Source organism: Mytilus galloprovincialis, chromosome 7 (assembly GCF_965363235.1).
Source record: "Mytilus galloprovincialis chromosome 7, xbMytGall1.hap1.1, whole genome shotgun sequence".
Taxonomy (NCBI): domain Eukaryota; kingdom Metazoa; phylum Mollusca; class Bivalvia; order Mytilida; family Mytilidae; genus Mytilus; species Mytilus galloprovincialis.
The window spans coordinates 85,714,570-85,786,658 of record NC_134844.1 but is presented as its reverse complement, the minus strand read 5'-3'; the positions used below and the strand labels follow the sequence as shown (position 1 = coordinate 85,786,658).

Here is a 72,089-nt window from a genome sequence, read left to right as displayed (position 1 = left end):
AGAAATCATCACATGACAAACATTCAAATATCAAATATGTTCCTAAACAGTCTGACAAGAAACCATCACATGACAAACATTCAAATAACAAAGATGTTCCTAAACAGTCTGACAAGAAACCATCACATGACAAACATATAAATAACAAAGATGTTCCTAAACAGTCTGACAAGAAACCATCACATGATAAACATTCAAATAACAAAGATGTTCCTAAACAGTCTGACAAGAAACCATCACATGACAAACATTCAAATAACAAAGATGTTCCTAAACAGTCTGACAAGAAACCATCACATAACAAACATTCAAATAACAAAGATGTTCCTAAACAGTCTGACAAGAAACCATCACATGATAAACATTCAAATAACAAAGATGTTTCTAAACAGTCTGACAAGAAACCATCACATGACAAACATTCAAATAACAAAGATGTTCCTAAACAGTCTGACAAGAAACCATCACATGACAAACATTCAAATAACAAAGATGTTTCTAAACAGTCTGACAAGAAATCATCATATAAAGATTAGAAAAAATGTCATACCGGGAAAAACTTGCAATTATCAAAAAGATATCAAGGAGTCTTGGACGTGTAGGTGATAAAATATCGGATACAGAAAAACTTGACAAAATTAGAAAAATTTCAGAAACAATTCGAAAGGGGTCATCAAGTAATAGCGACATGAATGAAAAGCAAAACGATTATCCGACGTATTCTCCTCTTTCCAGTAAAATAGACCGAGATAAAATGACAGGAAATTTGGAAAGACTTCAGAAAATGAAAAAAGAACTTAAAGAAGCTGAGGAAAAGGTGAATGGAAAAACTATTACAATACTTGGGAAAACTGATCAAGGAATTAAAAGAGAAGTTATATTTGACAGAACAGATGCTCAAACAATGAGATATGCATTGCAAGACAAAGCAGAACAAATAAGAGCCAAGATGAAGAGACATGAAAAACTTAAACATAGAGAAAGAAAAAAGGCTAAGGACAGAGCATCTGAAACTGAGCCAAAGGGAAAACAATCTGAAACTTCTAAAAATGAAGATGATAAACAAAGGAAGTATTCTGATTTTAAGAAATGTTCTAGTCATTCCAGTGCTCCTAAATACAATGATAAATATAGTGATGATAGGCATTCAGACAGATCTTCAAGGGAGGAGAAACCTGTTAAGAAGAAAAAACCTCCACCCCCACCATCAATAAATTTTTATCATGTTAATGATTTGTCAAAAATTGATGAACAAAAATCCCAAGAACCTGTTAAAATTGAAGTTATTAAAAAACCTAAAAAAGAAAAGAAACGATTAAGTAAAAGAGAGATTGCATCTCAAAGAGAATATCAAGACTATTTGAAAAATAAAAAAATAAGAAGAGAGGCTGAAATTGAAGAGAGACAAACTGTGGATGTTGAAAGAGAAAAGCCAATCTCTAATTCATTAAAAAGTAAATCCTCTTCAAATTTAATGACAAAATCAGAAAGTTCTTCGACAGATTCTGTTAGGAAAATTCCTTATTCAGAAAAAATAGTGACTAAATCATCGTCGCCTTTGCCTAGTTCATATAAACCGTCATCAAGTAACAAGTCAGATAAATCAATGTCATCTCCTTCAATTCACTCCAAACCTTTTACAAAACAGTTCAAACTACACTCAGCAACATATTCTCAACACAATTCAGACTCAAATCCAGCAAAGAAAACAAAACGGGTACATATAGAAAACGAAGGAATTTCCAAAAAAGATGAGCATCGGAAGAAATCAAATGGTGCTAAAAGATGTAAATATGATGATGTACGTGAAAATATACTGGTGTGTGAACCACCAAAGAATAAAAAACAAGCATCTGCCAATCCATTTGATAGAATATATGGAGAAATGTGGAAAAATCAACCAACAAAGCCAGGTATTGAAATATATTAAAGCATACTTTTAAAATGGTAATTCAGAGGAATGAAATTGGTTTTAAAATCACCCTTACAATGAGCAATGCTTTGTAAATTTAGTCGACTAAAGGTTAGTCATTATTTTCATTTTAGTAAAAATACAAAGCATTTAGCCATAGTCTTTTGGAATAGGGATTATTCTGTTATTTAAAAGTTGCTCTAATATGTATTTGTCAATGAAGCAGCAAACACAAAAGAACAAATAACCAACGGCTATATAAACATTGGTCTTCAGCAATACAAAAGCATCCACACGTGTGTGTAGAACTGCATCATTTTGAAAGACTCAGTGAGTGTAGACATGCTAGAGAAAGTGGTAAATTGATTTAGAGGAAGCTATTCTTCATCTATCAATGACATTAAATTACATTATACACGTACATGTAAACAATTTCCTAGAAAGTTCCCTGATATGGGAAAGGCACATTAACAAATGGTTTGGTTAATAAGTACATTTTTATTTTTACATCAAGGAGTGGGAATTCCCTATTTTTCCCTTTTTTAATAATGTGAAAGTTTCATGGTGTTCCAGGGATGAAGGCCCCCATATCAAAATGTCTGGATCCGAAACCTGTAGTCATTTAAGAACTTACATCCCCCTATAAATTGATATAGGACTAACGTAGTTAAAAAACAAAAAGTAAGTAGAAGAGAAGAAGCGAAATATTCCATAGGGACATTCAAATTCATAAATCATAAAAACAAACTTAACAATGCCATGGCTAAAAATAAAAAGACAAACTAACACCAGTACACAAAACATTACATAGAAAACTAAAGACTAAGGAACATGAACCCCACCAAAATTGGGGGTGGTCTCAGGTGTTCAGAAATTGTTTGTAGATCCTGCTGCACTTGTGACACCGGTCGTGTTGCTCATGTTACTTAGTACAGTTGTCATCTGTGAAACAGATATTCCATTAAGGTCAACTTATTTATAATATAGAAAAATACAATATATAATAATCAGTTCAGAAAAATTGCATTAGCATTCAATGATACTGATATAATAAAGGACACAATCATATATATTGTGCATTTATTTTTGGGATAGTTAAACGGTGGACATTTGACAGAATTAGGGATTGACAATTATATTATTCCCAAAATATGATTTATAAGGAAATATATATTTACAATATATTTAGAATAATGATAAAAACATTAGATTGTTTCCCCCAAGTAGTTGGTATTGTTTTAAATGGTCTACCATTACATAAATGGGATGTAAGACTAAAAAAGTCATACTTCAGTTTTGAGAATATTTTTCTTTCAATAGGAAAACGCTTAATATGTTTTTGAAACATTTTTTCATTTTCTTTGAACTATTATATAAAGCCACATTGTAAATAAAATTGGTTCTAAAATTAAAAGAATGGTCAAAGTGGCTTTGTAGCTAAATGACTTCATGGTGCAAATAGATATTACCTCTGCATTCATGTAACGTTTACATGCAAGCGCAGTCAAAATTGATAGTCATAATCAGGAATCAATGTATGATTATTTATGGGTACAAAATATTTGATACTTAAATTAAAGAATGTCACAATGTGTATAGCAAAATTTAATTACCTGTCAAAAGATGTGATTACCGTCATATCCCTTTGGGGTCAGATGTCTGTTATGAATGAAGGACAGAAAGTCACAGGAAAAAAGTCACAATTCAGTTTTGACATTATTTTGATTTGGAAAAGAAAACACTATGTGTTTAATAATTATTTTTGTATTTTTCTTAACTTTTATATATATAAAGCAATGTGTTATTGAAATTTATTAAATAAATAACTATAAAAATCAAATAAAAATTAAAGAAAACAAAATGTCAAAGTGGTTTGGTACTTAAACGGCTTAGTTGTGCCAAGGTATTGTATCATTTTCAGGATTAAAATTAAATAACTTTTTTTCTATCAAGGCATTGAACAATGTTTAAAACTATAAAATGAATTTATGTAATAAAAAAATATTTCAAGTTTTTTTTCTCTCATATAATCAGAGAAGGGGTCAAAAAAGGGCCAAAATAAGCATTTTTCTAGTGTCCAGACAAAAACTTGTGGAATGGTGTATAGATCTCTCTGAAATTATACAAGTTTTCATACCACAAAGGAATGGCTTTGGATGGTTATGGCTAGAACAGTTAAGAAATAAGGGGCCAAAAATGGAGAAAAACAAGGGTTTCCAGGTTAATGGACAATTACTTAGTTAAAAAAAAACATAATTTTAAAGCAGTGTAAGGGAGGTAATTCAAACACATTTTGAATTATGTATATTGGAAATTTTTCAATAGCCTTAGTATTAATAAATTCCTTGGAAATTTGTCATAACTTTAGTATAATATTTATGAGTTTGACTGTCCCTCTGTTATCTTTCGTCCCTCTTTTAGTATAATAAACTCCATTGGAAATTTGCCAATAACTTTAGTATAAGTAAATATAAATATATGGAAGTTAAACACAAGATTTGAAACCACAGAAAGAAGGCTGAGATTGATTTTGGGGGATAATTGTACCCATGGTTTAAGAATAAGGGGTAAAAATGGGCTCAAATAAACATGTTCCTAGTGTTAAGACAATAACATGTGGAACAGTGTATGGAAATGTCTGAAATTGTATCCACACCTCAAAAGGACGGTTAGGATTGGCGTTGGGGGGGTTATGGCTTAATCAGTTTAGAAATTAGGGGCAAAGAACAAGGGTGTCCTGGTTAAAGGACAGTTACTTTAGCTTTATTGCTTTATGTTGATACTTTTTGCTATTTGTTTGCTAGTTCTAGTATGAAATGTTTTTTTAGCTGTTTCTAGAAACATCAAATACTGTGATTAAAATACATATAATATCATACCAGTGTATATCAAAATGGAAATAATTTTCATTTAAATGACTTTCTTGTATAAAAGTTATAAGACTTTTTTGACTTTTTATCCACTGATACAATCTTGGTTTTTTTTCTCTTTATCTCTGAGTCCTTAAACATTAAGCGTACATATATGGATGTCTTTTATGATATTTGGTATTCGTTTTATAGTACTTAAATTTGTAGTTTACTTTATTTTGAGTACGCTTGACTGGCTTGTGAATACTATTTTTGTTGATAAATTCGAAAGGTGTACCCGTGACAACCTGATGATAAAGTTGTTTACAGCTGTCGGGTTACTTATAATGTTATTTATTAAAATTTCAAAGTTGTTTATAATTCTGATTTTTATCTTAGGTGGTTTATGTATTCTTTCTTTCCTAAGCACACTTTTGAAAAGTAACGGTACAAGGCATGTTTCGAGCAGACCAGACCCACCCATGTTCTTGGGAGAGAATTATATACATCGTAGAAGTCTTAATAATTTAAATGATACACATGCCGGATCTCTATAAGAATTGCATAAAAATAAATAACTCAGAACTTTGTAGTAATCTTTTCTTGTGTCGCTGAAGGCGAAAACAGGTTTAGTAACCCTTTCGACTCTGTCCGTCCATCTGTCCGTTAATCTCTTAAAAAAACTTTGGGTATAACACTTTTATCGCTTTGATTGAAGGAAATCATGTTATATTTTATTAATTAGTAATTTTGAGTTGCAGTGTGTTAGTAACTTCTACATCTGCCGTGCAGCGACTTCCTATTAGGCGATAGCTAGACATTTTACCAGACTCATTCACAAGAAAGATTTTTTTGATGGAAAGAAATAATCAGTTTTGCTTCTGCATCATGATAATCTAACCTCAATCAATTTCACGCAGCGACGAAGCTCCAGACCCGGTATTGGTCTTGCTTAATTTGAAAAGATAGATATGAAAATTCCTTTTGTGTACACCTATTTCAAATTTCAACAAGTCTTAAGAATAGTTTGAATTACATATTCGACACAGAAATATTCATTGATAACACATGTAGCAGTGTTATGTTTTTTTTCTTATAGTTTTGATTTGTTTAACAATTAAAACGTAAACAATTGGTTTTGCATATCCAGAAAAAAAAGTAAAAGGTAGTTAAAAATATACCGAACGGCAAGTGCAATGCCATCAAGAAAACATATTTCGTAAACATCCACCCGCTGATCATCTCCTCATTCTCTTTAAAAAAAATGTGTCTATGCAAAACGTTAGATATTGTCAACGTACTAATTAGTTGATCACCTTTTCTTAACACTAGTTTGCTGATACAAATTGTCCCAACCTAGCCAACGACAATTGCAATTTTTGTTTGATGTCTCGTGTAAAGTTTATTAAATGATGTTTTACAATTCTATCATGCTCCGTACATTTGCATCACTTCCAATGATGATAATACAATGTGAAATAATTAATCTATACACATTGCTATATACATCTTTTTCTAATCCGTTGTTCAACTATATAACAAGTTCATAGGAGTTAGACTTTGTTTTGAAACAACGTTTTATAATTTACGCTTTGAGACGACCCACGATTTAAATGTTACTTGTTAGTGTAATTGTAATCCTAATCGTAGGTGTATGACAGTTTCCGCAAATGTTTAATATTATGAAATCTTATTTATATGAATCTTATTTATACATGTTATATAAATATGTAATTCTTTAGTTACTCTTATTGATTATTTTTTATGTTTATTAGACCAGATTAGACAAGCGGTAATTGTCAGAACAGATAATGTAAGTATTACCATTGTTTTCATTTCTTTAAATACTTTTTGTCGCGATTTTGTTACATTATACCTTTTGTTAATATTGTTTCATTTGTTACTGAAAATAGTTATGGGAAACCCCATTTTTGAAAATGTATTTGTGTTAATATATTTCTTAGAAGTAATATGTTGATAACATATCAAAGCGACTTCAACCCGACCATAGAGCAGACAACAGTCGAAGGCCACCAATGCGTCTTCAATGTAGCGAGAAACTGCCGCACCTGGAGGCGTCCTTAAGCTGGCCCCGTACAAAATATGTAAACTGGTTCATTGATAATGGACGTCATACTAAACTCCGAATTTTACACAGGAAACTAAAATTATTTTCTACTATGTTACACTGTCATATATTTGGGTATACATTTATTCATAAAAAAAATTCAGCGTGTTTATGGACAATATAAATGTTGAAACATGACATTACTAGCTTGGATTTATCTGTAAAGGGGTCATTATAAAAAAAGTGCAAATTTTGACGAGGTAATGTTTAAAAAATGATGTCATTGTTTAAAAATTTGAATGTGTCCCGCTATTCTATAGTATGGTAGCAAAGATATTCAAAAATATGCAATGGGAAAAATGAAGAGTTTCTTCAATTTTAACAATTTTAGGTTATCCTTTGATAGAATCGTGTCAATGGTGTTACCAATTTGTAGCATACATTTAGATACTAAATATTATTGTTTAACATTAAACAACTGTTCCAATTTGTTGTTTGGTTTAAATTATGACTTATTGAAATTATTCATATAACACAGCATTCTATTTAAACATAAATCCATTTCCGTAAAAAAGTTGGCTGTCCTAATTGTGGCCGTTGTAAATACTAAAAAATACACTTTAACTGAATATATATGAATGGTATAAAATTAAATGATAATAATATACCTTATACATCGTACACGACGACCTAAAAGCACTTTCTTTAAGGAATAAAAATAAAAAATGTCGCATTTTTATATAGTAACACCACTGACCCTTCAGTAACCCAAAAGTATCACCATTGACATCACATTTCAATTTTACCTTTATTAATATAAGTACTGAACACAAAGCCAAGAAACTGAGCAAAAAAAGGTGAAACATAATGCTTAGGCTAAAATATCTCAAATTATATAACATAACATCAATAACTAAAAATGTCAATAGTGTTACTAAATAGTGTCATCGGTGTAACCAGCATACATCAGTTTGAGAAAACTTTGTATATGTAATACATGATATTGTTACAACATTGTTAAATAAGTATATTTTGTCATAAATAATATGATGTTTTGCTCGTTTAACATAAAAGAAACACAATGCTGATTGTCATGATATTTTCAGTGGTGTAACTAAACTGGTCAATAATGTTATTTTATCAAAATGGTCTCACCATTGACAGAAACACCAATGATTTTAGGTGTATTTCAAGATTTAGTTACGAAATAAGTGCTACATTTCCATATATTAGATATTGTTAATGGTGCATGATTCTATAGTCAATATATTTCATAATTCAAAGTTCAGGAAATGTTTTAAAAAAATATTTTTATAAGGGTACACAATGGACGCAATTTTCACTAATAATATTGCTTTTACTTACTTTTAAGATTTTTTCACTAAATTTTCAACATAAGTGTTTGTTTTCTTTTGCATAACTTGCTTACAGCTAGTTCAAAGACAATTGATAGATAAATCATGTTCCGGACTTAAGAATCAAATAGTAAACATCAACCTGATTTGATGTTAAAACACAACAAATAATCTGACAAAGCGCAACCATGTGCAGAACCAATAGAACCAATAGTATCTTCAGGCTTAAACTGTCATAGTCGAGACAAGATAAAAATGCGCACATTGAAATAAATATCTGAGAACTACTACTTATCTAGTATAACATCATAAATTGTACATATAGCATGCACCTGGTGTTTTATGTATACGTGACAATGAATTTCTAAAATTCTTTTGGGGTCTGTATCCAAATTTGGTACAGCTTATCTTTTGGTATGTGAACCACACAAGGCTGCACCATTCTTTTTATCATATTGCTATATGACATTAACATCCAACGACACTGTAGTACAGGATGAAATTATATTAAACCACTAGGTCTTCCTTTACTTTTGTTAACTGCGGAATTTTTTCCCCTTCGTAAATTATACGGACGCCATCACAAGTTGGTTGACCGTTATGGTTACCGTTCACAAATAATATCAGATATGTTCCTTACGTCGTAATCATAATCCCCTTCCCTTTCATCAATGTAACCTACCAAATTAGACTATTTCCGGCTTTGTTATAACATAAGCAACACGACGGGTGCCACATGTGGAGCAGGATCTGATTACCCTTCTGGAGCACCTGAGATCACCCCTAGTTTTTAAGTGGGGTTCGTGTTGCTTATTCTTAGGTCTTCTATGTTGAGTGAACAATTGTTTGTCTGTTTGTATTTTTCATTTTTAGCCATGGCGTTGTCAGTTTATTTTCGATTAAATATTTTGACTGTCCCTCTGGTTTCTTTCGTTCCTCATTTACGGTAATAAAGAAAAAAATATGTTGCATCAATTCAAGATTATCTATTTAGGTAGAGGGCTTATATTGCTGTTCTTCATTTTAAAACCAAACAAAAATAAACCACAAACGTTCACATCACTGTATATTTATATTTTGCTATATAGAACTCGGCTGCAATCAAATGAAAATCATACCGCCCAAAATAACTTTTTGCTGTAGTGGCACTTGTTGAAGAAGCTCATTTATCTGGGTAAGCGATACTGAGCCATAAGTTCTCGAGATGACCGTTCAAGTAATTGACGATTTATGTTGTTGTAGATGGCTACAAGTCACAAAAGAAGTGCAAAAGACACTAAAAGGGCAAAAGACGCTAGAGGGGCAAAAGATACCAGAGGGACAGTCAAAGGTATCAAACGATCCAAAGGTACCGATCATTATTCCAAAGATGTTACTTTGAAATCTGTCCGACCGACTCAACCAACATCAGAAATTGTATTGAGAATAATTGCAAAGACAAACATGAACAATGGTTATTGCTACTTGGGATTCGATGAAGTAAATGGAAGATTATTTAGACCTATTATCGACACAAGCGTTTGTTGTTGGCCTTTATGGAGAGACTTCTGCTGGACAAAGTCCTATCGTTTTAAAGTAACTGTAAATCCAGATGAAAAGAAGATTGCTTTTTCAACTCCATATCCACATTGCAATGACGATATGGTAGTTACTTCTTTTGTAAAGGAAGAAAAAACCGAACCGTTCAAAGTCCAAGTTCTTATAAATATAGCAAAACTTAGTATCAATGAAATATTTTTCGATATCAAAGAGACAAAGTATTTGGTTAAAAATGCCCGCTCACCATCCGCGGGAATTTTAAAATGCAGATCTAAAAATGTAAATTTATATTACGACAATCATTCTGAAACTTACAGATTTAAGATATATTTACCATCAGGTGATTACGACTTGCCAATAACAGCAATTAATCACGACGAAATACCTGAAGTCGACAGAGAAGTCCTTGTCATTCTCGGCCTAGGTCGACCATACCATAAGGAACGCTCATATAATCCTTCGCGATGCTATATTCTAGTTGTAGGTTTATTTGTTCTGTAAACCAAACTGCAGAACATTAATATTATAAGGATACGTTGCTTACAAATTATACTTTTTTGGGGTTATCAATTCAACTTATGCCAAAGATTATTATGTAAATAGCTAGCTGTTAGATGCTTTCAATACGTATTTTAAATTTTAAATATTCTATTTGGAATAAACTTTTTTTTGAAGGTGCACCGAAATAATTTTGTTTAACAACTAACTTTAGATAAAACGAGAATGACAAAACCATTCAATTGTATGTGTTGTTTAAAATCAAATAAGCATAAACTAGAAACCAGACGATGACATATTTAATCAGATAGCATTAGCATAAACGGCATATGATTGAAGCCTATGAAGAACATACTAAAAAAATAATATTACATTATATTGATTGTAAATATTTTATTTTTGCTACGTTACTTTCCTAGTAAGGATGAAAACTACTCTTCTGAATAAATATTTAATATTGTTTACGATAATATTTTTTTACACTTATTTTTTTAAACATCAGGACCATAGAGAGTTTATTGTCCCTTTGAGATACTGACTTTTTCCTCGCACGGAGCGGAGATAATCAGCTAATATCGAAAGGGAACAAGTCAAAGGGGACTTTAGGTTTACACCCTGTCTTTCTTTTTGGCTGTCTGTGTCTGTCCAACCGTCAGTCCTGCAGGTCAGTTTTCGACATTCTTTTCTTTATGCTTAAAGATATTGATTTGATATTTGGTATATTTTTCGATCATGACAACGTTAAGATCAACTTCGAAGTTTGTTCCGGTCTGATAATTTTCTGCAGAGTTATGGTATTGGACTTTACTCAAATAGTGATTTTTTCACACTTTTTTTGTCATTCTTGATTTTAATTGATTTGACAATTGGTATATACGTGTAGTTTTATCATGACAATTATGTGCCTGTCCAACGTCGCGAGCCTGTTATTCAGTGTTTCATATTTGTTTTTCGTTCATTCTTTGCACATAAATTATGCTGCTAGTTTTCTTGTTTGAATTTTTGTACATTTGTCCTGTCGGGGCCTTTTAGTGCTGACTATGGCATAGGCTTTGCTCATTGTTGAAAGCTGTATCGTGACTTATAGTTTTTCATTTCTGTGTCATTTGATCTTTTGTGGAGAGTTGTCTCATTGGAAATCTTCTCTTTTATAGACCAAGTTCGAATTTTGTATCGGTCTGATAATTTGGTGCACAGTTATTGACTTTATTATCAAAATAACCAGTTTTCAACATTTTTTCGTCATTCTTGAAGATATTGATTTGATAAATGGTATATAGTTTTATCATGACAACTTACAGTCCAAGTTTAAATTTTGTATCTATCTAATGATTTTGTGTAGTCCTTTATAATCATTTATCTGCAATTTTGGTAGTCATACTTGAAGAAATTAACCAGATATTTGTTATATAGATTCCATAGTTACAACCACCGTTACGTATAATAGATTAAGTTAGCATTTTTTTCATTTACAACTAAGGTTTTACCGGTATGGGACTATGTATGGTCATGCAGTACTCGCAGAATTCTTATTCTCCTAACGGATAAACTGAAACAACTGTTTCAAATGAAATATTTTCACTAAACCATCATTTTTCATTTTGAAGCTAATGACGTAAAAATTCTGCTAATACATATTTCTTATTAGCGGGATAAATAAATATCTCCGAAACACATACATGTGAAAAAAAAACATGGTAATATACATTCAGTTACTGTATATATACAAATAATATAAGGTTAATGCAATTGGACTGCGTCAAAAACAGGTTGTAGTTTTGACTACCTATAATACTAAAATAACGAGGTCCAATTTGTTAACCGTCATGGGGTAAAATAGTTATCAAAAGTACCAGGATTATAATTTTATACGCCAGACGCGCATTTCGTCTACATAAGACTCATCAGTGACGCTCAGATCAAAATAGTTAAAAAGTCAAATAAATACAAAGTTGAAGAGCATTGAAGATCCAAAATTCCAAAAAGTTGATTACCACTGGGTCGATGTCTCTGCTGGTGGACATTTTGTCCCCGAGGACATCATCCGCCCAGTAGCAAAACTACGATTGCATGAACTTACGAAGATTAAACAGGAAACTGGATTACCACTGGGTCGATGTCTCTGCTGGTGGACATTTTGTCCCCGAGGACATCATCCGCCCAGTAGCAAAACTACAATTGCATGAACTTACGAAGATTAAACAGGAAACTGGATTACCACTGGGTCGATGTCTCTGCTGGTGGACATTTTGTCCCCGAGGACATCATCCGCCCAGTAGCAAAACTACAATTGCATGAACTTACGAAGATTAAACAGGAAACTGGATTACCACTGGGTCGATGTCTCTGCTGGTGGACATTTTGTCCCCGAGGACATCATCCGCCCAGTAGCAAAACTACAATTGCATGAACTTACGAAGATTAAACAGGAAACTGGCTCGGACGTCGCCCAGTATAAAAAGGTCCGAAACAGACGTCACCATGGACACGGTGTCGTCTGATACGGCAGGTGTCCCCTCATCACCAGACATGACAAATATCTCAAACACGACTCATTCAGATCATCGTCCTAGTGACAATAGCAATATTACACATATACAGCCATGTTCAGTTCTCCTTAAAGACATTTTGGTGTTTGATGACACAGTACAACACTGTCGCATTTCAAAATGTGAGACCAAAGGCTGCAAAACTTGTGCTATTTTAATTACAGATGCTGAATTCACTAGCAATTTGACTAAGAAGTCATATTTTACCAGAAGTTACGATGATCTGAATTGTAAATCGATAAATGTCGTCTACGGATTAGAGTGCAATCTTTGCGGATTGGTATACGTCGGTGAAACGAAAGGAAGGCTTAACAAACGTATGTGCGGTCATAGATCAGACATTAACCTTAATGCTAACGACATTCTATACCAGCATTTCAATCAGCCCGATCATTCCATCGTTTCTATGACAGTTCGCATTATCGAAAAGATATACCATAGCTCTAACAATCCTAATCTTTCAACGACTCTCCGTAGACAAAAAGAAGACTACTGGATTAGACAATTGGGAACTGCAACACCTTATGGCTGCAATGACAAAATTGATGGTATAGGTATTCTATCTAGTCCTTCGTGTAACTCGGTGAATGTGATGAATATTTTCAACTCGACTCCTCGACGTAGACGCAGTCATGGTCATCGTCATTATACATCACCTTCTCTGCATGATGTCTCTATTAATGACTTGCTGCCATTCATACAAAAGCCGTTAGGTATTCATCACATTCGCACGAAACTTTATTCATTACCCCTTTCGAAACTTCATTCTCTGTTCAATTTATGTTTGGAATCCACTGTTACAAACCCTCATTCAAACCAATACAAACTTGAAGCTATAATTTCGGATATTGCAAGTCACAGACTTTTCAAGCCAGTTCGCATTGGAAAAGATGAAAAAGAGAAAAGATCTTTTCTTAATCTTTCCTTTGCCAACAAAGGTCTCGATGGCGTCAACCTAGGCAATATCCTTCATCATAAATTAGTGCAATCGAAAATACCTCCTTATTTCAAAGACCAGTCTGTACCAATAATTTCTTATACCTATACCAAACCTATTGCAACTAAAATTTTCAATTACAAACGCGTTTTGCAGGATTTCGATATTGACGACTTCAAGTCTAAACCTCCTGATTGCACTTGTGCTAGTTCCAAATTCACATATAATCCTGCTGGCCACGTTATTACCGGTGACCTTAACATTGTTAATAACACTTCTCTACGAAATGTGTTATCGAAAGGTCCCAAATATCGTGAGCCTAAATCCATCAATTGGAAATACAACTTTAAATTTTGATGGAATCAGTCGAGGATTATGCCAGGCAATGGGCTAAGCGCGAGAAGGAAGACGTAGACACTCTTTCCGAATGGATTAAGGCAGTGAGGTCGTTGATACAAATCAGAATTAAGAAACTGAATGGGTCCATCAATCACCATGCTACGTCAATCTTTAAAGACCCAAATGTTGCAAAACACCTATCCGACCTCCATGACAAATATGTTGTTGTCCCTGCAGATAAAGCCCCAAATAACATCCTTTTTGTGTGTAAAAGTCACTACATCAACTGCTTGATAAACGAATTAGGTATTGACAATTCACTCTGTAACTCAACATATACCCTCACGACACTTACCAAAGAGGAAATCCTGGATAATCATAGGTCTGTTCTATGTTCCTTTGGAATTTCAACCAAAGATGAAGAACTGGATCTTCCATCACTGTATTGGATACCTAAACTACATAAGTGTCCTTACAAACAACGGTATATTGCTGGGTCTTCCAAGTGCTCCACGAAACCTCTTTCTAAATTATTAACATCTATTTTATCAGCAATCAAAGACGGGCTTCAAAGTTATTGTGAAACTGCCTATTCTAGAGGTGGCGTGAATCAGATGTGGATACTTAAAAATTCAAAAGATCTTTTAGAGTACATACAATCTAACTCTCTTTCATCTTGTAACAGTATTAAAACATTTGACTTTTCTACCCTGTACACAAGTATTCCACATTCCAAACTAAAAGACAAATTGAAAGAGTTGATATTACTTTGCTTCATAAAAAAGAATGGCCAACGTAGATACAAGTATCTTGTCTTAGGGAGGGATAAATCCTACTTTGTAAAGAATCACTCTGATTCAAACAAAAAATTCTCTGAAACTGATATTATCAAGATGCTTGATTTCTTGATTGACAACATATTTGTTACGTTCGGAGGACGTGTTTTTCAACAGAATGTCGGCATTCCAATGGGAACAAACTGTACCCCTCTACTCGCCGACTTGTTTCTTTATTATTATGAGGCTGACTTCATGCAGGAACTTCTTAGGAAGAAAGATAAGAAGTTAGCAATATCCTTTAACTCTACTTTCCGCTATATAGATGATGTTCTTTCACTAAACAATTCAAAATTTGGTGACTATGTGGAACGCATCTATCCAATCGAACTAGATATAAAGGATACTACAGATACAGTTAAGTCGGCTTCATATCTTGACTTACATCTAGAAATTGACAATGAGGGTCGGTTGAAAACAAAACTTTACGACAAAAGAGATGATTTCAGCATTCCAATTGTGAACTTTCCATTTCTAAGTAGCAACATTCCAGCAGCACCTGCATACGGGGTATATATCTCCCAATTGATACGATATTCCCGTGCTTGCATTTCCTATCATGATTTTCTTGATAGAGGTTTGCTGCTCACAAGGAAGCTATTAAACCAAGAGTTCCAAATGGTGAAGTTGAAATCATCCCTTCGTAAATTTTACGGACGCCATCACGAGTTGGTTGACCGTTATGGAATAACCGTTTCACAAATGATATCGGATATGTTCCTTACGTCGTAACTACAATCCCCTTCCCTTTCATGAATATGACCTACCGAATTAGACTATTTACCGGATTTGTAATCACTTAAGCAACACGACGGGTGCCACATGTGGAGCAGGATCTGCTTACCCTTCCGGAGCACCTGAGATCACCCCTAGTTTTTGGTGGGGTTCGTGTTGTTTATTCTTTAGTTTTCTATGTTGTGTCGTGTGTACTATTGTTTTTCTGTTTGTCTTTTTTATTTTTAGCCATGGCGTTGTCAGTTTGTTTTAGATTTATGAGTTTGACTGTCCCTTTCGTATCTTTCGTCCCTCTTTTTGTGCCAAATACGGCTAAGGTAATCTACTCCTGGGATAAGAAAATCCTTAGTATTTCGAAATATTCAAAGTTTTGTAAACAGAAAATTTATAAAAATGACCATTGTTGTTCGGTGTGAGCTAAGGCTCCGTGTTGAAGGCCGTACTTTAACCTATAATGGTTTACTTTTTAAATTGTTATTTGTATGGAGAGTTGTCTCATTGGCACTCACACCACATCTTCCTATATCTATATAATTGATATTCATGTCAACACCGAAGTGCTGACTACTGGGCTGGTGATACCCTCGGGGACGAAACGTCCACCAGCAGTGGCATCGACCCAGTGGTGTAAATAGTTATCAAAAGTACCAGGATTATAATTGTATACGCCAGACGCGCGTTTCGTCTACATAAGACTCATCAGTGACGCTCAGATCAAAATAGTTAAAAAGCCAAATAAATACAAAGTTGAAGAGCATTGAAGATCCAAAAAAACGACAAATCAAAGAATTCAACTTTATATATAACCTAATATAGGACAATAGTGTTGATTAAAAATTACACCATTCAAGACCCTTTTTGTTTTCCACATGATTAATATTGCCAATAATTAACAAATTCCGGGTCGAATCCGATACCGATACCAATAGTATATTCACCTGTTATCTATTGACTTATCTGCACGGTCCACATCTAACAGGCGCAACTCCAAACGGTGTATATCGGCTTTTCTATATACACGGGTCATACTCACAGGGTTGACCATACTAAATTCAATCATTGTCACATTGTTACATTTTGTAGTATTTTAATCAGCATGATTTTACCAGATCACAGTACGAATACTAAAAATCCAGGCTAAAATAAGGCTTACGCAATCATATACTTTAATTCAATGACGGACCCGCGGTATCACGGGTGTGTTCTAGTTTAAATTATTTGGAAGACTTTGTGTAAATTCAGTTGATACCTTACGCACGGGAACATGTTTGGTGCAAGTATTGTCCATAAAATGCCTTTCACGGTTCTCGATACCTTTATTTTGGCAATGCACAATTTCATATGTTTTTCTAACGGCATATGACGACTTTATACTAAATCTACAGCCAATACACAACTGATTAGCTGTAGTTAGTTTAATTATCATTTGAATGACTAGAAAACATAGAAATCGGTATGACTTGTAATGAATATCACAGAATAGTAATACCAACACAATAAGCATTTTCATCCTTCCTTTTCAAAAGATTTTAAATAAGATGGCTTGGCATGCAATGCTTTATAATCTCTAAATATTGAATTCTACCATTCTTTAATATCCAGGAAATATCACAAGTATTAAATTTCAAACCTGCTAATACGACAGAAACGTGATAACAGGAATGCGTTTATCAAAACACGAAAGTAATTAATTTTTCAAGCTCATATGCTTAACGCAAAAAATAGCAGTAATTATATGTGCTCTAACATGTCTAACACATGATTCAAAACGATAAGTTGTCAGCTTATCTTATTAAATAGGCTTTTTTTTAAACGGCGACGTTAATGATCAGATCGATAGGGTTATATTCGTGTAGCCTAATCAATGAAGTTTCTCGTTATATATTCACGAAATGCTGTTTTAAGATTTTCCACTTAAATTCTCGTTGTCTAGGGAAAATATAATTGTTAATTTGATATTTCATGCATTTATTATGAGGAAGACTGACTTAAACGTATTGAGAGAAATATTCTATATGTATGTATTCAAAAGAAAAACAGAACGGATATACACATAGGAACATTCTACAAGTATAATTGATAATTGTCAATAGGTATTATTCTTGTACATAGGGAAATATATTTACAAAGGACAAAAATGAAGGATTTATAGAAAAGTACATATTGCCATCGTGGGAAGAGAAGATTGTCTGGAGTTATTTAACGTTCAGGAGAATCATTTTCGTATTTCCTTTATAACCGGAGAAATACCTTACAGATGTAAGCAAATGTAATGTACTATTTTTTATAGCGAAAAATATTTTAGTACAAGTTCAAGTTTTTGATTGACTGTATGATGTTAATAACATTACAGTTGCAGTAAAAATCACTGAAGTCAAAGAAGATGTTCACATGTGTGATGTGTGTCAATCTAATATTAAGACCTATAATGAAGGACCGCCAAATTACTTCAGTCTGAAGAACGCGCCGTTTAATCATAGAGTACCTAGCGGATATGATTGAAGATAGTTTGATTACAAAGAAAAAAAACAAGATCACATCTTGTTTCAATAACAGAACATCGTTCGGCTTAGTATTACAAATTATATAAACCTGAATATAATTGAGAACACAGAAACAAGAACATTTCATTTTGAGAACATAGAAACAAAAACTCAGTATGCATCCACTAGTATGTATTTGATACTAATGTTCTTGGGTATTATCATTATATCCTGTTGCAGTGTATTTGCTATGAAAATTTTAACAAACATCAGACTCCGGGCTTCAAAGTGTTAAATGTACATGTATAGCCATTGGTTTGCTTTTGGTAACAAGCAACACCTAGCTTTGCATAATCTGTGTATACGTGTTTATGTGTATGTATACTACTTTTTATTATTAAGGTCTTAAAACTCACGTATAAAAGCCAAGTGCTTTTAAAATGAAGGACGGGGAGGGGGGCGTCATGCAAAAAAATATGTTTTGTATAAGTGTATTACTTGATTTGAACACCAATAAATGCTCGACTTTGATTGTAGTAGGTGTTGACTTGTGGAAAATATTTCATATTTTTCTAATTTAACACTCTAATGAAAAGTAAAAATGTGGAGAAAAAGTTTAGATGGTAAGATGCATATCTAATGTAAGTAAAGTGATTTGTTCTCCCGAAATATTATTCCAAACCATTTTGTACAATAGCAATTTGACTGTTATGCATGTTAACATTTGTTAACTAGTAAACATATGATTTAGTATTTGCAAAGTGTTCTTGCTGTAAACAATGTATTATGTTCATTAAACTACATTGCAAATTTGTCGTTGATCTATCCCATAAATGTATACATGATATCTCTCATTCAAGGTAGATCACTTAAGGTTGTTAGCTCTCCTTGTTTTTGATTTTTTGACAGATACTTTGAACACTCTGGTCTTTACTATGTAGTTCGATCAAAATAAATTTCGTACTAACTCCTACTTTTTTTTTACATCATTTCATTACACATAATTTTAAAAGCCATATTTGAAAATGCTAAAAAATCCTTGTTATTGTTTTTAAAGAAAAAGGGTATCAATGTTTAATATATGAAAAATCTAGATAGAATCAATTCCGGCCCAATTTTAAATTGATTATTTTTCGAAAACAAGCACACGGTCCTGTTATTATTTTCAGCGTTTTTATGTTCTTCAGTTTTATACCATAGATTTATAACAGTCTTTTAAAAAGCCTCTTATTTTGAAACAGAGTAGCAAACATCATAAGACGCCAGATTTGCAATAATTACATTCGTTCTAACCTGTGCAATAGTAACGGTGCTGACAGCTTCGCTTCATTTATGACACCAATTTGTCAATGAGTGATAAACTAATAAGCCTTTTCTAAGAAGACAACCGTAATGGTTCAATCGATAAGGTTATAAGTGTGCATGCTGCTATATCGATGAAGATTGTTCACAAACATGTTTAACCCCGCCGCATTTTTGCGCCTGTCCCAAGTCAGGAGCCTCTGGCCTTTGTTAGTCTTGTATTATTTTAATTTTAGTTTCTTGTGTACAATTTGGAAATTAATATGGCGTTCATTATCATTGGACTAGTATATATTTGTTTAGGGGCCAGCTCCGGGTGCGAGAATTTCTCGCTACATTGAGGACATGTTGGTGACCCTCTGCTGTTGTTTTTAATTTGGTCGGGTTGTTGTCTCTTTGACACATTCCCCATTTCCATTCTCAATTTTATCGTATATTTGCTTACATTTATTTCATTTCTCTAGTGAGAATAGGAAAAATATATAACGTACTACTGATATCAGATTTTTCACTTTAACTGTGATTATGTGGTGAAATATACTTGTATTGTTGATGTTTTTCGAAAATCAATACATTTGCAAGACAGAGTGAAACTAAAACTTTTTACAGAGATAATTGACATAACACTTTAAGTAATATTCCTGTACATAAGGACATACATGTATCTTTACAAGGAATGTTTATACCATTATGAAGAGAAGTTCGTCTAGTTATTTCACATCTAGGGGAATCACACATTTGAAAATGTTCCTATTCTCACTAGAGAAATGAAATAAATGTAAGCAAATATACTTAGATTTTTTTTATAACACATCATTGTTTAGCTGTATATAAAAGAACACAGAAACCAGAAAGGCATTGAGAACACAGTGAATTAAACTTTACAAAAATAAATGTGGAACATAACCTCTATGTACATAACATGTAAAAGGGGCGTACAATGTCAGTAGAAACTATCATTATATTAACGATTGCAACACGAACATGAAGGCTACAGTTGATGTGTAGATAAACTCAAAGATACCAGGATTGAAATTTTGTATTTGAGCCAAACGCGTGTTTCTTCTATAAAAGACTCATCAGTGAGACTCAAACAAAAAATGTTCAAAAAGCCAAATACAATACGAAGTTGAAGAGCATTGTGGACCAAAAATTCCTAAAGGTTATGCCAAATGCAGCTCACCTTAGCATTTCAAAGAGTTAAAGTTTTGAAAACAATTGATTTATAAATTAGACCATACTAATGACAAATCATGACAACCCAAGTGTGAACTATGTGGTATACTACATGACACATCTACTAGTCTGTATTTAATACTTTAAGTCTTTGGTCCTATCATTATACCTTATTGCAGCCTACTTGTAATGATTTTTTTTACAAACGTTCGAATCCGGGCTCTTAAGTCTAAAATGTATATGTAAAGCAATGTTTTTTTCTTAGGGTAACGAATAAATTTGTTTCGTAAAGTCTGTGTATACGTGTATTAAATGGTTTTTTTTACAAATTTTGATTGTTTTGAAAAAAATTTAAGCTTCACGTGCATATTCAATGGCTTTTTACGGAAGGGGTTATTCAGTTTTGAACATTCTGTGTTTACGTGGTAAGCATGTTGCCATTTTAAACAAATGATGTTGGTTTTCGCGAAGTGTTTTCCCTGTTAATAAGCATGATTTTGTTGGATAAACTTTAATGCAACTTTATCGTAGGTCTGTCCATATCAATGTGTCTACAGGATATTTCCTCTCATTCATGCTAATTTTTGCAGGATTTTTGTCCAAAGGGGAGGTATTTTTGTGACCAGAAATTCCCTTTCATGTCATCGATCTTTGCATTAGTAAAATCTTTATCATTTTTTTATACTCTTCAATACTAACTGAGGTTGAAATTAATTTATAAATTTTCTTGTATCATGTTTGTAACATTCAATTAGATAGTAGGTTCAAGCAGCATAGAAAATAATAAGAAATTCAATAGACTCATTAAATAATTTTGACTAATCTTTTAGGACGGTTCATTTAATTGAAGGACTGACTAATACTTTATCTGTCTATGTGTAGCGGGTTATAAAACAGTGTTAATAACGTGTTTTAATATTATTTCGAATATTAGTAGACAGAAAAAATATTACTATCATTCCTTTTAATTTAATTTTTAATTCCATTTTTAAGATTTAAATTTAAAAATACTTTGATGACGTCACGACCGCATGACAAAATTATGTCTATGAGCTGATTTACAAATTATTTCGGCCAATCAAAGGACGTGTCAAATCAAAATTAAATAGTAAAAATTATTCGAATTTTTTAAACTCCTCATCTATGAAATGTCACATTTTTTGGGGGGGAAATGTGTTAATGTAATTATTACCTTTGACAGACAGAAAGTTAGGTTTCTAAATAAAAACTACAATTCGCACTATCAAATTTTAAGATCATGGGACTGCAACTTCATAGGAAACTACAAAATACTTGAACTCGTAATGTTGGCATAAATTCTAAAACGGTGACTTTAAAATGAATCTATGCTAATATGACCTCTTGATAACTACCATGTTGAGATACCTTAACCAAAACTTTAACCCAAGAATGCATTAATTTTACACCATTTATTCACTATTGTGTTGAGCACAGAAAGGCCTAATTTGACAAAAATATAAACTACAGTACTCTAAAGAGTCTTAGTCGCTCACGTTGGTCTAAGGGCATATCAAACATTTAGCACACTCTTCAACATTGTAGACGAGAATAAAATTCATGACAAATATCTCTTTAATATTGTTGATCTTGTATTACTGATCTTTTTGTCGGTTAAGTTTCCTTGACTTATAATTAGAACTTGCCTTACTGATAATTTTTGCGATTCAAAGAGTTTATTTTTCTATTATAATTCAAATCAAATAACAGAAACACATTATTTCTCTAAATATTATAGGTCTCATGATTATAGGCACATTATTCAGATATTTTTTCTTCAGATTTTCTGTATATAAAAAGGTTAAAAAAATAATTAACACCCCTATGTTATATTGTTAGCGATGTCAACTATGTTGGTTGGTAGGCAGAGTGACATGACGCTTTTTTTTTAACTAGAAACCTTAATATGGTTGCTGCCAAGTTTGGTTACTTTTTTTCAGTAGTTTAAGAGGAGATCAAAAGTATTGACTATGAGGGCAATAACTACTGACAATTCTAAAAGGTCAATTGTAGGTTTTAACTTTGCTGAACAATTTTACTGTAAGCTGCTAACAGCTTATCTCTACTTATTATATAATTCAAGATAATTACAAAAAACTGCAAAATGTCATAAAAATTACCTTTTTTGTGGTAGCAACCCAACAACCAGTTGTATGATGCGTCTTAAAATTTCATGACAGATAGATCTCGACCAGGTGAACATTTAAAACGCGAGTCTGGTGTACTAAATCATAATCCTAGTACCTTTGATAACGATTTTAATTTCTTATTACATATTACAAGATTACAAAATCTGTTCTTTCGATTTCAACCAATTAGTTATCACCAATATAATTAATCTGTTATAACAAATTATACAATTCCTGATCACGATTTAGATTCTTGATTTCGAAATCAAATATATATTTGGGAGGTCCTAAATAAGCTTCTACGACAGCAGGCTTTCTGTTGTAAATCTTTAAACCACATTTAGGCGAGTGACATTTTTTCAAAAAGACGCATTGTTAACGACTTTAATGCACTCATCTAACATACCGCTATATTATATATCATTCGAAAGTTTATCCCCTGTACTTTTTGTTTTGCCCGGTCGTCAATAATTCGTACTGTACAATTTTCGACAAATCGAGGTCAAAGGTTAAAATTGAAACTTCCTAAATTCTGCCAGAATTAAAAAATAACATCTTTTTTTTTATTCTAAACATTATCTTACAATGTAATCCTATAAAAAAAAAATTACCATAATTCCAAATGAAATGCAAACTTAAATGTTGATTGCGCTTTATCTACATCAATTGCCTTTAAAAAAAAAAACAATATTTTTTTAAGTTTGAATATTTGTATTTCGAAAATCAAAATAGATTTATCGTTTATAGGCCGGGGGATTTTTTTTATTATATTAAACTGCAGCTAATATGATATAGGTCAAAATACACCCTTCAAATGAAGCTTTTGCAGTTGCCCTAAAAACACCATCTACAAATGGGTATCATTTTGCTTTTGATTGGCTAGATAATATTGTCAATATCGGCAGATAATGAACAACCATTTTTAAAAGAAATAGTAATGGAAGAACTTTAAAGAACAAAAGAGGCATATTTAGTGAAAGATAGTTTTGTGATGTGGAAAGATATGTAACGAAGTTATTACCGTTCAATGTTTGAATGAAAACAGTTTGTACCGTGCGCTTTTCAATTTATAATCCGGTGAATTCCGTTTAGTGTTAGACCATTGTTTATACTTTATTAGTTGTTTTATTAGATATGACTGAACATTACTAACTAATTCAGATTAATTGAGACTGAATACCCTTCCTGAGCAACTGCAAACACCATACTGATTTATATAGTGTTCGCTCATTTCGTTATAGTGTTTTAATAAGTTTTCTGCGTCTGTACTACTATTTCGACTCGGTCATGTTCTTCGGTTTGGTGCACGTTCGAGCTATTATGTAAGGTGTGACCACAGGTTAATGCGAATAAAGTAAATAGCAACGTTAACACAAGAGGGACATTCAATGATTGAAAATAAACGGACAACGCCATGGCTATAAAGAAAAAGACAAACAGACAAATGATAGCACACAAGACATAACATAGAAAAACTATCTATTAAGCAACACGAACCCCACCTAAATCTGGGGTGTTCTCAAGTGCTCTGGAAGCGTAAGGAGAATAACATTTTAATCTGTAGTAGTCTGATTATAAATCTTTCTGTGTCAGAATGCATCACCGACTCAATCTTCACGTTGTAACATTCCTTCTTCAACGAAAAGAACACTACTGGATTCAGGAACATAGAACGTAGAATTGTAAAACTTTTCAGTTGTAGTGATAACATTTTCAATGCATCATATTTGGATGAAACTATTATAGTTTCTTCGAGAAATGCCTGTACCTAGTCAATGATATGACAGATGTTTTTCATTCGATACTTTCATAAACAGTAAGTTAAGTGAGTTGATTAGTTGTAGGTAAATAAAAACATTTGAATGACTAGAAAACATAGAAATCGGTATTACTTTTAACGAATATCACAGAATATTAATACAAAAAAAAACTAATAAGAATTGTAATACTTCCTCTTCAAAAGATTTTAAACAAGATGGCTTGGCATGCAATGCTTTATAATCTCTAAATATTGAATTCAACCATCCTTTAATATCCAGGAAATATCACAAGTATTAAATTTCAAAACTGCTAATATGACAGAAACGTGATTACAGGAATGCGTTGATCAAAACACGAAAGTAATTAATTTTTTAAGCTCAAATGCTTAACGCAAAAATAGCAGTAATTAAATGTGCTCTAACACGTGATTCAAACGACAGGTTGCTGTTGACAGTATTATAATAAGGCGTTTCTTAGAAGGCGACGTTAATGATTAGATCGATAATGTTATAAGCGTGTTGCCTAATCAATGAAGTTCTCGTTATATATTCACGAACTGATGTTTTAAGATTTTCCACTTAAATTCTCGTTGTGTAGTGAAGATATAATTATTAAGTTGATGTCACATGCATTTATCATATAAGGAAGACTGACTGAAACGTAATGAGAGAAATATTCTATATATTCAAAGGAAAAACACAGAGGAACATTCTAGAAGCATAATTGATAATTGTCAAATAGTATATTCTTGTACACAGGGAAATATATGTATAAGGATTGATTGAAAGTATTTATTGCTATCGTGGGAAGAGAATATTGTCTGCATTTATTTGACATTCAGGAGAATCACTTTCGTATTTCCGTAATTACCGGAGAAAATATAGATGTAAGAAATTATAATATACTTATGTGATTCTGATAGACAAAATATTTAACTTCAAGTTCAAATTTTATATTGACTGTATGACGTTATTAAGATTACTATTGCAGTAAATATCACTGTGGTAAAAAAAAGATGTTCACAAGTTAGATGTGTGTCAATCGAATATACAGACCTGATATGACGGAACGCCAAATTACTTGAGTCTGAAGAACCCACCGTTTAACCATAGAGTACCTAGCGGATATAATTGAAGACAATTTGATTAAAAAGAAAGAAAAAAACATCGTTCAGCTGAATATAATTGAGAACACAGAAACCAGAACGCAAGCGAGAACACAGTGGATTGAACTTTAAAAAAAAAAAATATGCGGAACATAACCTCAATATATGAAATTGGAGTGTATAATGTTAGTAGTAACTATGATATTTACGATTTCGACACAAACGTGAAGGCAACAGTTCTTGTGCGAAATACAAGTGCGAACTTTTTAAATATATCACGTGACATGTCACATGACGAATACGCATCCACTAGTATGTACTTGATACTAATGGTCTTGGGTATTATCATTATATCCAGTTGCAGTGTATTTGCTATGAAAATTTTAACAAACATCAGACTCCGGGCTTCAAAGTCTTAAATGTTCGTGTACAGTCATTGTTTTTTTTTGTAACATTTAACATTTAGCTTCGGATGATTTGTGTATATGTGAATCAAGTGTATGTAAACTACTTTTTTAATATTTTGAATAGTCTTAAAACTCACTTGCATAGCCAATTGCTTTAGAGGGAACGTCAGATGGGTCACGAAATATCTTGTTTTGTACAATCTGCGTATACGTGTATTACTTGTTTTGAAACCCATGAATACTCCATTCGGATTTAAACAAGGGGTGATTTGACTTTTGGATGTATTTTGTACTTTGCAAAATTTTACACTTTAATACTGAAATGAGTATAAATGTGAAGAAACATGTCTACATATATATAGTAAGTAACATTGCATATAGAATGCAAGTAAATTGATTTGTTCTTTTGAATTCGTTTTCAAGCCATTCTATGTATTAGCAATTTGCCTATTATGCATAATGACATTTGTAATTTATAAACATTATTCAGTATTTGCAAAGTGTTCTCACTGTAAATAATTATACATTTTGTTGAATAAACTCCAATGCAAGTTTGTCGTTGGTCTATTCAATCGATGTGTATATATGATATCTCCTCTCACTCACTGTAGATCACTTAAACACAAAATTTGCAATACTTAAATTTGTTCTTACCTGTGCGATAGTAATAGTGCTGACAGCTTCTTTTATGACAACAATTTGTCATTGAGTGATAAACTAATAAGGCTTTTCGAAGAAGACGTACTGGTTCAATCGATAAGGTTATAATTATGCATGTTGCTATATCAATGAAAATTGCTCATTAATTATCAACGTACTACTGACTTAAATTCTCGTTATGTAGTGACATATACCTGTACTTTTTACATTTTTTTAATCCGCAAGAGAGATAAAAAATATGTTTTCATTATATAAGAACAGGCAATATACACGGCGGAACCTTTTACAAAGATAATTGACATAAGACTTTAAGTAATATTCTTTACAAGTGATTTATTTACAATTCGGAAGAGAAGTTTGTCTAGTTATTTGACATTTAGAAGAATCCCTGAATTAATATTTTTACTATTTTAAAAATAATATAGATGTAAGCAAATATTATTAGCTGATGTTGATAAACAAAACTAATTCGCAAGTTCAAATTTGAATTCATGATTGACGATGTTATGTTATAAGGATTGGAACATATTGGAGGGGTGTGTCAATCTAATATAAATCCCAAAGATGACGGAACGCCAATTTACTTCATTATGAAGAACGTTCCATTTAATCATAAAATACCTAGTTGATATAATTGAAGACAGAAGACAGTTTGATTAAAAATAAAACAATAATCATACCTTTTTTTAAAGAACACAACATCGTTCAGCTGCATATAAGTTGACGTGTAGATAAACTCATCATAGATAACAGGATTGACATTTTGTATTTAAGCCAGACGCGCTGTTCGTCCATAAAAGACTCATTAATGAAGCTTGAGTCAAAACATGGTAAAAAAGGCAAATGAAGTACGAAGTTGAAGGGCAGTGAGGACCAAACAATTCTTAAAAGTTATGCCAAATATATTCCTGAGGTAGAAAATCCTTATTATTTCAAAAATTCAAAGTTTAGTAAACAGTTAATTTATATATATGACCATATCGATGCTAATTCATGTCAACACAAGTGTGAACTATGTAAACCTACCATGTGGTATATCACATGACGCATTTACTAGTATGTATTTGATAATAATGGTCTCGGGTATTATCATTATATCCAGTTGCAGTGTATTTGCTATGAAAATGTTAACAAACATCATACTTTGGGCTTCAAAGTGTTAAATGTACATGTATAGCTATTTGTTTGCTTTGGGTAACAACATTTAGTTTCGGTCAATCTGTGTATACGTGTATTAAATGTTCGTTATCTACTTTCTATTAGTTTCGAAAAGTCTTTAAGTTTTTTAAGGGGTGTTCCGTTTTGTACAATCTCTGTTAATGTGTATTACGTCTTTTGAAAACCCAAATTGCTCGTCTGGTTGAAAAAAAGGTGTGAGTTCACATTTGGAATAAATGTTATATACTTTGCTAATTTTACACTTTTATAATGAAATGAGTATACATGTGAATAGAAATGTTTACATGGTAAGTTGCCTATATAATGTAAGTAAAGTGATTTGTTATTCTGAACTCGTTTTCAATCCATTCTATACAATAGAAATTTACCTGTTATGCGTTTTGACATTTTAAATTTATAAATAAATAATGCAAAGTATTCTCACAGTAAATAATTATGCATTTTGCATGTTTTGTTGGATATGTAAAGGCTATGTGTAATCTGTCGACGACGGCGACGACGACGATGACGATGCCGACGACGACGATGATGACGATGACGACGAAGATGATGATGACGATGATGTTGATGATGATGACGAGGATGATGAAGATGATGAGGAGGAGGAGGAGGAGGAGGAGAAGGAGGAGGAGGAAGAGGAAAATTAAAACTATCAGTAAATGTAGAGCTTAGCCTTAAGCTTGGTATTCATTTAAGCTTTGTAGAGACATTTTCCATTTAATATTGACATGAGACTGTTGTGGTTATCCGAGAAAAAATGGAGTATGAAGCACTAGGTTTCAATTTCCACAAATTTGGCAAAATATTTCGTGTTCAGGTTCAAAATATTAATAATAAACGAAATTCAGAAAATCTCTAATTACATAAAATGTCATGTTTTGTTAATTCCTTAATATTGTGTTAATCTTAACATAATAGTATTAGGTTGAAATTATTGTATAATTATGATTTAATAATACAAGAAACATGTCTTCAAGTAATAAAAGTAATGTCTTGCAGCAAAGGAAATAGTAATAAATCGAGTTAACGCATTACAAAAATGTTGCCAATACTTTAAGGAAATCTTTATAGAAAATGATAGATACCAAAAAGTCGATTCTTTCAAGGTTGTACTGGCAGTTAACAAAACATGTTAATTAATGTTAATGAAGTTCGAAAGTAAGGATTTTCGAATGATGCAAAACTTATGATAAAAATTCAAATGGGATGTATTTCTTATGTAACCTAATCTTTCTCAAAAGAGATTAAAACTTAGTAAACATACTTGTTTGTATAACAGTTAAAATGACATGTTTGTTGTGACCGATACTTAACACCTTTGTTGATCCTTTCAAGCGGAACGTTAGTGTGATGAACATATTTCACCTGACATATAAACGAAACGAATTAAAATGAAACAAGCCGATATTAAATGAATCGTTTCAATTAAAACTCATTAATTACAATAAATAAAAGAATTAAGACAATTCTGGTCGATACCTCTGCTGGTGGACTATCAGTCCCCGAGGGCATCATCAGCTCAGTAGTCAGTGCTTCGGTATTGACATGATTTAACAAACTTTACTAAAATTGTCCGTTTATAAATTTTTAAATTATTATAAAACTAAGGTTTCAACTCCCTCAGGCAAAGTTGGCTTTAGATGAATTTGGCTATTTATTTTAGGTATTTTTGACATATAGCTCTTAAACGATTTTCGGTACTTACCAATCTTCTGATTTCAAATGTTTGGCTTTGAGCGTTCCTGATGAAGGTAAATCCAGAAAAGCGCTTCGGACGCAATAAATTATTAAACGTGTTTTTTTCCATTTTTTACATCACTGGGTCGATACCTCTGCTGGTGGACTATCAGTCCCCGAGGGTATCATCAGCTCAGTAGTCAGTGCTTCGGTACTGACATGATTTAACAAACTTTACTAAAATTGTCCGTTTATAAATTTTTAAATTATTATAAAACTAAGGTTTCAACTCCCTCAGGCAAAGTTGGCTTTAGATGAATTTGGCTATTTATTTTAGGTATTTTTGACATATAGCTCTTCAACGATTTTCGGTACTTACCCATCTTCTGATTTCAAATGTTTGGCTTTGAGCGTTCCTGATGAAGGTAAATCCAGAAAAGCGCTTCGGACGCAATAAATTATTAAACGTGTTGTTTTCCATTTTTTACATCACTGGGTCGATACCTCTGCTGGTGGACTATCAGTCCCCGAGGGTATCATCAGCTCAGTAGTCAGTGCTTCGGTACTGACATGATTTAACAAACTTTACTAAAATTGTCCGTTTATAAATTTTTAAATTATTATAAAACTAAGGTTTCAACTCCCTCAGGCAAAGTTGGCTTTAGATGAATTTGTCTATTTATTTTAGGTATTTTTGACATATAGCTCTTCAACGATTTTCGGTACTTACCCATCTTCTGATTTCAAATGTTTGTCTTTGAGCGTTCCTGATGAAGGTAAATCCAGAATGCGCTTCGGACGCAATAAATTATTAAACGTGTTGTTTTCCATTTTTTACATCACTGGGTCGATAACTCTGCTGGTGGACTATCAGTCCCCGAGGGTATCATCAGCTCAGTAGTCAGTGCTTCGGTACTGACATGATTTAACAAACTTTACTAAAATTGTCCGTTTATAAATTTTTACATTATTATAAAACTAAGGTTTCAACTCCCTCAGGCAAAGTTGGCTTTAGATGAATTTGGCTATTTATTTTAGGTATTTTTGACATATAGCTCTTCAACGATTTTCGGTACTTACCCATCTTCTGATTTCAAATGTTTGGCTTTGAGCGTTCCTGATGAAGGTAAATCCAGAAAAGCGCTTCGGACGCAATAAATTCATGAAATTATTAAACGTGTTGTTTTCCATTTTTTATGATAAATTCATAATTTAATGTAAAGCAGACGACCTCATCAGAGACCTTTCAGAACTTATTTCGTTCAGCGAGAGATTTCATAATTTATAGTAGTGACTGACCTTTGTAAATATTTTTGTAGATTATTGATTTGATTTGTTCATGATTTGTATCTGTACTTGTGTTTTTAATTATTATGAAGGATAAAAGAAATATAGAGAATGAATACAAAATTATAAAGTGTCATATCGAAAACATGGCACACTGTTCAAAGTATCAGGTTTAAACAAACTCATACTCTTTTTCATCCATTCTAAATTTATGAAGACACTCTCGATCTAGGATGTGTCGAACCTTGGACAAGTAGAATACTTTGGTCCCGTCCCAACACTTCGACAGATCATTCGACTGTACTTCCTACCGGCAATAAAACTCTTTCTAAAGTAAGGCCTCCCCTTGAGCTGTACGAGATGTCCCAATTCGCAGCCAGTCAAACTAGGGGGTGTTAAATGTTATGCCCGTTGTAGAGAGAGTGGGATGCAAAGCACAAATATCCAGACCTTCATCCCTGCCGTCATCTCTTACAGAACCTAGCTTTTGTGATTATGAATAATTTATTGTCCTGAATATGCATGAAATCAATGACAATGGACGTCTAGCAAGCAACACAAATACTGAGGGTGCCGAAAAGGTCTTCAGAACAGAAAGTAACAAGAATGTATGTCAATAGAACACAATGCCCCGCTAGCACTATCATGTGTTCACGTTCAGTGAATCGTGAAATTGTCATTCGTTATTTGGCATAAACTTTGAAAAATTTGCATTACAATTGAAATGTACATGTGTATCACCATTCAAGTTGATGTGACCACAACTTCAGCTTAAACTACCTTAACCAAAAACTTAAAATTGACAGGAGAAGTGTCCTTGTCAGTCGGTGAACCATGAAATCGAGGACAAAATCCTAATTTGGTATATAGTTTTAAAAGTTAGCTTCATAATGATCATGTGTACCATAACTTCATTGTCAATTGCCATAACCCAAAACTTATCCTGATACGGGACGGACAACCCGGACTAACGGACCAACGCACATATGTGATGCCCCTCTACTATCACTTATACTCGAGTCATTGTCTGGAAACCAAATGTGTCTTCTTGAAAACAACTATGACATGATTAAGCATTACTCGAAAGCAAATTTTTGACATGCTTGTATTTCCCATTTCCATTCTCAATTTTATTATGTTGTCATATAAAAACTTGAAAAATAAGCTACATCATGAACATATAACAAAAAAAAAGTATATGCAAGAAATGACATAAAACTGACTCTGAATTAGTACATAAAATTGATGAAGAAATCACAAACTGAAGATGATCAGATTTACATATATTTTTTTTATTCAAGTCAGATTTTTTTCACCGAAGCCCTTCAGCGCAATCGATTAAAATCATTTAGTCAAAACTAGTACAGTTAACACTAGTATTAAGGTTTATCATAACAAATTGGCAAATACGGCCATTGTCACCTAAAAAACTGCTGTGTACAGACTTACTTGTGCGGTTTGGGAAGTTTTAACTGTTTTAAGATATATAAAAGTTATTTTGCATATCTGAAAGATAAAATCATTTTTGGTGAAGATCTGGATTCAAAATATTTTTCTTTGTCCTCTGCTTGAACAGATTTTTTATTCATCAATTTTGGAATCAGAATATTTTTTTCGAAAAAATACCATAACCCCTCCTGCCTTTTCAAGTTCAATGATCGTTCCATAATCATTTTCCATCTGAACTTATAATTTTATTTTAGACATAAACAATATGTTAACATGGTTAATGTAGCCTTGGACATTCGTTCTGAACATGCATGAAATATTTGCCACTGGACGGTAAACAACAAACTACCAGTCAAAATATATAGGACATTGTCTTAGTATAACGCTGGCATTAAATGGACCTTAAAGGTAGCGCCTTCCTCATATTATAAATATGTTAAACCGGTTTCTAGATACAAATTTCTTTCCACAAACAGAAGCATTTTACTTGGTCAGTAATATATCAACCATCAATAACCACAGTTTCGTTAAATCGAATGACAAAATATAGTATTGCTACTTGTATGACGGTTGTCTGTAGTGGAACAGGAACTGATTACCCTTCCGGGATTCATCGGATTGAAACCACATGAAGATGTTTTGTGAGAACTTCAGATTTCCGAACAATTATAGTTAATTTGACTAGTAAATCAGATAAATTGAAAATGTAACAATCCATAGAGTTATAAGAGGAACTTTGTAACAAATTAAAGAATTACCAATGAATAATGATAATTTTGTATATGATCTCTAAATCGTTAATCCTGTTAATGTTTCGAAATGTTTCATTCCCTGAGGCAAAGTTGTTTAATGGTGTGTCTCCTGTTCACACTAAACGATAGGCTAAATGTTCGTTCTGTTAAAAAAAACAAATATATTGACCCTCTCTAAACAGATAAACAGCTAGCTAATTGTAGCTTTTTCTTTATATAACATAGGTCACACGCGAAGAGCACCATAATGTATTACTTTGATGTGTATCTTACCCATATACATTATTGTGAGACAAATGTCCAATGGTTAAGGGTGTCTTCAATCTTTTTGAGAAGAAAACAGATATAAAAAGTAATTTAATTTAATATCTAGTTTTTTATTTAGGTCTCATTTCTCCAAAAATATATATCAACATTACAGTAAATGTGTACAGAAATATACAATTCAATTCAATACTTTATTCTCTAAAAACCAATACAATCAAAGGTACAGAAAATGACATGCAAAAACAATATACAAATTAAAAAGTCAATTGTTCATGAACCATTGAAAGGTCTTTCCTTCTTAGTTAAAAAATATATGGTTTCTAAGGACTTTTATGTTTATAACAAGTGGTTGCTAAGGACAAAAATCATTCCTAAGGATAAAAATATTACTACCAGTATTACAAATGTCATACGTACTATTCATAGTATTTAAAGTTAAAAAAAAAAGTGATTGCTAGTACTTAAATGTCGTTGTTAGGTACAAAAATGTCATTTCCATTATTAAAAATTCCATATTTATATTATTCATAGCCTTCTAAGTTCAAAAATATATGGTTGCTAAGGTGTTTTATGTCGTTGCTAGGGACCTTGACCTCTGAACTTGACCTTATTTTATAGATCTTATTATGCCGAACATTTTTGCATTCAAAGTTTTTTTCTATCTCTGACCTCTTTTGAGTTATGAGCGAAAAATCATCATTTCGGACCCGAAAAACAGTTTTCGTGCCCTAGGTCCATAAAAGTTGGTCCAATAATTTTGAACCCAACATAACAAATGTAGATCTGGACAAGACACACATTTTCTTTGTTATATTTTATCAGCCATCTTTTACGGTTATTGAGAAAATATGATAACAAGCTAAGGTCAAAATCTAGGTCATGACCTTGACCTTTGGTCAATTTTCTTAGTCATGTAAATTGATGATCATTGGTGAAGATTCTAGGTGACTACAACTTACGGTTTCTGAGTTTTAGCGGCCAACTGACATCGGTTAATTTTCGAAGGGGCATAACCCTACCAATGAGTCGTTGAATCTTTTCGATCCACATGTAACGAAGAACCAGGGTCTGTTCCTGAACAAATTCCACCCTTTTTTTTCCTACCTTTTATGATAACAAGGTTTTCGGTGTTAGGGAAGATAACCCCTATAAAGGAAATGTTACGGGTCGTGCCCTCACTACAAGATAGATTTTGGTCAACCGATACTAGATACCAAATATCATTTTAACATGTTGCGTACTTTTTTTGGGAAATGTCGTTAAAGTTTGGCGGAAAGAATAATAATAATAATAATAATTAAAAACCAATTCTTCAGAGAACAATTGAAGGTCTTTCCACCTCGATAATAAGAATGAAATTTAAAAAATGATGTTAGAAGTCACTCCTTGTTGATGTAATTTGGTTCTTCGAATTGATATAAAAAAAATAAGATTAATAGGTATATGCAGAAGACTTAATTGTTTTAGTATGAACAGAAAATAATTTTTAGCAAAGGTCAAAATCTAGAACGTCAAATTGACCTTTGACCTTGACCTCAATTACAAGGTCATAGGTCAGTGATCTCTAATCAAAAGACCCCAGGTCAATCATTTGTATGGTTGTGGAGAAATACTGATTTTAAATACATAAGGGGGGAAAACCTCTATAAGGGTTAACCAAAACACTTTGACTGAAATAGGTTGAAGTTGCGCCTTATTGTAAACAGTTATTTGGCAAACACATCATATCATTTACTGTCACAGTTTCTGTGGTATAACGATAACAAGCAAAATTCAAAATTTAGAACATGACCTTGACCTATGACCTTGACCTCAATTTCCTTCAAATGGACCAAGGATTTCATATCAAAAGACTGTAGGCCTCTACGACTTATAACGTATGAATTTATTTAACAAATCGCCTATCTTAAATTTTCAAAGGGAAATAACTCCCATAAGATGTCTTCCGATCACTCAAGTCAAAATAAACCAAATCATTCTCAAGAGTAGACGAACAATTTGGTGAAAACAATTTGCTAAAATCTTTTACGGTTTTAAAGATATAGCAATAACAAGAAAAAAGGGATGCGGGGAGATAACTCCTATAAGAATTAGTGTTCGGTCACACAGGGTGAGTTTTGAAAACCCCATTACTGTACAACATCATTGGCCAAAAGATCCATTCGATATGTTGTAAGACAAAAAAAACATCTCAGACGGCAGAAGAAAAAAAAATAATCAGAAGAAAAACAAAAGGTCTTTCCACGAAAAGTGGAAAGACCTAATAATAATAATCAGAAGAAATACAGTAAGGTCTTTCCTTATAGAAAAAGGAAAGACCTTAATAATTCACAAGAGACTATAAAAGTAAAAAAATATAGCAAATTCGTCAATTTCAAATATATATATAAATATTTAAAATATTAGTTTTCGAATTTAATACTATACAAGCACGATATTAGCAAAATTAAGGACTTCATGCCCTACTTTTTTCTTCACATGACATTCCAACTGTAGTTGTGCAGTCTAGTGTTCGGAAAATAACTTTACAATCTCTGCATGTTCATTTTCTAGAGCTACATCCATTGGAGTTTTATTATCTGTGTTACAAATATTAACATCGGCATTCCTCATTAATAATGCTTTAACAATTTCTCCATAATCATCTGTTGACACTTCTATCTTTTTGTGATAACTTATACGTAACCAGATTTCAAAAATTTTCTCTAAAGAACCAGGCTGTTTATACTCATGAACCTCAAAGCAACCCATACATTTTGAGGCAGCATGCAAGGGAGATTCCCTCTTTTTATTACAAATGTTTATATCACAATTCTTGTCTAATAATAATAATTTTACAATATCAACATGTCCCCAATTCGAGGCTACAAACAAGGGGGATTCATTTTCTTCATTACAAATATTTATATCACATCCGTGCTCTAACAATATTCTAACAATTTCAATGTGATTACAAAGTGTTGCTACATATAGGGGTTTAAGATTCAGACAGTCATGTGGATCAATATCACAGTTTTGTTTTAATAATAATTTAACAATCTCTGTATGGCCAAAAGCTGTGGATAGATATAAGGGTGTCCCCCAATATGCCCCACCGCTTAAACCTAAATCATTTTTTGGCATTTTTTTGAAACTTTCAGTAAAATTCTTTAATGATTCAATGTCCAAAGAAGTAGCTGTACTTATGTTTTGAAGGACAGCAAAAAATTGTACTATTGCAAAATCCGAAGAATGCTTATGATTAAAACGTTTATTTATGTCACCATTGTTTTCTAACAATAATTTAATTGATTCAAGACAACCACCACCGGCAGCATAAGCTAAAGGAGTTAGTTCAAAATCATCACATACATTAACATTCATTTCCATATCTAACAAGACCTTTATAATATCATTGTAACCTCTTGCTGCAGTTATTAACAATGGTGAAGATTCAGTATCCGATAATGATCGACATAAATCACGGCATACTGGGTCTTCAGATAACAATTTAAGGAGTTGCTGATGAAATGTTCTGCTTTTTAAATGAGTGTGCCAAAATATGTTGGCAAAATCACCTAAATCAGAAGGATGAAATAAACGTTGGAAGTACTTTGCTTCTTTTTCCACTGGGATTTTGATCATATATTCATCTGTATCTTCCACAGATTGTAACTGGAACCGTGTGAATAAAACAGGGTAACTACAGTGATTTAGAATAATGTCCAGAAGATGTTCACCATAAAATGACACGAAAATATCAAATAGTTTGTCATGCATTATCATGTAACTAGATCCGATTTTCTTCACATACGAATGAAGAAAAATGTCTAAGTGTGTTCTTACAACTTTGATATTTAGTTGGGTTGACATCACACATTCTTCGGCAATGTCACTAAGAATGGTTTTAATGCCAGATGTTGCTGACAGAACTTCATCGGTTATACAGTTGTTATGGATTACAAAAAGTGAAAAGACAGCAAAAGACGTTTGATCTTTTTCCTCTTTCATTAAAGTCAATTCTTCTTTGATAACTTTTACAGGCTGTGAAAAAAATTTCAGTATGTTTCTTTCTTGGTTAGTAGCAAATATTTGACACAGAAGAGGAAAGAAATCGTACCTGTTAAAAAGATTTGCTTTTTGAAGGATTTCAGCGTTTTCGGCTCCGACATGAGCTTTCGCCATTAGAAAACGTTCATTTTCACATAAGCTATAGTCTTTTGACAACATATCGAAGTGTGTTGTGAACAGAAATTGCACATCTTTGAATTGATAGAAAATATCTGACCTACTTGACGCCAATATTATAACATGTTCACACTGTTTGATTTTGTTTAACTCTGTACCTAATTTTTTCCACTTTTTTAGAAGATCATAATCTAGCGAATATTTACCACAAACATCATCAAAGATAAACACCTGTTTTTCTGATTCATTATAATAATGTGTGATGTCTTCTGGAAAGTTTGAAGGTATGATTTGGTAACCTTCGTTTCTGTGTAGTAAGAGAGAAACCTGATGAGCAGCAGTGGACTTTCCACAACCAGATGGTCCAATTACAGCTATGAAACTATTCTCTTTTGTCACTTTCATCAACTCTTTTATGGCATTTGTCTCAACCATTTTTATTTCTATTTCTTTCCAATCTTCAATAATTTCTTGATGAATATCTGTAGTATAATGTTTATTACGATTAAGTTTTTGACGTCATATGGATATTGTGGTTTTACCATAAAGAAAGACAAACTAGCAAAACACAAAAAAGGCATAAGTCTTTGCAACAGTTATTTAAAAAAAATAACGAAAACTGTTGTCTATATCACAAAAAATGAAATCAACAATGTCCACTGCATTCATGCAAGTGCACTAGTGCACAGAAGTTCCAGTTACTATACTCCGCCGCATTTTTGCGCCTGTCCCAAGTCAGGAGCCTCTGGCCTTTATTAGTCTTGTATTATTTTAATTTTAGTTTCTTGTGTACAATTTGGAAATTAGTATGGCGTTCATTATCACTGAACTAGTATATATTTGTTTAGGGGCCAGTTGAAGGACGCCTCCGGGTGCGGGAATTTCTCGCTAGATTGAAGACCTGTTGGTGACCTTCTGCTGATGATTTTTCTATGGTCGGGTTGTTGTCTTTTTGGCACATTCCCCATTTCCATTCTCAATTTTAGTAATATAATCTAGTAAAGGCTTAAAAGACAATGACAAAACTCTGCAATTTGCTAAAAGTCAATATTTCAAGGGTATTAACATCTAAAATTGGTTGGCTTTCAACCATTATGTTAATGTTCATTTAACCCATGGTTACTGATAGGTCAATCTGATAGATTAATACTGACTCCGGACCAAAGTCTAAATTTAGTGTGCTGAAAATTCTGAAATTAAAGAATTCATTTAATACTAGTATTGCAAATCCCAATTGCTATTTTCCGAAACGCGCGTCTGGCGTATATATAAAATTTTGATCCTGGTATCTATGATTAGCTTATTTTCATTCAATTTAAATCAATAAAATTGAGAATGGGACTGGGCATTGTATAGCGAAAACAACAACACTACCAAAGAGTAGAAACAACACTACAAAAGAGTAGAAACAGATCAGGCCACCATAGTATTTTCACAACAGCGCAAAAATCCCATCCAAGAAGGCAGAGTTTATATGACCCCTTTAACTAAAATGTGTACTAGTTCAGGGCAAATGGACGTCACACTAAACTCTGAGACATATAAATAAACTAAACTGTAGAAAATATACATCTAGCCAATTTAGAAATTGAATAAACAAACACAAACCAATTACACAATGAATACGCACATTAAATTCAGTTTAAAAGAAGTCAGAGTCCGATGTCAGACTGGATAACAGAAAAAACTAAGCAAAATGACAATGATACATAAATTAACAAAGGACTACAAGCAGTTACTTCCATGTAAATATAACAATATAACAAGTATCATGCCAACAACATTTACGTTATACATTGTGACATACACGGGCGCATCAATCAAGTTGAGAAGTATATACAACCAATCAGATTGTGACAAGGGAACGTCACCATATAAAAATGAATAACGATTAATAGAATATGAAAAATCATCTCTTGTATCGTTAATATTGGTATTAAGGCCACGGTTTTTTAATTTGTTGGTTTACGGATTTTCAACATGAAAAAGTCGGGTCGGTCGGTCGGGAAAAAAATTAAATAATATCTTTCAAGACAGAAGACTGATATGCAAAATAAATATATATTTCACCTTTCTAATAATATGTTTGTTATCCTATTTTGTCATCATTTCTTAAATTTCAGTTTAATGAAATATTATTGCTCAGTTGTAATAAAAATTGCATGACATTGCCTAATAATTTCCCGTAAAAAGGGGGTGCACAGACAAAGACGTAATTAAATTTCATAAAGGAAGACAAATTCACATAGCTCTTAATCAATTCCAGAAAACTTGGTGAATAATGATCTTCAAGAACGAAAACTGATAAAGAAATAAATGTAAAAGCGTGGTAAGAAAATAATTTTCAACACACGCGTCAAAAACGTAATAGACTCGTCCACTGGAAAAAACGAGAATATCGGGTTAATCTGTTGTCACGCATTCCCGTTTTTATCCAAATGAACGAAAATTTTTTATTATCTATGAAACAAGAAAATTTTAAATGATCTGTTAATATTCAGTACTTTAACTTGATGTCCTGAACTTCCACCTTTCCACATTTGGACAAGTCTATTTCTATGAGAAGATGCATCTTACGGACTGTTGACAAATAAGAGAAACGAACTTATTGTGTAATTGGTTTTAAACACGGGTTTCGTTCTACAAAAATATTTGTCCAAACGACATGTCAATGTCATTAATAATTGATTGATCTATTTTTAGAAACGTAAACTGGAAGTTTCATTTTTTCACAACAGAAAGTGTTATCAATTCTGTTAGTGATTAATGCATTTCATTTTATAAAAAAAGGATAATTTATTTATTTTTCAGGGATAATGCATTTGTGAGGGTCGGCGGGAATGAAAAAGCATGAAAAGTCAATTTTATTTTTATTCTGGAAATAGACAAAATCAGGTCGGCGGATCCGTAAACCAACAAATTAAAAAATCCTGGCCTAAGCTTCCGGTTAAAGATATTGATAAAAAAAATCACGGAAGGGCAGTGTTCAATACAAGTATTGAATCAAGTCCATATTGAATTTGTCAAATGAATAAAACACCACAATAATTTCTTAGTTTCAATAATCTTTAAGGTGGCAAAGTTAAATTAAAGTGGTTTATGAATTTGACACATCCAGAACTTCTGATGCCACTGCGTACAAAGTTTGTAAAATATATGTGCAACATTACAAAAATTACGCAATTACTCTGCACACAAATTATCCAATGTTTTACTATCATAAAGGACAAAGGTCAAAGTAAAGATATATGACCCCTGCCACCCCTCATTGAATCAGAATACCAAGTTTGGTCGCCCTCAGGTATACGATACTAATGTATATATGCAAGACACAAAGCCCAAAGGTTTTATTGTCATAAAATTAAAGATCAAAGTCCAGATCAGTTCTTACTTTTCATTCCATATCCTTTTCCACTTGAAAGAGATGAAACTCGAAGTTGTGCACATATTTCTTTGTAACTTTCACCACCAAGTCTTACTATAGCCTGTTAAAAAGAGATTAAAATCATAAGAGATACTCAAAATGTTCAGCATGTTACCGTCTCTTTAAAACCATTTACAAGATACCGGTCATAAAACAAAGCATTTTTTAAGCATTAGTTTTCTCGTTTGAATATTTAACATTAATTATTTCAGAGCATTAAAAAGTAGACTATGCTAATTGGTGAAACAATATGGTGACCTAGTTTTGTTAATTTCTGTGATGTTTTGGTCTCTTGTGAAGAGTTGTCTCAATGAAAATCAAACCAATTTTTTCATATGAAAGGTCAATTTTTTTTCGTTTAAAATGATTATATTTCGTCATTTTGAACCATTTTAGTGTGTACTATACAGTATGGATATGACCATTGTTCAAGATTATACAGCGACAATAAATATACCCTCTACATGCTTTATGTACAAATTGTCTCAGTTCTACAAAATTTTCAGCATATCTTGTTTTGTTGATTATTCTTTGCTGTTAAAGGTTTTGCATTTTCTAATGCTATTATATTTATTGTAAATGCCATGCTAAACAAATGATAGTCCCCCTCACACTGTCATGGTAACTTTTAACCTCTGGTTCCACTTTTTATAACAGCTAAAAACCAGATGCTCCCCAGGGCGCAGCTTTATACGACCGCAGAGGTCCAACCCTGAACAGTTGGGGCAAGTATGGACACAACATTTAAGTTTGATACAGCTCTAAATTCATATTGTGATTAAAAAGTTGACACAACATAGGTTTCTGACATAGAATGAATGTTGGCTAAGAACTTAAACTTAAAAACTTAAAACTATTAAATTGGACATTTACCTATTATGGGCCAATATCCAAAATATTAATACATAATTAGATTCAGCATATCATAGAACCCCAGGAATTCAATAATGTTCAATTTTATACCCTTTAGACCTCAATGTGGACCAATTTGATAACCGGGCCCAAATATTAACCAGATGCTCTGCAGGGCATAGCTTTATACGACCTCAGAGGTTGAACCCTGAACAGTTGGGGCAAGTATTGACACAACATTTAAGCTTGATACAGCTCTGAATTTGGATTGTGATTAAATAGTTGACACAACATACATGTAGGTTTCTGACACAGAATGAATGTGGTCTAAGAACTTAAACTTAAAAACTTAAAAAATTTAAATTGGAAATTTACCTATTATGGTCCAACATCCAAAATATAAATACATGGTTAGATTCAGTATATCATAGAACCCCAAGTATTCAATTTTTGATGAATCAAATAATGTTTAATTTTAGACTCTGAAGACCTCAATGTGGACCAATTTGATAACCGGGCCTAAATATTGAAAATCTAAATACATGGTTAGATTCAGCATATTGAAGAACCCCATATATTAATTTTTTGTTGAAATCAAAAAAAGTTTATTTTTTTACCCTTTGGACCTTTAAATGTAAACCAATTTGAAAACGGGACAATACTGTGCAATTGAATATTTCTTGCTATTGCGCAAAACTGTTCAATTGAAGATTTCTTGCTATTGCGCAACACTGTGCAATTGAAGATTTCTTGCTGGTGCATAATACTGTGCAATTGAAGATTTCTTGCTATTGCGCAATACTGTGCAATTGAAAATTTCTTGGTTTTGCACAATACTTAATATAATAATTTTGGACCCCGATTTGGACCAACTTCATGAACTTGAAAACTGGGCCCATAATCAACCAGATGCCCTGCAGGGCGCAACTTTATACGACCGCAGAGGTTGAACCCTGAACGGTTGGGGCAAGTATGGACACAATATTCAAGCTGGATTCAGCTCTAAATTTGGATTGTGATTAAATAGTTGACACAGCATAGGTTTCTGACACAGAATGAATGTGGTCTTATGAACTTAACATTTTTGTTTTGCCTTTGAGCAATTCACTATGCTGTAGAATATTAATCCTCTCAAAAAAATGTTTGAAGAAATTTTCTTTTTATTTATGAAATTTCAAATGAGAAAAATTGAACCCCCCTCCCTCCCAATTTTTTTTTTCACATCCCCCTTTCCTTTATTCCAAAACTGATCTCAGTTCAAATTTCTAATGGAGTTTGCAACAATAATTACTCATTTAAATACATCATAAAATATTAAAATGTAAAAAAAGTGCTTGTTATCACTGAATGGTAAAGATTGTTTTAATTTATCAGTTGGTAGTAAAAGTGAATATACATTGTATATTGTATAAAACAATGATTTAAGTTGATTCAACTACTATTCTGGACAAAGAAAGACATCTCCAATTGAAATTTCTTGCTATTGCACAATATTGTGCAATTAGATATTTCTTGCTATTGCGCAATACTGTGCAATTGAAGATTTCTTGCTATTGCTGAGTACTGTGCAACTGAAAATTTCTTGCTATTGCACAATACTGTGCAATTGAAGATTTCTTGCTATTGCTGAGTACTGTGCAATTGAAAATTTCTTGCTATTGCACAATACTTAATATAATAATTTTGGATCCTGATTTGGACCAACTTGAAAACTGGGCCCATAATCAAAAATCTAAGTATATGTTTGCATTCAGCATATCAAAGAACCCCAAGAATTCAATTTTTGTTAAAATCAACTAAGTTTAATTTTGGACCCTTTGGACCTTAATGTAGACCAATTTGAAAACTGGACCAAAAATTAAGAATCTACATACACAGTTAGATTTGGCATATCAAAGAACCCATTTATTCAATTTTTGATGAATTCAAACAAAGTTTAATTTTGGACCCCCATTTGGACCAACTTGAAAAGTAGGCCAATAATTAAAAATCTAAGTACATTTTTAAATTCAGCATATCAAAGAACCCCAAGGATTCAATTTTTGTTAAAATCAAACTAAGTTTAATTTTGGACCCTTTGGACCTTAATGTAGACCAATTTGAAAACGGGACCAAAAATTAAGAATCTACATACATAGTTAGATTCGGCATATCAAAGAACCCCAATTATTCAATTTTTGATGAAATCACACAAAGTTCAATTTTGGACCCTTTGGGCCCCTAATTCCTAAACTGTTAGGACCAAAACTCCCAAAATCAAACACAACCTTCCTTTAATGGTCGTAAACCTTGTGTTTAAATTTCATAGATTTCTATTTACTTATACTAAAGTTATGGTGCAAAAAAATAATGCTTATTTGGGCCCCTTTTTGGCCCCTAATTCATAAACTGTTGTGACCTCAACTCCAAAAATCAATCCCAACCTTCCTTTTGTGGTAATAAACCTTGTGTTAAAATTTCATAGATTTCTATTCACTTAAACTAAAGTTATAGTGCGAAAACCAAGAAAATGCTTATTTGGGCCCTTTTTGGCCCTTAATTCCTAAAATGTTGGGACCAAAACTCCCAAAATCAATCCCAACCTTCCTTTTGTGGTCATAAACCTTGTGTTAAAATTTCATTGATTTCTATTCACTTTTACTAAAGTTAGAGTGCGAAAACTAAAAGTATTCGGACGACGACGACGACGCAGACGACGACGACGCCAACGTGATAGCAATATACGACCAAAAAATTAAAATTTTTGCGGTCGTATAAAAACTGCTTGTAATCACTGAATGGTATAGATTGTTCTAAAACCAAATGTCTTCGGATGACGACGACAACAACGAGACCAACGTCATACCAATATACGACCAAATTTTTTTTTCAATTTTTGCGGTCGTATAAAAATAGAAACATGTCCAATATCACTACACAGAGATTTATTGACTTTTGAGTTCCTCATCTCGAGGTGCATTAAAGCTTGACCCAATTAACCATCGAGGTCATATCCAGAGATTACCGACGGTCATATAAACCGATTAAAAAAATAGATACAGATACAGATAGATAGCGAACTTATGGGATTGGATTATTCTAGGTCTGTTTGGTTCAACTTTTATGATAATCATAGTTTTTACCTGTTTATGTGGATCAAATCAACCTACAAATGGTTCTACCTTGTTTCACTTTCAATATTGGCATTCTTTTACATTTAATAAATAAACATACATAATTCATGCGCAAAAAAATAAAATCACGAAATATAACTCTGAGATTGTTTTGCTTAAACGACTCACAAATCCTTTTGACGAAAGAATTACTTGACATTAATCTTGATCAATATTATAACTATTGTAGTATAAGCTATTATAAATTTTGTCAGATAAGAAACATCGCTGATGAATGATTCACTTAGAAGTGAATAACTCGACCTCAATAAATTTGTTTTCATGTCAATTTAACCCCTTAGACGGGTCTTTGGTCAGGTAAATCAATACTGGTGAGTCGTATGTAGACAAAACATGCGTCTGACGTACTAAATTATAATCCTGGTACCTTTGATAACTACTTACGCATTACCAGGTTAGTTACTAAAAAATTTAAACAAAAACTGTGAAGACAAAATTAATATTGGAGACACATTTTACATTGTATCTTCAATAACATACCTGACAAATTTCTACCCATTGCTGCTCGAATGCAATGTCAGATATCTTCCCGTTACAATGTGCCAGCTCATTTCTATAAAATTTTATCCTAGAAAGATCAGCTCCTTGAAGTGTATCACTGGGAAGAGGAAGTATGTCTGATATCTGAATCTGTGTTAGATTTCTAATCAGCAAAATCATCAATGTCAAATCAAAGTCACTGGAACAAACTGGTTTTTGATCTAAAATTACAAAACAGCAGTTAGAAAGGAGTGCATGGATTTTTCTAGCATTCCACAGGGTCGGATTTTCAGATCCATTCCCAAAGGCAAAAACCCTACATTTTTCCCAATTTTGGGAGTAAAATTCCCAAATGATCACAAAATTTATTTTCATCTTTATTATTCATGACAGAGATGTTTATTTTATTCAACAGTTAGCTTTATGTCAAAAATCGTCAACAAGTAATGTGTAAATCTAAGTTGAAACATTGAATGACAAACAACATTTGACAAACAATGGCTGCCATATATAAACCCAGCTGACTAAAGTTCTCGTCAATTTATTTCCCTGAGAAACAATTTCCCCGGGAAACAAAGTAATTTCTAAAACCACCGGTAGCCGATGGAAAACCATACGCACAAAATAGTGCACCGTACTTCTATTTTCGCAGATAATTTATTAATAATGTTTAAATTTTATAAGAAAAGGGGTCATATTCAATTTTCATAGATTGATTAATTATTTTCTTAATGATTCTAGTAAATAGTAGAGGAAACATAATAAACCAGATGCTCCGCAGGGCGTAGCTTTATACGACCGCAGAGGTTGAACCCTGAACAGTTGGGGCAAGTATGGACATAACATTCAAGCTGGATTCAGCTCTAAATTTGGATTGTGATTAAATAGTTGACACAGCATAGGTTTCTGACACAGAATGAATGTGTTCTAATGAACTTAAAATTTTTGTTTTCTCGTAGAGCAATTCACTATGCTGTTGAATATTAATCCTCTCAAAAAAATGTTTGAAGAAATTTTCTTTTTTATTTATGAAATTTCAAATGAGAAAAATTGAACCCAATTTTTTTAATCACATCCCCCTTTCCCTTATTCCAAAACTAATCTCAATTAAAATTTCTAATGGAGTTTGCAACAATAACTACTCATTTAAATACATCATAAAATATTAAGATGTAAAAAAACTGCTTGTTATCACTGAATGGTAAACATTATTTTAATTTATCAGTTGGTAGTAAAAAGTGAATATACATTGTATAGTGTATATAACAAAGATTTAAGTTGATTCTGGACAAAGAAAGATAACTCCAATTAAAAAAAAATCTTGCTATTGCACAATATTTTGCAATTAGATATTTCTTGTTTACTATTCTAGACAAAGAAAGATAACTCTAATTAAAAAAAAATTTGCTATTTCACAATATTGTGCAATTAGATAGTTCTTCCCATTGCGCAATACTTTGCAATTGAAAAGACTTGCTATTGCACAATACTTAATATAATAATTTTAGATCCTGATTTGGACCAACTTGAAAACTGGGCCCATAATAAAAAATCTAAGTACATTTTTGGATTCAGCATATCAAAGAACCCCAAGATTTCAATTTTTGTTAAAATCAGACTAAGTTTAATTTTGGACCCTTTGGACTTTAGTGTAGACCAATTTGAAAACAGGACCAAAAATGAAGAATCTACATACACAGTTAGATTTGGTATATCAAAGAACCCCATTTATTCAATTTTTGATGAAATCAAACAAAGTTTAATTTTGGACCCCGATTTGGACCAACTTGAAAACTGGGCCAATAATCAAGAATCTAAGTACATTTTTAGATTCAGCATATCAAAGAACCTAACTGATTCATTTTTTGTCAAAATCAAACTAAGTTTAATTTTGGACCCTTTGGACCTTAATGTAGACCAATTAGAAAACGGGACCAAAAGTTAAGAATCTACATACACAGTCATGACAGTTAGATTCGGCATATCAAAGAACCCCAATTATTCAATTTTGATGAAATCAAACAAAGTTTAATTTTGGACCCTTTGGGCCCCTTATTCTGTTGGGACCAAAACTCCCAAAATCAATACCAACCTTCCTTTTATGGTCATAAACCTTGTGTTTAAATTTCATAGATTTCTATTCACTTATACTAACGTTATGGTGCGAAAACCAAGAAAAATGCTTATTTGGGTCCCTTTTTGGCCCCTAATTCCTAAACTGTTGGGACCTAAACTCCCAAAATCAATACCAACCTTCCTTTTGTAGTCATTAACATTGTGTTTAAATTTCATTGATTTCTATTTACTTAAACTGAAGTTATTGTGCGAAAACCAAGAATAATGCTTATTTGGGCCCTTTTTTGGCCCCTAATTCCTAAACTGTTGAAACCAAAACTCCCAAAATCAATCCCAACCGTTCTTTTGTGGTCATGAACCTTGTGTCAAAATTTCATAGATTTCTATTAACTTAAACTAAAGTTATAGTGCGAAAACCAAGAAAATGCTTATTTTGGCCCTTTTTGGCCCCTAATTCCTAAAATGTTGGGACCAAAACTCCCAAAATCAATACCAACCTTCCTTTTGTGGTCATAAACCTTGCGTTAAAATTTCATAGATTTCCATTCACTTTTACTAAAGTTAGAGTGCGAAAACTAAAAGTATTCGGACGACGACGAAGACGACGCAGACGACGACGCCAACGTGATAGCAATATACGACGAAAATTTTTTCAAATATTTGCGGTCGTATAAAAATCTAAGTACATTTTTAAATTCAGCATATCAAAGAACCCCAAGGATTCAATTTTTGTTAAAATCAAACTAAGTTTAATTTTGGACCCTTTGGACCTTAATGTAGACCAATTTGAAAACGGGACCAAAAATTAAGAATCTACATACACAGTTAGATTTGGAATATCAAAGAACCCATTTATTCAATTTTTGATGAAATCAAACAAAGTTTAATTTTGGACCCCCATTTGGACCAACTTGAAAACTAGGCCAATAATTAAAAATCTAAGTACATTTTTAAATTCAGCATATCAAAGAACCCCAAGGATTCAATTTTAGTTAAAATCAAACTAAGTTAATTTTGGACCCTTTGGACCTTAATGTAGACCAATTTGAAAACGGGACCAAAAATTAAGAATCTACATACATAGTTAGATTCGGCATATCAAAGAACCCCAATTATTTAATTTTTAATGAAATCACACAAAGTTCAATTTGGGCCCTAATTCCTAAAATGTTGGGACCAAAACTCCCAAAATCAATACCAACCTTCCTTTTGTGGTCATAAACCTTGTGTTAAAATTTCATAGATTTCCATTCACTTTTACTAAAGTTAGAGTGCGAAAACTAAAAGTATTCGGACGACGACGCCAACGTGATAGCAATATACGACGAAATTTTTTTCAAATTTTGCGGTCGTATAAAAATCTAAGTACATTTTTAAATTCAGCATATCAAAGAACCCCAAGGATTCAATTTTTGTTAAAATCAAACTAAGTTTAATTTTGGACCCTTTGGACCTTAATGTAGACCAATTTGAAAACGGGACCAAAAATTAAGAATCTACATACACAGTTAGATTTGGAATATCAAAGAACCCATTTATTCAATTTTTGATGAAATCAAACAAAGTTTAATTTTGGACCCCCATTTGGACCAACTTGAAAACTAGGCCAATAATTGAAAATCTAAGTACATTTTTAAATTCAGCATATCAAAGAACCCCAAGGATTCAATTTTAGTTAAAAAATCAAACTAAGTTAATTTTGGACCCTTTGGACCTTAATGTAGACCAATTTGAAAACGGGACCAAAAATTAAGAATCTACATACATAGTTAGATTCGGCATATCAAAGAACCCCAATTATTTAATTTTTAATGAAATCACACAAAGTTCAATTTTGGACCCTTTGGGCCCCTTATTTCTAAACTGTTAGGACCAAAACTCCCAAAATCAAACCCAACCTTCCTTTTATGGTCATAAACCTTGTATTTAAATTTCATAGATTTCTATTTACTTATACTAAAGTTATGGTGCAAAAACCAAAAATAATGCTTATTTGGGCCCCTTTTTGGCCCCTAATTCATAAACTATTGTGACCTCAACTCCAAAAATCAATCCCAACCTTCCTTTTGTGGTCATAAACCTTGTGTCAAAATTTCATAGATTTCTATTCACTTAAACTAAAGTTATAGTGCAAAAACCAAGAAAATGCTTATTTGGGCCCTTTTTGGCCCCTAATTCCTAAAATGTTGGGACCAAAACTCCCAAAATCAATCCCAACCTTCCTTTTGTGGTCATAAACCTTGTGTTAAAATTTCATTGATTTCTATTCACTTTTACTAAAGTTAGAGTGCGAAAACTAAAAGTATTCGGACGACGACGACGCAGACGACGACGCCAACGTGATAGCAATATACGACCAAAAAATTAAAATTTTTGCGGTCGTATAAAAATGATTGTTTATGTCAAACAAGTTTGCATTTTGTCTGCCCGTTCACTAGTGATCACTAGTTTGTCATTCTGTCCGTCAGGACAATATTCCTAACATTTTATCATCATGATTGAATATATTTATTAGATAGTTGATATATACTATGAACATTAATTGGATAATATTACCAGGGGGGGGGGTCATTTTTTTTTTGTGTTTCCAGTGGAAACATTATTGTGTGTTTCCAGGGGCAACATTTTGTTATGTTTCCAGGTTTGTCTTAAAATTTGTTAACTACTTGTCAATTTTTCCCTCTCCTAGTATGGGTTTATCTTAGAAATTTTTCATGTTTCCAAGGAATACATTTCATTCTTTTTTCATGTGTTTGCAGGGAGAACACAATTATTTTTAGTATGTTAACTACTTGTTAATTTATAATGTTTATTGTCGCCTAGTATTGGTTTCTCTTAGGAAAGTTATCAAGGGACACATTTAATTTTAATTATTTTTCGTGTTTCCAGGAGGAACATTTTATTTTGTGTTTCCAGGGGAAACATTTTTTGTTGGTGTTACCAGGGGAAACTTTATTTTGTGTCCAGGGGAAACATTTTTTTTGTGTTTCCAGGGGAAACTTTTTCTTTGTGCTTCCAGGGGAAACATTTTTTTAATGTTTCTATTTTTGTCTAGTAATAATTTTTTAACTACTTATAAAAGATTTCATTTCATGTTTCCAAGGGACACATTCAATTCTTATCATTTTTGGTGCTTCCAGGAGAAGCATTTTTGGTGCTTCCAGGAGAAGCATTTTTTTGTGTTTCTAAGGGAAACATTTTATTTTGTTGTTTCCAGGGGAAACATTTTTTTGTGTTTCCAAGGGAAACATTTTATTTGTTTCCAGCGTTGTTTAGTAATTATTGTTTAACTACATGTTAATTTATAATTCTGAGGCCATGTATTGGTTTCTCTTACACGGGAAGCATATTTTTAAAGTTTCAAGAGGAATTTTTAAACTAACGGTACTAAACCAAAGCTGATTTGAGTTTTATTTGTTGATTGGTATGCTTTTTGGATAGCGCTTCGGTTGTCAACAATTATTTGTTTTAATGCTTCCTTGTGTATTTTAGTAATTTCTTAGATTTTTTTAATAATAATAAAAGTAATATCAACATTATTTTACTACCATTTTTTAAATTAACATGTAGTTAAACAATATAATTACTAAACAACGCTGGAAACAAATAAAATGTTTCTCTTGGAAACACAAAAAAAATGTTTCCCCTGGAAACACGAAAAAAAAAGTTTCCCCTGAAAACACCCAAAAAAAATGTTCCCCCTGGAACACAAACAAAAATGTTTCCCCTGGAAACATAAAAAAAAATGTTTCGCCTGGAAACACCCAAAAACATGTTTCCCCTGGAAACACAAAAAAAATATGTTTCCCCTGGAAACACAAAAAAAAATGTTTCCCCTGGAAACACAAAAAAAAATGTTTCCCCTGGAAACACCCAAAAAAAATGTTTCCCCTGGAAACAAAAAAAAAAGTTTCCCCTGGAAAAAAAAATGTTTCGCCTAGAAACACCCCAAAAAAATGTTTCCCCTGGAAACACAAAAAAAAAGTTTCCCCTGGAAACACCCCAAAAAAAAATGTTCCCCCTGGAACACAAAAAAAAGGTTTCCCCTGGAAACACAAAAAAAAAGTTTCCCCTGGAAACACCCCACAAAAAATGCTCCCCCTGGAACACAATCAAAAATGTTTCCCCTGGAAACACAAACAAAAATGTTTCCCCTGGAAATATAAAAAAAAATGTTTCGCCTGGAAACACCTAAAAAAATGTTTCCCCTGGAAACACAAAAAAAATGTTTCCCTTGGAAACACCCCAAAAAATGTTTCCCCTGGAAACACCCAAAAAAAATGTTTCCCCTGGAAAAAAAAAAAAAATGTTTCCCCTGGAAAAAAAAATGTTTTGTCTAGAAACACCCCAAAAAAATGTTTCCCCTGGAAACACAAAAAAAAAAGTTTCCCCTGGAAACACAAAAAAAAAAGTTTCCCCTGAAAACACCCAAAAAAAATGTTCCCCCTGGAACACAAACAAAAATGTTTCCCCTGGAAACATAAAAAAAAATGTTTCGCCTGGAAACACCCAAAAACATGTTTCCCCTGGAAACACAAAAAAAATATGTTTCCCCTGGAAACACAAAAAAAAATGTTTCCCCTGGAAACACCCAAAAAAAATGTTTCCCCTGGAAACACCCAAAAAAAATGTTTCCCCTGGAAACAAAAAAAAAAGTTTCCCCTGGAAAAAAAAATGTTTCGCCTAGAAACACCCCAAAAAAATGTTTCCCCTGGAAACACAAAAAAAAAGTTTCCCCTGGAAACACCCCAAAAAAAATGTTCCCCCTGGAACACAAAAAAAAAGGTTTCCCCTGGAAACACAAAAAAAAGTTTCCCCTGGAAACACCCCACAAAAAATGTTCCCCCTGGAACACAATCAAAAATGTTTCCCCTGGAAACACAAACAAAAATGTTTCCCCTGGAAACATAAAAAAAATGTTTCGCCTGGAAACACCCAAAAAAATGTTTCCCCTGGAAACACAAAAAAAATGTTTCCCTTGGAAACACCCCAAAAAATGTTTCCCCTGGAAACACCCAAAAAAAATGTTTCCCCTGGAAACAAAAAAAAAATGTTTCCCCTGGAAACAAAAAAAAAATGTTTCCCCTGGAAAAAAAAATGTTTTGTCTAGAAACACCCCAAAAAAATGTTTCCCCTGGAAACACAAAAAAAAAAGTTTCCCCTGGAAACACAAAAAAAAAGTTTCCCCTGGAAACACCCAAAAAAAATGTTCCCCCTGGAACACAATCAAAAATGTTTCCCCTGGAAACACAAAAAAAAATATGTTTCCCCTGGAAACACAAAAAAAAAAAAAATGTTTCCCCTGGAAATACAAAATAAAATTTACTCTGGAAACACAAACAAACATTGTTTCCCTTAATAACACGAAAATGAAATCTTTCAGGACGGAGAAACCAATACAAGGCGACATCATTATAAATTAACAAGTAGTTAAAAAATAATTACTAGACAACTCTGGAAACACAAAAAAAAATCTTTGTTCCCCCTGCAAAAACATAAAAAAAGAATGAAATGTGTTCCTTGGAAAAATGAAAATTTTCTAAGATAAACATGAGGATAAATTGTTTGGAAAATTGTCCTGACGGACAGAATGTCAAACTAGTGATCACTAGTGAATGGGCGAACATAATGCAAACTTGTTTGACATAAACAATGTTTCCTCTATTATCTACTAGAATCATTAAAAAATAATTAATCAATCTATGATAAATGAATATGACTCCTTTTCTTAAAATTTAAACATTATTCATTAATTAGGTGTGATCTGTGTTACGTAATGTAATCAGTATACAGTGTTTGCTAAACTAGAAGTACGGTGCACTATTTTGTGCGTACTAATTTCCATTGGCTACCGGTGGTTTTAAAAATTACTTTGTTTCCCGGGGAAATTGTTTCTCAGGGAAATAAATTGACGAGAACTTTAGTCAGCTGCTATATAAACAGGAAGTGTGGGAAAATACTAAAACCAGATCAAATCCGGAAACGGACAAGTATATAATTCCGGGTTTGTCAATCAAATACAGTTAATAAAAAATGAAAAGAACCAAACATGTGACAGCTATCATAGCAAGTCTAAAATTGAAAAGTAAAAGATATATATAAAAGAAAATAGAAACAGGATATATTTTATACAGAACTCAAAATATTTTAGTTCACAAATGTTCATGTTAAATAAAAAAAAAATAACAATCCTTTAAAAAGTAAGAACTCATTATTTTGATACTCAAATAAACTTTAATGCCATGTTGTTATATTTAAAAACAAATTTAATGAACTAAACACACTAAAACTAACATCTGGTATATTGGTTGTTTTTCCGAATTTCATTGAAAACTGCGCTAAAAAATTCCCAAAACTGGCCAGGGTCCTTTTTCCCAAAATACCCAGATAAACCCCTGAAGTGGGATATATATCCCCATGGAACCCTTTGAAAAGTGGGGAACTACGTTAAGACCTGTTGTTAGTTATTATTATTATATAATGTCGGCCCCCGCACAGCACAAATGCTAGAGGAAACCTGTAATGAAAGAATGAAAAACACATGCTCTTAGATTCAAATATGAATAACAGATTCTTAAAGAACAAATTTAATACAAAAAATTAATTACAACTGTTAAGGAATAGTTTAATTAACCAAGCGGAACAAGCGAAAACAAATAGCATGGCTCTTTCAGTTCAATAATCTGTCACGCTTTCCACGTGCTCAGTTTTTATTGTTTGTTAATGTCACAATCCGGTAAATTTCGGTAAGAAACTCGAAAGTTAATTTGCTTGCTATCAACAACCACTGAACAAAATATTATTTTCGATAATACGTTATAGATGTGTTTTAGATATAATAAACCAGGTGCTCCGCAGGGCGCAGCTTTATACGACCCCAGTGGTCGAACCCTGAACAGTTGGGGCAAATTTGGTCACAATATTATTTAAGCTTGATACTGTCTGAATTTTGATTGTGATCAAATTTTTGACATAATATAGGTTTTTGCCACAAAATAAATGTGGTTCAAGATCTACCACATTTATTGCACAATACTGTGCAATTGAATATTTCTTTTTGAAACTTTTCAAAATTTGAAATTTGAAAAATGTTGGGAAAAAAAAATCCCTTAAAAAAATGGTAAACTGAGATTTCCCCCCCCCAAATTTATTGACCCCCCCCCTTGGAGCAATAACCCTTAAACTCAATCCCATGCTTTCCTTTGTAATATTGAACCTTGTAGCACGATTTCAGAGAGATCCATACACTTAAACACAAGTTATTGTCATGATTGTTTGGAAACTAGAAACATGATTCTTTTTTGGCCCTTAATTCCTACATATTTTGGGCAATTAACCCAAAACTTAATCCCAGCCTCCCCTTTGTTATATGGTACATTGTGGTACAATTTCAGAGAGATCCATGCAATTACACACAAGGTATTGTCTGGAAACTAGAAAAATGCTTGTTTTGGCCCCTTTTTAGGCCCTTAATTCCTAAACTTTGGCCCCATAACCCCTTAAATGAATCCAAAACCTTCTACTTGTGATTTTAAACATTGTAGTATACTTTCAGAGCAATTGAAATACTGGTAAACAAGTTATTATCCTGAAACTAGAAAAATACTTGTTTTGGCCCCTTTTGGGCCCCTAATTCCTAAACGGTTCGGACCATCATACCCAAAATAAATCCCAATCTTCCTTTTGTGGTATTGAACCTTCTGAAAAAAAAATTCATTAAGATCTATTCACTTAAACTAAAGTTATTATCCGGAAACCAAAGTGTCTTCGGATGACAATGACGCAAACGACGCAATCATACCATTATACGAACCTAAAATATTTTTGGGGTCATATAAAAAGAGCATGCAAGATTTCGTTAAACATATATGTTTATATTGGTACAATAGCAAGCAACTCGTTTCAAATAACTTTAAATGTTGTTAAATCATGTAAACATTGTAAAGGGAGAATATGCGATTTTGGGACAAATTTGGTCATAAAACCAATGAAATTCAAACGGTTCTCAATAGTATTTGATGTGTTATCGCAGATGTAATGTTGATAATATCAAATTAAACAAAACATTGCATTTTCAGTATAAAATGCACCCCTTTCATGCGTTGAACCAGGTCATTTAAAAATTGCCAAATTACACATTTGTTTATAACATGTATGATTAGCTTTTCTGTTTCACATGTCGACATGCTTTCAAATACTATCGACTCAATGTGCCTAACCGTGGACTAAAAAAGATTACAAAACAGCAAAAGTTGTTTCTGTTTATCTAATAAATGGGAACTAAAGTAATCTGGAATATTGTTATGGTTCATTAAGGCTTAAACAAAATCTCCTTAAAGTGATCATTTTTAACTAAAACTTCATAGATTAATATCTCTGAAAGGCTTTTTTTCAAGATAAGAGATTGAGAAAGGAAATTGGGAATGTGTCAAAGACACAACAACCCGACTAAAAAGTATAAAACAGCTGAAGGGCACTAATTGGTCCACTCTATGAACAAACCAACTAAACCCATTGTAGTTTTTCAATCAAATATGTAATAAAAATCTTTACCTCGTGGTGGGAATAATATATTCCGTTTTCTATTTATTTGTGAAATCTTGTTTATTTTAGATGATTCTTTATTTAGAGTTTTCTGTAACATTGCAGGATGAAACTGTATATCAAATCGTTTTCTGACCACTGGTTCAGCCACTTCCTTCAAAAGTTTGTCTAGTGTGACATAATTCTGATTTTCATTTGAACATGTTAGACGTGGTTTCTTTAAACAAGTCGCCATCTCACCTAAAACATAAATTGATAGAACTTTATCAATTACAAGAATATGATTGATTGGTGGGTTTTCTATTGTTATATGGTTTAACAAAAAGAGGGGCGAGTGTTAACAGAGGAACAGTCAAACTCATAGGTCAAAATAAACTGACAACGCCATAGCTAGACAATAAAAAGACACAACAAATTTGAAAACTAAAAATCTAAAGACTAAGCAACACGAACCCAATCAAAAACCAGAGGTGATATCAGGTGCTCCGGAAGGGTAAGCAGATCCTGTATATGTGGCACCCGTCGTCTTGCTCAAATTATTACAAACACGGTAAATATTTTAATTGGGTAGGTCAAATTCGTGAAAAAGGAAGGGATTGTAGTTACGACGTAAGGAACATATCCGATATCATCTGTGAAACGGATATTCAATAACGATCAAACTCGTGATGGCGTCCCTAAATTTTATAAAGAGATGATTTCAACTTCACCATTTGGAACTCTTGTTTAATAGCTTCCATGTGAGCAGCAACCCTCTATCAAGGAAATCATGATATTGATAGAGAAAAACAAAAGCGTATCAATTGGGAGATATATACTCCGTGTTCAGGCGCTTCTGGAATGTTGACACATTGAAATTAAAAGTTTACAATTAAGAAGCTGAAAACATTTCTTCTGTCGTTAAGTTTTGTTTTCAACTGTTTTCCACCATTTATGATTTTTGTCCTATACCAAGTCAGGAACATGACAGTTGTTATTAATAGAGTATTTGCATTATTCACGTTTATGGATACGTGCACGGATCGACGTATACGTATCGGGCAGATTTGTATAAAATAATGTTTTAGTCCCGACCTCAATTAAAACTAAACATATGTAAAATATGAACCAAATGTTGTTGATATATATAGTTAAAACACTAAATATTTATTGCTTTTATTAGACCTGGAACATACATGCTTCGTATTTAATAACCGTGTGTGATGAGTGTATCTTTTTCATATACAAATATGAAAGGATCAAATCGAGCACACCTTCGTTACAAAAATTTACAGGAACATTTTGTGTAAATAAAAGTGTGTTTATTGCCAGAGGCGAGCTAAGAGGGGACACAAAGAGCCCTGTCCACCTTATCTACGATTTATTTAAAATTCTCATGGAATTTTATGGTCCGGGCAATATTTCAAACTGCTTATAATATCGTAAAATTAAGCGAGACTATCCCTAGTACCTACCTCCCATGTAAACAAAAATCTGAATCCACCACTGATTGCTACACAAGTTATGTTTTTTGCTTTACTACCCCAGTTAATATTTTAATCTGTTCCTGTACCTGTTAACTCTAAATTCCAGCTATTTATTTAAAGTTATTTCGACACCAGGGTATTGATTGGGGTATGTAGGGCTTCATTTTTGTACGCTTTATCTTTAAAAAAAAGTGGCTATTGTAGAACATCATTTGTATATTCTACACATTTTTTTTTAATTAAGTATACTTTTACCAAATTCTTCATATTTTGCAGTCATTTAGTTTAAAAAGGAAAATCATATTCTAAATATAATAATAACATTATCTTATTGAGGTCTGGAGCTGGCATATCAGTAACTGCTAGTAGTCCTTTGTTAATTTATGTGTCACTGTCATTTTGTTTAGCTACTTTTGTTGCCTGTTCTGACGTCGGACTCGGACTTCTTTTAAACTGAGTTTTACGGTGCGTATTTCTGTGTGTTTCTTTTATTTAAATTGGCTAGAGGTATGGGAGGAGGTTGAGATCTATCAAAACATGTTTAACCCCATCACAATTTTTCGCATGTCCCAAGTCAGGAGCCTCTTTGTTAGTCTTGTATCATAGTGTTTTTTTTTAAATTTAAGTTTATATGACGTCCAGTTTCACTGAACTAGTACACAATTATATTTAGAGGCCAGCTGAGGACCGCCTCTGGGTGCTGTAATTTCTTGCTGCGGTAGCCTTCGCCAGTTTTCTGCTATTTGGTGCTATTGTTGTCTTTGACATATTACCTATTTCAATTCTCAATTTTACACGGACGTTATATCCGCCCCAGTCAGCCTCCCTTAAACTATGTTATTTTTGTTAAACAAATGAAATATCATCAACCCCAATCACCTAGCTGTTAAGTTCGTTCCGTTAACACTAAATTGAACAAAAAATTCTTGTATATTTTTTTTAATTTAATACCAATGTACATTATTCCATGGACTCAGAATCGGAAGAGCCTGAAGAAGAGATTCCAAAGATATCCTGTCGATGTTTATAAAAATACTTCAACATTTTGTGCCTCAAAATTTCATTTTTCCTCATCAATTGTCTAGTGGATATCTTACGGGGTCTTTCAATATTTCTGGCCATGCGTCTTGCCATTCCAAGACGCACATCATCGTCTGAGGATTCTTGAAGTTGCTGATCTGGCTGAGCATCTTCACCTACATTCCTTAAATGTCGGCGGACTCTCTCGTTGATATTTTGCCTAGGGGCTGGAAGTCTACGAGACGATGGTTGTTGTGGCCTAATGTGAGATGTAGTGGACTGAGAGACGGATGACTGCTTGCGAGATGTTGACGGTGGTTTGTGAGATGTTGACGGCGGGTTATGAGATGTTGACGGCAAGTTGCGAGATGTTGATGGCAGGTTGTGAGATGAAGACGGCGGGTTATTTGATGTTGACGGCAAGTTGCGAGTTGTTGATGGCAGGTTGTGAGATGAAGACGGCGGGTTGCGAGATGTTGACGGCGGGATATGAGATGTTGACGGCGGGTTGTGAGATGATGACGGCGGGTTTCGAGATGTGGACGGCTGCATACAAGGTCCAGACTGGTGATTTCCAGAGGTAGACGACTGGGTGCCATAAGTGTTCTGAGAAGTCGATGACTGGACAAGAGAAATTAGCGGCTGTCTGTGTGAGATGAAAGACGGCTGGTTTCTAGTAGTGGACGTTTGGTTACCTGTTACTGTTTGAGGAATTCGGATTGCAGTAAATGGTTGGTTGCTCTCCGCATTGAGATGTGAGGAAAATGATTGTATTATAGGCGAATCAGACATTGGTGCAGGTATGGAAGATCTACGAACATGTTCAGAGGCACGAAAAGACGTAGCGGTTGGCATAGTAAGTGTTGCAAACGGCCTGGTAATGGTAGTTTTAGAGATTCTTGAATCAGTTTGGACAGAAACCTGCGAGGATACTGGATTAGCGTTGAGTCTCAGATGAGTAGAAGTATCTTCTGGCAAAGATAATGATGGCCGCCTGTTGACAACAAGTTGTACAGGGGATACCAGTGACCTATTATCTGTATTGGCCTGTCCTAATGTTGTTGGTGTTAGCGGAGATGGCGAAGGGAGAGGCGAGATATGCGAGTCTCCAGAAGAAACCTGTGAGTCCTGTAAAGACCTGGATGTAAACTGAAGTACCTTGGGTATAGGTCCTTTTGACATTTGCTTTGAATTTGTCTTTGAGATGAATGCACTTTCCTTGGCGACTATTGCGTCCAATTCTTGTCTGAAAATAAACCATATTTTGATAAGCGTGACATTTAAATGAAAAATATTTCACATTGCAGGGTTCCCATATAGGCGTGAACTAGTGTTTTAGTGAACAATTTCAACAGATTATGATTGACGATGTTTTAACTAAGGTCCGTGTCGCTCGCCTGTATCTTCTGTGGTTTTGGAAATCATTTAAGGTTAAAATCATAATAAATAGTTTTAGATACCCCAGTTATGTCTCAAGACCAGGTTTGGTTTAATTTGGTTCAGTAGTTAAATTAAAAGCAGGTCATCCCAGTGAAGTCTAACAAAAGTTACTGGAGACTCCTTCATTATTTAAATTAATAATTAGTTTTCAAGTTGAGACCATTTGAAATTGTTTTTCATAATAATTTCCCCACGTACTTCACATAATATTAAAACCCCTATGTTCTTTTTTTAACCCTGGTGACCAAGTTGGTAGGTGGGGTTATCGGACACTTTAAAAAAAAAACTAGATCCCTTTATGATGATTGTGGACAAGATAGGTTTAATTTGCATCAGTTGTTTCAGAGAAAAAATTAGTAAAAGATTACAAAATTAAGAAAGGTTAATAATTGACTTAAAAGGGCAATAACTTTTGAAGGGGTCATTTGACCATTTTGTCCATGTTGACTTATTTGTAGATCTAACTTTTTTGTACATTATTGCTGTCTAAACTTGATGAACATTTTAACTACGTCAAATTTACTCCAAATACGTAAGGCCAAAAACTGTATATACCCGCCTATGTTCTATTTAAAAACTACACACCCGAATGATGATTGTGGCTCGTCTTGTGAAATTGAATCAGTAGTTTTAGATGGGAAACATTTTGTAAAAGTTGACGGACGACGGACGCCAAGTGATAAGAAAAGTTCATTTGGGTTTTTAGGATAGGTTCGCTGAAAAAAAAGGGAACCCCCATAATCAACAGCTTGTTGTGTGTAAGCCATAGAATAGCCATTGGACTGTTCGTCAATTAACCATTACAACTCAATCGTGTTAGAAATTCTTTTAGATTACCATGGTAGGCCCATAAGAACGGAGGGGTTCTTTTTACTGGTCCATAAACACTAGAAATCGTGTGGTGAATTATAATTGTTAAGTTTTAAATTTCTTCTTACCCTTGTTATCCGAATTGATTTTTACTATATGCTTTTTTCTTTTGTGTACAAACAATGTCTTTTTATACATTACATGAGCTGATTTTTTAGTGCTTTTCTGGTACAACTGACTTAAACTTGTTCCTATGAAACCAATGTGGTAGATATCCCTATAGTTTGACAATGATACTATATTGTCATGTTGTGCAATTTCATTTGCGTATATATACATATATTATATTAACACTACAACTAATGTGTTACGATATTTATTATCTCTTTAGAAAGTTAAATTTTGATATCTAAAAAAAAGGACGAGGCTTGTGGAGCTCTTTGAATTATTAAAATTTAACTGTTGATAGTTGAGAAATGGTATACACGAGTTATAGTTTTGGAATCGGTTTCTTCCCTTACAAAGATTTTCAGAAAGTTGGGGTCTTTATATTTATAGTCACGTTTTTTTCATAACGTCACTACAGCTATTTCAGAAAAGAAAGGAAGAAAATATTTAAATTTCGATCAACCATTTGCAGAAAAAAGATATTTCACTAGCGAGAAGAAATATTTTTCTTAAACTATCAATCAAAGTGAAAATGGAACAAAAATTACAGAAATATATATACCGTATTTCCGAATCTTGTTCCTTCGCGCGATTGGCAATCATTCTTGAAAATTTTTCTCTAATTCTTTGCTTCGCCTTTTTAAGCTGGTCATTCAGATATAGCTCTCTAAGAGCAGGAGACAGTAGATGGACATTTTCTATGATGTCTGCTATGATATCATCGAAAGAACCATTGTGGTTCCTGTACCCTCTTGCTATAAGGAGAAGTTCCATTCTTTCGAAACGTATGCTCCGTCTGACGGATGAGGCAGCTAAAACACATAAATACCAAATGTAGCAAGCACAATATATCAATACAAATGGGTATTTCTATGTTGTGTGATGTTATACTATTGTTTCAGAAAAGGGAGAAGATTTGGTACCATTAAAACGTTTAATTCCGCTGCAATTATTTTCACCTGTTCTATGTCAGGAATCTAATGTTCAGTGGTTGTCGTCTGTTTATGTGGTTTGTATGTTTATCGTTTGTGTAGGTTTTTTTCCTCGATTAGAACGTTAGTTTTCAAGTTTGAATGGTTTTACACTATTAATTTTTGGAGCCCTTTGTAGCTTGCTGTTTGATGTGAGCCTAGGCTCCGTGTTGAAGACTGTACCTTGACCTATAACGGTTTACTTTTGTAAATTGTGATTTGGAAGGAGAAATGTCTCATTGGCACTCATACCACATCTTCCTATATCTATTTATCAATCAGACGGAAAAACAACTTTGATAACAATTTCGCAATGTCCAAATAATGGGATTAACCGTTTCATTGGTGTAACTGGCACATGTTAATTTTCCTGTTTTCTACTAATTCATGTTCATCTCTTTCATGTATTTTTCAATCGTAACAGTGTAAAAAAAAAAGAACTACTTTTGTGGATATTCAAGGGCGTTGAAGGTTTGCGCCCCCGCTTTCCCTATCAGAAAGCATTTAATCATTATTTTTTCAGTTTTTTTCTCGTTTTATTATCTTCCTAATTTGTTTTATCCAACATGTATATTTTCCATGGGCGCGCACCTTTAAATAGCAATCATGCTTCCGCCTCCTGTATGCTATTTCGAAGATCAGGGTTTTTAGAAAAATGCAACTCGCTCCCTTTTAAATAATATGATCAATTTGTGAAGTCATTTTAAATTCCTCGATAATGAGAGACGCTAGAGACGGTAGATGTTTTTTTTTATCGTGTTTTACAAAATAAAAATAAAAATAAAATACAAGTTGCCGGAAAAAGGGGTTGGGGTTGTCCACCTAGACAACTGAATTGGACTGAGCGTATCAATCAATCAATCAATCAAGTCCAGCACACCTTTTCTTCACTTGAAACTGTATTTATAGCACCAATTATGGTAAGTACTATTAACTTTTATATTGTTAAGTATAATACATATAATACATAAAAATCGTAAATAAAGTACAGTCAATACATAAAATACATACGCATATCTTTATTCGACATTTTTCAAGGTGTCTACGTCTGTAAGGTGCACTCGTTGTGACAGTTTCTGATACGTACGCGGATACGTGCAAAATGGGCGCACGAGGACAGTTTCTAACTTTTGTCAAACACTACCATAAATCAAGGATCTTTTCTTACGAAAAAAAATTGGAGTATATTATATCGCTAGTAAAAAATATTTTTTTATTAAAAACTCGGATTTTTATAACTTCTTCAATATAAATTGATCAACTCAAACAATCAGACACAGTTAACATTCAGAGCCTCATATGTCATATTTAAGAATTATGGGTGTACTCGATTCAGAAAAAAGTGTATCAAAACGCTCAATGTAATGCCCCATTTGTTTCAACAACTGCGAATAAAAATATATTTTGATCAGAGAGATTAAGAACATGAAAGCTATGTGTATGTTTTATAGACTACTTTATAATTTGTATTTACATTTTCCTTATTGTTTTAGGATCAACGTAGAATGGTGTTTGTTATATTTTGGTTCCTTCTTCGTTCTTCTTCTAGAAATGATGACGGTATGGACTTCGTTATGCAAATCCTTGAAATCTTCCGAAACTTTTCAGCGCCTATTGATGTAGATTTGAATGAATTGTTTTCGATGATTACCGCTCCACCTGAACGTTCCATGACAAATTCTAGAAATATATTATTTTGGGATGATCCCCCATCTCCACACCGACAGGGGAGAAATGTGTTTGGATCATTAATTCTGCGACGTCGCCAATTTTATAATTCGACAGGAGAAACACCAGAAACATTTTTAGATATTTATCACTCATTTTATCAAAATATGGTTCCTAATTCCCGACGTAGACCCTCCCGGATTGATCGCCGAAATCAGTTGTTGATGACATTTATGTGGCTGAAATCATACCCATTGATGAACCAACTTTCTCTGATCTTTGACTTAAGCATTTCCCAAACATCACGCATTGTTCACGCAACCTGGCAATTACTTGCGGCCCATTTATGCCATACTGTTACTTGGCCAAGCAACGAGGAATGGTTGGGTATGCGGGGCAGATGGAGACATATTCCCGAGGTCGTAGGTTGTATAAATGGAACCTTGCACGAAATATATCGCCCGAACAACGAAATACAACAGATGTATTACAGTGGTCATCGTCGCTTTCATTGTATACATACGCAACTTGTTATTGACAATGAATTGCGAATACGACATGTAGAGTCAGGATTTTTAGGACATACCAACGATGCTCAATCGTTTGCTCTGATGTCGGAGATTTCCGAAAATGGACAGCTCCCTATTCCGCTACACTGTTTTTTACTTGGCGACTGCATATATCCATCGAGACATCCCCTGATTACACCATTTGCTTCAGCTCAAATCAATCGACGTCCATTTGCCCGTAGACGCAGTTTAAGACATTTTAACCGTGTAGTGAGAAAGTATCGTGTATATGTAGAGCATGTTATTCGGTTACTCAAACTTTTTAAAGTTGTTGGAACTTTGTACAGACATCATAGGGATACTCTAAGTAGGGTTGTTTGTTTGTGTGCAGCTCTTGCGGCCAGAAGAACCAATTTGTTTATTTAATTTCATATTGGGTTTATTAGTATTATATGCATGTGACTTTTTATATATGATTGATTCTTCTTATTTTTGTATTTTATGCATTATAAAATATCTTCATCGGGACCAACTTGATTTAATTTATCCTTTCCTCATATACGTGTTATACGATACGTCGATACGGATACGCCAGCAAATACTTGATTAATGCAAATACTCTAATTAGAAGTGGGACTTTAAAGATGTATCGTATCCGTTTCGGATACGTTGACGTATCTAAACGTATATATGGGTTATTATTCAAGTGATTATTTACGTGCTTTTGAATAGTAATCGAGAAACGGGAAAAGAGATTGGGAAAAGGAAAGGGCGACGCAAATTTGTTATCTCTTTCATTTCTGTCAGATATATGACTTGTTCGTTTAATAATGTTGAATAATTGTTTAATTTATGTATTATTAGTGTTTACATACTTGCTTCTTGTACTGGACTTAATTATATTAATTGCCCTAAAAGAGATGTTTCTACTTTATTTACAGTACTTATAATACAATTATGAAAACATTGCGCGGATGACAACAGAAGATAACATTTACACACACATAACAATCATGTGATTTCCGTGTCAATCTGTATAAATTACGTGTAAATGTTTTGAAACTTGATATTTAAATCATTAGGCAGCAACCATTTGATTTTCTGGGGGGGGGGGGGGGGGGGGGGGGGCTATGGTTTTTTTTGGAAAAAAAAGTTTGTTTCCAGTTTTGGGAGAAAAAAATAATTTGTTTTTGATTCTGAGAAAAAAAAATTGTTTGTTTCACCCTCAGCTGCCACTATATGTAATGGTAAAATTGAAAGAAAAAAATTGTTTTCGACTTGTTGCGAAAAAAATAGTTTGTTTTTCGCCTCAGGCGAAAAAAAAAAAAATTTGTCCAGAAAAAAAAACCATAGCCCCCCCCCCCCCCCCGAAAATCAAATGGTTGCTGCCTTAGAACTACCCAGGCGTGAAGTTGAATTTTAAACAAATAAAGTTAACGTTAACAATATTCATACACGTACTTTTACGTTGCTACTTAAAGAGAATTGAATCATCCACATCAAATAATAATAAATCAATAAATAAGCAGGCAATCCTTTTTTCAAATATGTAGCGAAGTGCACCTTCTAGGGTGCGCTCGACTTTAGTGGCTTTATCTCAGACTTAATACAAGTTTCGATTTTGAATAGTTGTTAATGACTTTTTGTTAACAATAAACGCTAGCACATTAAGAAGTGAGTAAATTATGTTTAAAATTTTATAATGAAAATCTCTTTACTCAAGTCTGTAGATTTTAATATATTTGCAACAAATTCCCTATTTTCTGAAAGAAATTTCCTTTGTATATATGCAATACGGTAAATCTCAATTGTACCATTGCTGTTTAGATTTTATTGCACAATTTCGTTATACACATGGCTACAGAAAGACTCATAAATCTTAAATTCACGACGGAGAAGTGGTCATGGTTTAAATATCTAGTGTTGATATATAAACGAGTATTCATAAATTGGAAACTATCATGTAATGAAAAGAGTGTATCAATGAGTATCAATGAAAAAAAGTTATCTAAATAAAGGGAACAGTAGTATACCGCTATTCAAAACTCATAAATCCAAGGACAAAAAACGAAATCGGGGTAATAAACTAAAACTGATGGAAATGTATTAATTATAAGAGGAGAACAACGACACAACATTAAAATGTAACACACACAGAAACGGACTAAGCACAATAAAACATCAAAACCAAATACATGAATTTGGGATAGATAAGTACCGTGACACGTCTTATAGTAATGTGAATTCACACTAAAAAATAAGAGAAAAAAACGACAGAAGATCATAGAAAGACGTATATTTAAACATGAAAAAATCTTTTAAATAATAACACAAAGATATTTTCTCAGATACGTCAACGTATCAGAAACGGATACGATACGTCTTTAAATGTCCAACTTCTATTAGTCCGTTTCTATATGTTTCCGTTTGGTTGGGTTTTTTTTTTAAGTTGAGTGTTATTGTTGTTCCGTTATGTTTCCCTCAGTTTTAGTTTGTGCCCGTTTTTTTCTCACTTTATCGATTTGTGACTTTTCAACAGCAGTATATTACTTTTGCCTTTATACATACATAAGACATGACGATCATGACGATTTATAAAACTATTTGGTTCCTAATGATGTACATGTACATGGATGTATGTTCCTGGTGTAAGATTTACCTCAAAATGGTTACCTGTTGGTGTTAGGAACAGAGGCAAAGTTATATGGCTCAGTCAAATCTTAATTACTATTAGCACACTCAGGTAAACCAACAAAAAATTGATTTAAAAAATTACCTTAAAAAGTATTTAGTTTTTAGTATTTATTTATATTTTCACAAAACATTTTCTGGGAATGAACTGTCTATTATAATCAAGGATTTGTATTGTAAGAATCTTACTATACAAATCCTTGTTATAATCAACCAAATACTTTTCAACGGGTAATAAGTTCAAAAACTATTCATGGGGGGAAACAATGGCCTGTTATTTCTGTATGATAACACACTTATTGACTGACTATGCAGACAATGAACCTCTTTATTCTCAGAATAGTCAACAAACAAGTATATACGATCATTCAAATGTTACCACTTAACTTTCTTTTCCTTTCCTGTCTTTTCTTTATTTTCTTTTTTTCAAACTATAGAGAAGTAGCTTGACTTATTTGAATAAAGGTGTCCTTGATTACAACCATAATACTGTAATGTTGAAGCCTTTTGTCGCCTTATTCTAAAGACAGCATAGCACATTACTTTTATTCACTCATCAAACTAAATGAGAACATAACCACGGTCGTACAACACTTCTAGAGGAATTGAGGCAAATTGGGGTCTGTTAAATGTTACCTAGGTGGCACGATTTGTTTTCATTAAATTCAGCTGTAAACTTGTGTTTTCCGGAGAGAACCGAAAGAAAATGATGAATGGTGAATGTCTGCTAAGATCATAATCTATTGCACTTTTTCATTTCATCTTTTGTCAGCTTTAGGTTGCATTTCTGTAAATATTGACAATGCAATTTTCCATAGGAACTCCTTTTACGGCTAAAACTAATATACCACTTTTACTATGAAGTTTTAAAAAATCTTATCCTAGAATTGAAAGTTCATATGCACTACATTTTTTTTCAAAGGTCAAAATATAGGGCTGTTAAACTTACACTAATTTTCTTAACTACCTCTACCATGTCTACCTCGAATGAAGGTTACCACAGATTTCAATGTTAACAATATGCACATGTTTATTTACTGGTAACATTCCCAAGTTATATTTCTATGAGATGGAACACAGAGAGCATAACTGGGAACCAGTATGTAAACAAAATTAATTTTCTATGAATATTCAAGATCTCCCAAAAAGAGGCGTGGTTTGAGAAACAGCTGTATTTACAAAGTGCAACCTATATCATATACTCTTCTGACTACTGTTTGGTATTGTAATGACTGCTTCGAGTGAGATTTTACTTTTATTTTCTAGTTATTCGTGTAATTGTTTACGACTTGATGCGACAGTTGTTTGTATTCCTAAATTTACCATACACACGGCTGTTGGTGTTGATAAAACGTAGGCAGCAATATTAATATGCCATTTTTCCTTGTACATCATGTACAGACATGTGTCCCTATCTTTGCCGCTGGATCTTTATCTTGTTTCAATGTCAGTTTGCCTGATTTTTATTATTGCACATAAATTCCGGCTATCTGTATGATTTGACTTTTGAAATGTAATATTCATTTAGTCATTTATCCTAACTGATCAATGCATAAAGAATTACAAATTTATGACTTAGTAATTGTTTCACTGTCAATCAAATGTATTTGTGTTCGTATAACAACTTTGAACAATATAGATTAAACACAACAAACACTTGTATCCACATGCAAATAATTATAACCCCGGTTTATCCAAAAAGCAATAACATCAATATATGATATAAAATTTAAAACGAGGAATTCACATATCTTTTTAGTATGGACAGTAAAATGAGTGAGTGTTTCAAATTTGGTATATTCATACAAAAAAGGTAAGAAAAGCGATGAAGTATTTAAAAATAAATTGTAGTATAAAAAAAAAAGTGAATTGAACATGTTGGATATCATTGTGAACAATTCAATAAAATACAATATCCAAATGATGTACCCAGACTCGTGTTCTGATAACAGGTTCGAATTTCGCCTTTTCTGAATCTACTTGTAATAATGACTTTGGGTAATCTCATTTTCCGAGCACCGACATGAAAATAACGTTATGTTATTTGTTAAACGTTTTAAACCAATCGCAACGTTTTCGTGTTTGCTTTTGAAATATTACCCAGAATGCATTAAATTCTGAAACGGCAAATTAGAACAGAAAAAAACTAGTAAATCTTCCTGGTTATTTTCGCTAAAATCAATTATCTTTCAATTACCTATAGTACATGTACTTACCAGTTATATAATTTCGTCACAGAAAATCATCAGTTATGCGATCAAATTTTCATTCATTTGATCTGGTCTTAAAGTCTTTAGGAATACAAACTGTTTTAACTATTATCTGATAAGAGTTAGCCATTTTGACGATCGGAATGTGTCACTGTTGAATAGTAACTAAGGTATAAACAAACTCGACCTTTAATAAACTCGACCCACCATTTTCTATATAAAATATCATGAATAAACTAGGCTTTTGTTCGTATATTTGTTTTGTGTTGGGTTTATCTAGTTGGTTTTTTGGGTTTTTTTTTTTATATAAATTTTCATATTTTTACTATAACAACTTTATATACAAATTGAAATCTGAAATAAAAAAATACTTTTTACTATTAATTATAAGTTTACTAAGTTCACTGCGGTGTATTTGCTACCGCTGTGAATTGTAAACCTCAGACTTCGTTTGACATATTCCTCTTGGATTGTATTACGATCATGTTTTCATCTTGTTTAATGAATGATTAAAACTAATAGTTCAATGATCGATATACCTGCAAGATCCTGCTATGTATTAGTTTAAAGGTGACAAAAAGGTGTCGACAGTACACATGGAAATATTAAGCTTTTTAAATATTAGGTCATGTTTATTAAAAAACAAGTCATGCATATCATACATTATTTAAAAGAATAAAAAGAAATAAAAAGGAAGATATGAAAAAAGAAAAGAAAAATAAGTGATTACTTTTATTTGATAATATACATTTTGTATATTTAGTAAGCTTTTCGGAAAATAACAAGTTCATTGTCGCCCTCGACACCAACTATATCAATTATAAAGTATTGCCCACAGCTTTGCATTGGGAAATAGTTTAAGCTTTTGGGCAATAGACTCCATACAGGTAAATAAATGTTTTAATTTACGGAAAGTATAGGTCTATTGCTAGGAAATTGCTAATACGTAAATAGTCCTAAATGGGGGAAATGTTTCCTTCCAGTAAATGCACAATACTCTGTTATTTTTTTCAAAATGTATTAACCAGAGACATATAATAGTATTATATGTCTCTGTATTAACCAATAAATAAAAAAGATGTGGTGTTCTTATCAATGAGTCAACGCTCTACCAGAGACCAAAATGACATATAAGTTAACAACTATGTTATTTGATCTTATTTGTGTTTTTTTTTGCAAAACAGTTTAGTTTTGAAAAAAAGATACATATACTGGTGTAGAATAACACCGATTTTTATTCGATGTAGCCCAATGAACATGGTCCTGTGTCCTTATATCAACTAAGTTAACTTTTTCCGTTGCCCTAAAAATAATCAGGTAAATAAACTCATCATAGCCATCAGGTGCGACCGTGCTGAGTTTCGTCCAAAACGAATTATCGGTGAATTAAAAAGTTCCATTTTAAAAAAGATTTAAAAAGGTCAAATGAAGTACGAAATTGAGGAACATTAAGAAACCATAATTCCATGAATTCCGAAAGGTTTTGTTAAATACAGATAAGATAATTTGTTCCTTGTGTAGAAAATCATTAGTATATCGAAACATTCAACGTTTTGTATATAGTAAACAGGTATAAAGCATATGTATTTTATTTCGTTTGAAATAGGGTTTTTCCCGTTTGCTATTTGTAGTTAATATTTACAGATGGGAACTAGTATAACTAGTTTGGATACTGGTTTTGTAACAGTATGTACTATTTATATAAGTTTGATGTTAGGTGCAGGAGGCACGAGGAAAGTTTTGGCGGTTTTTATGGGTGGGGGTTAAAGGTACTATATAAAGTTTGGGATTTAAATGTATTAGTATCGAAGGTGCTCGCTGTTACGTCGGATTGAAGTTGGTCACATAGGTATATGTGCAGTTGCTGCTATGTTTATTGTACGTACAGGCGTTGGAGGCATTAGCCGGGGGGAAAGAAACGATGCGAAAGAGGAACAATGTTATATGTCATGTGTTTATATAATGTTTCGATTGAAGAAATATGTAGAATTCAGTAAAATAAAATATTGTATCGCAAGAGAAAATAAGATGTTACTGCGAGCAACTAATCCTATATCTGTGTTTGTCTTGTTTATAGCCTATTGAATTAGAAATTAAATGCTTTAAATTCGGACGAGCAAGGCGAGGGAGAATTTAAATTCCGATATTCCTAGCTCTGAAATCATTCAGTTTACTTTCATTAAAACCAATGAATCAAGTAAATCTTATAAATGGACCTTCCATTTATATACACAAGTCGTCAACCTCATCTTGGGTCTTAAAGTATAATAAATAGTTATCAAAGGTACCAGGATTATAATTTAGTACGCCAGACGCTCGTTTCGTCTACATAAGACTCATCAGTGACGCTTTATAATTAAAAAGCCAAACAAGTACAAAGTTGAAGATCCATAATTCCAAAATATAAAAGAGAGTTTAAAATATTCTGAATAAAAGTATACTGTTCCAAATTAAGAATATTGCATTCCGGATTTATGGTAAATAAATTCATCATAAATGCCAGGAATGAAATATGTATTTGCGTCATGATCAAACGCTCGTTTCGTCTACAAAAAACTCATCAGTGACGCTCGAATAAAAAAGGTTAAAAGTTCAAAAATAAAGTACGAAGTAGAAGAGCATTGAGGACAATAAATTCCTAAAAGTTTTTCAAAATACAGCTAAGGTAATCGATTCCTAATTTAGAAAAGCCTTAGTATTTCAAAAATTCACAGTTTTGTAAACAGTTACTAGTATTCTATAACTACGACCATATCAATGATAATCTATGTCAACTCAGATACCCTCGGGGAATAAAACCTTAACCAGCTGCAGTGGCATTGTGCCTGTTCCAAGTCAGTAGCCTCTGGCCTTTGTTATCTTGTATTATTTTTTAATTTTAGTTTCTTGTGTACAATTTGGAGTTTACTTATGGGCGTTCATTATCACTGAACTAGTATATATATTTGTTACATAGGGCCCATTTTCTCGCTGCATTGAAGACCTGTTGATGACCTTCTGCTGTTGTCTGTTCTATGGTCGGTTGTTGTCTCTTTGATACACTCCCCATTTCCATTCTCAATTTAGTTGGTTGATTTTAGGAACAGGGACAAAGTTTATGTGTATGAACTATTTACTATAGAATCATATATTTTCTCGGAACAAAACTGTT

The 72,089-nt window shown here is 32.8% G+C and overlaps 1 protein-coding gene across 1 annotated transcript; it reads right to left on the bottom strand.

Moving 5' to 3' along the window:
* Positions 1–33,387: 33,387 nt before the first annotated feature.
* LOC143083902 (uncharacterized) lies at positions 33,388–69,077 on the bottom strand. Its single transcript, XM_076260297.1, has 5 exons — positions 68,945–69,077; positions 55,995–56,225; positions 45,366–45,586; positions 40,828–40,921; positions 33,388–37,918 (listed from the first exon to the last, which is right to left on the bottom strand). Exons 2-5 carry the CDS (start codon positions 56,218–56,220, stop codon positions 35,775–35,777), a joined length of 2,685 nt encoding a protein of 894 aa, XP_076116412.1. The 5' UTR covers positions 56,221–56,225; positions 68,945–69,077; the 3' UTR covers positions 33,388–35,774.
* Between the last annotated feature and the right edge of the window lie 3,012 nt (positions 69,078–72,089).

Excerpts from the sequence above, each read along its gene's own strand:
- LOC143083902 (XM_076260297.1), bottom strand. The coding sequence starts at position 56,220 with ATGGCGACTTGTTTAAAGAAACCACGTCTAACATGTTCAAATGAAAAT. Across the intron at positions 45,587-55,994 it reads TATATTATTCCCACCACGAG|ATCAAAAACCAGTTTGTTCC; the intron begins GTAAAGATTTTT and ends TTGTAATTTTAG. Across the intron at positions 40,922-45,365 it reads AATGGGTAGAAATTTGTCAG|GCTATAGTAAGACTTGGTGG; the intron begins GTATGTTATTGA and ends TCTTTTTAACAG.